General features: G+C 39.0%; 3 protein-coding genes across 3 annotated transcripts in view; 1 reads left to right on the forward strand and 2 right to left on the reverse strand.

Moving 5' to 3' along the window:
* Positions 1 to 15,945: 15,945 nt before the first annotated feature.
* Positions 15,946 to 25,878, reverse strand: LOC142170183 (uncharacterized). The gene is made up of 2 exons (XM_075232021.1): positions 25,459 to 25,878; positions 15,946 to 16,125 (listed from the first exon to the last, which is right to left on the reverse strand). Exons 1-2 carry the CDS (start codon positions 25,876 to 25,878, stop codon positions 15,946 to 15,948), a joined length of 600 nt encoding a protein of 199 aa, XP_075088122.1.
* A 2,485-nt stretch (positions 25,879 to 28,363) lies between these two features.
* LOC107806435 (ubiquitin-fold modifier-conjugating enzyme 1) lies at positions 28,364 to 30,284 on the forward strand. Its single transcript, XM_075232671.1, has 3 exons — positions 28,364 to 28,856; positions 29,095 to 29,156; positions 29,873 to 30,284. Exons 1-3 carry the CDS (start codon positions 28,524 to 28,526, stop codon positions 30,000 to 30,002), a joined length of 525 nt encoding a protein of 174 aa, XP_075088772.1. The 5' UTR covers positions 28,364 to 28,523; the 3' UTR covers positions 30,003 to 30,284.
* A 40,014-nt stretch (positions 30,285 to 70,298) lies between these two features.
* Positions 70,299 to 72,089, reverse strand: part of LOC107761446 (phosphoenolpyruvate carboxykinase (ATP) 1) — a 5,824-nt gene continuing 4,033 nt past the window's right edge. The window contains exons 8-13 of the mRNA XM_016579669.2: positions 71,953 to 72,089; positions 71,809 to 71,874; positions 71,545 to 71,723; positions 71,285 to 71,454; positions 71,033 to 71,201; positions 70,299 to 70,733 (exon numbers count right to left, since the gene is read on the reverse strand). The exon at positions 71,953 to 72,089 is cut by the window's right edge and continues 37 nt beyond it. Of these exons, the coding sequence (XP_016435155.1) occupies positions 70,590 to 70,733; positions 71,033 to 71,201; positions 71,285 to 71,454; positions 71,545 to 71,723; positions 71,809 to 71,874; positions 71,953 to 72,089 (865 nt within the window). The 3' untranslated portion in view covers positions 70,299 to 70,589. The remainder of the gene's footprint in view (positions 70,734 to 71,032; positions 71,202 to 71,284; positions 71,455 to 71,544; positions 71,724 to 71,808; positions 71,875 to 71,952) is intronic.

Below are 72,089 nucleotides of genomic sequence, written 5' to 3' on the forward strand. Positions count from 1 at the left end.
TTCAACTTGGAATGAATTTTAGAAAGAAGGAGGAGCTCTTCCACCATGGATACACTTCAAGGTAAGTTATTTTGGCACAAAGATGATTATATAACATCACTAAGTGAGAATACTAACATTATTATGGATCAAATCCATAGAAAATGGGTTGAATCTTCAAGAACACCAAAAAGAGAAAAAAATGAAATTCCTCCACCAAAAGATAATTCTTTCACTTGAGCTTCATATATATGTAATATTGGAGTATGGATAGCATGTTTATGAGTTTTATTTGAAGTTGTAATGGGATATTGTATGAACCCTAAGGGTGGGTCTTGAAAATGCTATTTTTGGGGAAAGAAGAAGATGAATAGTGAGGAATTGAATTGGGAATCACCATATAGATTGGGGTAAATGATTTTAACTCGAATTTGGTTAAACTAAATGAATATATTATTATTTTTATCAACAAATTAGTGTTTTGGGTTTAAAATGGTAGAAAATTCTATAGACTTGAATTGAGAATTTGAGGGTCAATTTGTGGTCGGATTTGAGTAATTTTGGTATGGTTAGACTCGTGAGGGTATGAGAATTCTGAAAATGTAAATTTTACTCGATTTTGAGACGTGGGCCCGAGGGACGTTTTGGTTATTTTACATAAGTTTGCGTATTAACTTAGAATTTAATTGTAGAATCAGTTACTTGAAGTGTTATTTACATTATGAAATTGAATTGACTAGATTTGGGCCATTTGGAGTCGGATACTTGTGGCAAAAGCGGTGTTTGAGGCTTAAGTTGGCCGTGGAAGTTCGAGGTAAGTGTTTGGTCTAACCTTAGCTTGAGGGATTAGGAGTTGGAGTCCTATTTGCTATGTGTTAATTGTTGAGTACAACGTATAGGCATGGTAACGAGTATCTATACGTTGGTGTCTAGCATGCCCGTGAGTCTTTATATTATGATTATCATGACTTCGTTGTATCTTTCATGCCTTAGTAGTGGTTTCTATTTGTTGTATAAAGTTTGTGGAAAGAATTGTGACCTACGAACATTGAGGAGCGTTGGTTCAAGTTTTATAACGAAATTTGTTGTATAAAGTTTGTGGAAAGAATTGTGACCTATGAACATTGAGGAGCGTTGGCTCAAGTTTTATAACGAATTGTGAAAGTATACGTGACAATTGAACCTTTAGAGCATTGGCTCGAGTTGTGAAATGAATTGTGAAGGTATAAGTGATAATTGAACCTCTAGAGCATTGGCTCGAGTTGTGAAGTGAATTGTGAAATAAAAGTGAGAAAGAGAAGAGATCATCATGTTGCCACCCTTGCCGGGTTATTGTTGTTTTATTTGTTATCTCCATTGCCGGGATGTTGATGTTATTGATGTTGTTCCCTTGCGGGGACTTAATTGTTGAATTGTTGTTCCCTTGCCGGGATTATTATTGCAATATCATTTATTTCCCTTGCCTCATTGTTTGTGATTGTTGTTTGGGTGAGGAAGAGAGTTAAAGCACGAAGAGTGATGCCATGTATGATTGTGAGGAAAGAGTATAAGAAGGGTGATGCCGTGCCGTACAATGTACCATTCCATGCCTATTATATTGATTTCATGGTGAGGATGAGAGTAAAAGCACGAAGGGTGATGCCGTGCAATTTATATTGATTCTTACGGCGGGGACGAGAGTAAAAGCACGAAGGGTGATGCCGTGCACTTGTCCTTGATTTTCTTGATTCTTGCTGATAATTGAGTTATGTTGTCCTTTACGTTTATTTACTGATTTTCTGTTGTTACTTGATTCTATTTTGATGTTATAGATTCTCTTACTCTATTTGCCTTGTGATTGTTGCTTGGGTGAGGAAAAGTGTAAAGCACGAAGGGTGATGTCGTGTACTGTTTTGGTGAGAGAGTGTTAAAGCACGAAGGGTGATGCCGTGTATTGTTTTGGTAAGAGAGTGTTAAAGCACGAAGGGTGATGCCGTGCACTTGTCTTTGATTTTCCTAATTGTTATTGATAACTGAGTTGTGGTTTCTCTACATTTAATTGCTGGTTTCTTGTTGATACTTGTTGTACCCCGCAACATGATTTCCCCTTCCTATTTTCAATTGAACTGTGGTGATCCTCATATTTATTTGTTGCTCTTCTGTTACTATTCGATATTTCCCACGCAGCATGTATCCACCTCTCATACTTGACCGTATATTATGGTTCTTCTTTTCTGCTGTATATAGTTAAATTGCACAAGTTTATTTGGTAGTCTGGTCCTAGCCTCATCACTACTTCGTCGAGGTTAGGCTAGGCACTTACCAGCACATGAGTTCGGTTGTGTTGATATTACACTCTGCACTCTTTTGTGCAGACCCTAGTGTTGTAGACTTCGGACTGCAGTGGGGATTGCTATTCATGTTCATCAGGCGACCCGAGGTAGTCCTGCAGGCGTCCGCAGGCCTTGACGTCTCCTTCTATCTACTATTCTTGTTTCTTTCATGCATTTCCAGAGACAGTGTTGCATTTATTTCTTTCAGGCCTTTATTTGTAGTATTCTTAGACGGTCTGTGAAACTATGACACCAGGTTTTGGGAAATTTAAAGCTTAGGCAGTTGTAATAAATACAAATTTCAGCTATTTTAATTGTTATCTTCCGCTTAAATTTTTTTAATTCCACCATTTAAATGTTATTACTTCGAAATTGTTAATGAATATAAAATGAGTAAAAAGGTAAGTTGTTCACATAATTAGCTTGCCTAGCTCACATTAGTAGGCGCCATCACGACTCTTGAGGGTGGAAAATCCGGGTCGTGACAGTTTCCATGAGCGATGATCTTGAATTCAACTAACACGAAATTTGATTTGAACTCATACTCCTTGAACGTTGATTTGTTCTTCGTTCTTGAGCTTGAACTTGATTTCTTGAACTTGAACTTGATTGCTTGAAACTTGAAACTTGTAGAGGAATTTGCAGCGTTTGATCCAAGGGATCTTTATTGCTTTTATAACTTCTGGTGTCTTTTCTGAGTTATGAATACCCCTTTTATAGTTGTGGAAAAGAAGATTTTTGATAAGAACAAACTCCTTCCGACCAATCAAATTGAAGCATGACAAGGCCGCATTTGATTGGCCAGAACATGTCACTTGTACATGTGGCGCAACTTTATTGGCTATTTAATTTGACTTGGTATGCATTGTCATTTTGACATGTGGCACAATCATATTGGCTCTTCCGTTTGACTTGACATGTCATGTCATTTCACGCGTGGCACCAAACATGGCCTCTAGGAAGATGATATCTTGGGCCTAATGAAGTGAGCTCATCATATGTAGCCCAATTGAATGGGCTGGCCCAATTATATTGGACTTATATAATTAATCCAATTATATTAGTCCAAAAATATTTATTTGGACTAATATATTTAAAATATAGTCCATCTTATTTTATCAAATTAAATTCGATAAATTTAAATGTTTACAAATGCCCCATACTTCAAGCGTTGTCAGAACATAAACTTGATTATTAACGACAAAACTTAAAGTACCAGTGAAGCCCCAAACAGGGGTGCCGAATTAGAGCTTCTCACAGAATAATTTCTACAATTAACTTGTACTTTGCCTCAAAAGTATTAATGGTAATTCATATTTGAACAAGAACTAGTATCTATAAACGTGTGTTGCACGTTAATAATAGCACATGATAATTTAAATATTTATTTTTTATGAAGGAATAATAGAAATTAATTAATGAGAGAAATTTTATATATAATATTACAACAATCATCTAAATGCCGAAAAATATTGTTACATTAGCATAATACGTAAATTCAAAATGAAAGGATATCATCATAACTTACATAAATAATCAATTTTAGTGATGTTAAGTAGATAATTATGTATTGCGGTATAAAATTATCTAATGTGATAGTATCTTACCGAACAGTTCTTTATATTGATATCTCTCTTGAAAGTGCAAAATATAGTTATTCATGTAAGAAAATATATTGTGGTAAATATAGTTCAATATTTAGGATGTTTGCCCTTGTGCTTTATTTATTATAACTACAAAACATAAACATACTGAAGATTATTTTCAAACAAATTTAAAAGGATATTTTTTAGTTTCGAAAGACAAAAGTTGAATTCGGAAATAAACACATACTTAGAAGCACATTGACCAGTATCATAAGTTCTGCATGTATGACGTTATTGTAAAAACTTCTATATACCATATGTGTACTATTATATAAGCTATTCAGTGAATCTAAGTTTTCAGTAGCATGACAGGCATATTTTTCTTCAAAATCAACCTATATGCAATGGAAGATCAATTTTAACTTAGTCTATTATAGATATGGAGACACTAACATACGTAAGAAACAATGAATTTGACAACAAATATGTATAGTAGAAGGCCAATTGGTATTAAAGTATTTCAGTATTCTTCTGGGTAGTTATTGTTGGTATCATCTTTTGCTAAGTCAGAACTGAAAAATATTTTGTTTTTACCTTAGCAATCAACATTTTATTTAGTTAATCAACATATTCATTTCTGCTAGCTAAGAAAGCTCTCTAATTTCTATCATGTAATTTGCACAAATTACATTTTAATCTAATGATGAAAATATTTTTCTTATTAGATGCACTACTATTACCATTGGGGTTGATAACCAAGTATTCTAGAAGAATCAAATCATTTTTTATTGGATGCTCTTCTTCGTTTCCTACACGAAGCAAGAAGTCACTGAATGTTGGATCTGTTCTTACTATTATATTTCTTGTCATTTGAATATTTTTTCATTTTGGCAAGCTAGCTTTTACAAATTCTGCTTTGGTCACTTTTGGATCTACTGATCGTACTTAATAGAAATCATCTCTCAAACTATTATTTTTCCATCAAACGGTTCATCGATATCCATTATATCTCTAAAATTGTGGGTGATTGTTTCAATCGTATGGCGTTTAACAAAAAGCGTTTCATCCCATATTAGCATTATTGCTCTGATTTCATATTTATGATGATTATTCAGTTATTTGAAGAGGTATATCAAATTTGAAGTGAGTTGTATGACCTCATAATAAAATCGTTGCTGGTACACCACTTGTTCTTATTGCTAACAATATCATGCCTCTTGATATGACATTTGCAAGTAATGCATGACATAGAAATATTATTTTGATTCCACTGGAGACATCTACAAAGGATAATCTCACTATACCAGAGTCAATTTTTTATAATATAATCTTGAAAGCTTATTCTTGTTTAGGATTTAGCTTTAGTCGTGCTTCCTCAAACACTTGTATGGCCTTTTTAATATTATATTAATCTCTTTTACTTTGTAATCTATTTTTTTAATCTCTAATACACTTTTTATGGAATAAATTTATATACCCTAAGATTTTTTTAACTTAAAAAATTATTTTACTCATATGATGATTTATTAAATAATTTAATTGAATTCTCTTGCTAAATAATTAATTGAAAGATCTGATTGTTTGGTTTTAACATAAAATATAATTTATTTTATGTTGATTTAGATTCTTAATATTAGTTCATTTAATGTTTGAATATTTAATTGTGATTATAATTTTATCCACCATAAGTTTTATTTTCAAATAGTAAAAAGATCGATGACATTCTACGTTTAGATCTTTATGTTTGTAAAATCATTAGTGGTATGAATTCTTACCCACTTTTTTCTTTCTTTTCTCACACATGTATATTCTTAAAAAATTTCGTAGGTGTTCTTTAATAATTGGGTATATTTTTCTATATTACACGAAAATTGATAATAAAAAAGTATTATTTGAGTAGGAAACCATTCAGATATACTATAATAATATATTCTCTTGGGAATGTTTTTCTCAATTTCAACGCTTTATGCAATCCATTTAACATTACTTTTTTTGGTATTGAATATTATAGAGTGGTAATATATTATCAATATGGAGGATTCTTATGGATTTGATTTTTTTAAACCTTCCTACATATTTTAAATAAGAAGTTAATAGACAAGATTGTATTAATTTTAAAATCTTAAATATTAAAAAAATTAACATAGAAGTTATTGTAGTCCAAAAAAAAGTTATTACAACTATGTTTTTCCCTATGAGTTCTTCTGTTTAATAATCGGCCTTTATAATAATATATACTATCCTGTTTCTAAATAGATTTTGGTAATATAACCTTTTTTACTCCTTAAAAATAGAGTTTACATTGGACAAAATTGTAATTTAATCATTTTCTTAATATTTTGGATTTAGCAATCAACTAAAATTTTATTCATTAAATCTTTCCTTATTTGAACTATGTAATAAATCCTAATATTTAGGACTTTAAAGTTGATTAAGATTTTAACCTTATAAAATTACTTCCTTATTAGAACTATGTACGTAATATATAACTATAATATGTTTCACCTTAACTTGGAAAATCAAACGTGTATATATGCATGTATCTAGGTCATTATATAGCATAACTGAAGTCACAAGTCTCTTTCCTAAACCTACAAAACTACAGAGAAAGTAATTTATGAATTGCAACAATAATTATATTTCGCTAGGATGCACATCTATTTTAATATCTAATATTTGTGCCCGAAAATAATTATAATAGTAGGATTCCTAAAGGTAATTACGTAGAATTTCTAATGTATAGTATTATGTCTTAAAACTAATAGGATTATAAGGTTAATGTCTAGAATTTCGATTATATCCTTTTATTGTGAGTTATTATGCTTAATATTAAAAAGTTATTTTTGTAATCCAATTTTTTATTCATGCTTTTATAATAACTAGTTTAAGAGTACGCGCGTTGCGCGTGTATCTCATATCAATGAATGTAAATTTTATAAAAATTACACACACACACACACACACACACACACACACACATATATATAGTGGTTGAATTATTAAATAAAAATTACAAGAAAATCCAAACCGCTGAAGAAAAAAAAGAGATAAATGTTGATCTTTGGACTTTCGTTAGATTTGGGTTCTCACGCCATCTTTTCTATAAAAATTTGATCATTGTGATGATAAAGGGATTATACATGCTAATAAACATTGTTTCTTCCTTTAGCTCAATAGTGATGGATAATATCAGTAGCCACGTATCAACACCATGAGAAACTACGAAACTCTATGACAACACTTTTGAAAAATATTTTATTAATATTTTCTTAAAAAAGAATAGCTTGAAATAGCTAACATTTCTAACATTATCAACCTTAAATCTTTAAAATTTTAGTAATCTGAAAATAATCGTGAGTTTCTGAGTATGATTTTTTTGCAATTTGTTTTAAATTTTAGTCTCTTGGTATCTTAAAGTAGAACACTTCTAATGTCACCTATAATATTATTGTTCGGGGTGAAATAACAAATCTTAAAATGATGAGTTCTTGTGAAAAATGGACTTACTCAATTTATTTAAGTAATCTTACTGGGATGACATTTCTAAGTATTAGGAGCTCCTATATAGTTCAAATAAGTAAAATATTTAATAGTCAAAGTTTTAGTTAATTTCAACGTCCTAACTATTAAAAAATATTAATTAAATAATAATTTTGTCAAATATAAAATTTATTTTTAAATGAAAAATATTTGATCAATTTCGCGTTAAAGTTTTGAGCTTTTATAATAGTCTAGATCGATTGAAGAAGATAAAATAAAAACCGAAACATTATTTTCCTATATATTTAGTAGTTTTCAATTTAGTCTCACACTATTTACCACATAATTAAAATACATTAATGTAATTTATTGCAAATACTAAATAAAGTAAATTCTTCAACAAAAAAAAATTAATTATTGATGTTAAAAAAATATTTTGTTTACCGTGAATACAATTTGAGTACCATTAGGATGTCATTTGTCACTTGCCATGTATAACCGACTTCAGACGAGCATCTCTAGATTTTGTACTACTGTTCCAAATTGACTTTTTAAATATTTATTTAAGGTAAAATTTTAATTGATTTTAAAGTCCTAAATTTTAGGTATCTAGTTTAAATAAAGAAAGATATAATAACCAAATATTAATGAATTTCTAGGTCCTAAATATTAGGAAAAGAATTAAATGACTATTTTATCTAGTGCGTGTTTTTTATATTAACAAATATAAAATTTGAAAAAATTGCACAAAAATTATTAAATTATGTGATGAGTTATAAAATAAAAGCCCAATAAAGACTATTGATCCAATTTAGCTAACTTAATAAAGAAAGTAATTATATTTTGCAAAGGTATTCTAATGCCTTTACATAACTTCGATATATAAGTTGTGCATTTGCTTTAATAGATCAAATAAAATAAAATAATATACTGACTTGTCAAATATTACGTAACTATATTATGTTCTCATAGTCTTAAGGAAATAAATTTTATTTGCTCAAAGTTTTCAAAAAGAAGTTTAGTATTTTAATGCTTCGTTAGTAATTTTCCTTAAATATGTAAACGCTTGCACACCTATGTAAGTACTAAATTATATTTTTTTAAAGTCCTAAATATTAGAATTTTTTACATTGTTTATATAAGGAAATAATTAATAACAATAATTTTAGTTGATTTTAGATTCCTAAATTTTAGAAAAAATAATAAAATGACTATTTTGTCTTAGTGTGAGCTCTATTTTTAAAGGGTAAAAAGGCGAACGACATTTCACTAAGGGCCTTCGTACTTTTAATATAGTATAGATATAGATAGTTTGCCTATGCTAAACTATTTTTTTATAATATTAGATTACGACAAGCTTAATATCATTACATTCACGTGACTTGTACTGTCCGAAATGAATTTGGTTAGCAATTTACATTCTTTGCAAGGTAATCTTCGTTGTCTCTAGTAAGGATTCTAGGAGATAGCCATGCATACTCGATTCCCCTTCCATGTTGGAAACGAATTGTTGCTGCCGCCTTTACTAGTCAAGTGCTTGTAGAAAACTAATTATAGCAATGTCCCACATCGAAACATATTCTATGCAGACGCCTTGTTGGAATCTATATATATTACATGCTCTTCAATTGTGGTCATCAATCAACAACGCCGACAAACTTCTTTGAATTCGAGCTTTACAGGTAATTTTCCCTTCTGCTTTCGTGTAATTTCTTTTATCGCCTTTCTTTTCTTTTTCACAGGCCAATCAAATAAGGGTAAATTATCACATGCATGAAGAAGGTGATTAATTCCTTGGGCACAAAGGGATGGCAACTCATCCCTGTCCGGAAATCAGTAGGATAATCTTCGGGAACAAATGTTCATACGGCGTACAGAAGGACACAACTGGGCAACATATAGAGGAACAAATTCTCAACATCATGTAGAAGGACAAACTCATGGCAACTTATAGAAAGGACAAATTCTCAACAACATATAGAAGGATCAAATATGTGATGAGACCACTTAAGGTGCAAAGGGACTTAAATATTTATCTTAAGATTGAAAAATTATAGTTCCTTTTAAGGACAACCCTGCGAAGAGGCAAATTTAAGGTGCAAAGGGACTTAAATATTCACCTTAAGACTGAAAAATTATAAAGTCTCAGCTTAAAAACTTGGTGGATTTGTAGACTTCAACTTGAAGACCGACAAACTTGATGATTTGACGGACTTAAAGATTTGGCGGACTTTGACGCTCCAACTTGAAGAGCAGTGTACTTTAAACTTCAACTTGATGAATTAGCGTACAAACTTCAACTTAAAGGCTTTGAGGGCTTAAACAACTCAACTTGAAGACCAGCGAACTTAAGGACTTCAACTTGAAGACCGATAGACTTGAAGACTTGGAGGGCTTGAATACTTCAACTTAAAACTGACGGACTTGAATACCTCAACTTGAAGGGCGGTGGACTTGAAAACTTCAACTTGAAAAATTGGCGGATCTGAAGATTTTAACTAGAAAACCGGTCGACTTGAACACTTGGAGGATTCGTAGACTTTAACTTTGAGGCTAGACAGATTTGAAGACTTCAACTTGAAGACCAAAAACTTGAAGGTTTGGCGAACATGAAGGCATACCGAATCTCCCAGATTAATTGCAAATACTTGGTAGCCTCCTAAAAGACTATAATTAGTCCATTGAAGACACCAATTTACCATAGAGGCTTGCCCCCTTTAAATCAAATGAGATACAAATTTCAACAGAAGAATGGTATTTCAGCTCGATTTTCAAGTGCTGATTGAATGGATTACATTCCATCATACTTCATTCGAACAACGATTGGGGCAACATGTATCTTTTGAACTTATGCGACTGAACTTAGAATGAAACTCTAAGTTGCCTATGTACCTCGGTGAAGAGGATCAAGTCATACCGTAGTTCAGAATGAGTAAGGTTTTTTTATGTCCTTGATCGAGGCCAACCCTGCACTACTATTGAGTAGCGAGAGAGGTCGAAACAGCTTTTACTCGATGAGGTCGGGATCGATTTTCACAGGGAGCTAGATATTGGAGTTGAGTGTCTATCTAAAGTGGAGTTGTGTATTTGTTTCAAATTACACATCTAAACATTTTGGGTTTTGATTTTACTTCTAATTGTATAATACTACGATGCTAAATTATGCTAAATAAAGCTAAGATTAGACTATTGAGAATTGATCAAATAGATAAAAGGCACTAGGGTAGTGACTTTCTCCTAGGTGGTTAATTAACGGATTCTAGAGTCTAAGGCTAGATTGTCATATTTGGGAGTATGATATAACCATTGCACGATTCTACTCACTCTACACCTCTCGGTGGTTCAAGTAATTTTGCCCTAATTGACTTTCTCAAGTCCAATTGGGTATGCAAATTTGTGCAAGCAATTGAGGTTCAAGTAGGGTATTACTATCTCTAGGTTTAACCCTTTAATTGGGGGCTATTAATCTCTTGAGTACGCCCCAATTCCTTGTTGGACCAATTTCAGAGACTCAGGCTCTCTTTCTCAAGAAGAGCCAAAGTCAACTAAACAATAACTAGTATTTGCAACCACTAATTCAACAATTAAACATGAAATTAGTCCAAAATCAAACACCCATAGTCAATCAAGCCCTAAAACACTAGACCAATCAATTACTCACACTAGGGTTGAGCCATAACCCTACCTTATGGGTCTAGCTACTCATAATTAGAGAAGAAAACAAGGCAATAGATGAAGAAAAGCTCATAATAATTAATTGCTAAATTAAACTTGAAGATTCAATGTTGAAATTAAGCTAAAATTACTCAAAATAGGTAAAAGAAATGAAGTCACGAGCGCAACACTGAGTACAAAATTATCTGATGACCTAAAAATGGGAAAATAAGCTATTTATACTAAGCTCAAAATTCTGGACAAAAATACTCATGCGGGGCTAGTGCGGACCACACAAAATCGAGTGCGGCCGCACTAAGGCTCTAGGCTCCAATAATCTGCTCTCTGAACTTGGGCAATGCGTACCGCACAAAATCGAGTGCGGCCGCGGTGGCTTCTAGTGCGATCCGCATGAAATGGACCGCGGACCGCATTGGGCTTCATCCTCCAAAATGCCACCTCTCTGAACCTTGGCTCTATGGACCGCATGAAATGGAGTGCGGCCGCGGTGAACCCAATGCGGACCGCACAAAACCCTTTGCGACCGCATTGCCTTATGGCCTGAAAAGCAACCTCTCTGAACTTCACTTTTGCGGACCGCACAGAATGGTGTGCGGCCGCACTGGCCCTGTTTTGACTGAGCTTTGTCTTGTCTTGGTACTTGTGCAAGTTGCGCTCCTTTTTGAGCTGGTTTTTGACACCTTGTAACCTTGTTGGTCAAACCTGCAATCAAGCACAACTTGTGAGCCTTTGGGACTATTTTGTACACATTTCTAATCAAAACTTAAGCAAGAAAGAGTGTAAAATGAATCATATTCACTAGTTATCAACTCCCCCAAACTTAAGCTTTTGCTTGTCCTCAAGCAAACAAAATAAGACCCACCCCTTAAGCGAAAATCCAAGAAAATTCAGATGTCCTAAGTAGGTTCCATCTTCGCTTAAGCATTTCTTTTGCTTCATTTTGGCACACATTCACTTGACTTTTTAAGTCATTTCACTTCTTTCTAAGGGGTTAGAGAGACACACTGTCACTCTTTCTTGTTCATTTCAAATCTTTTCTCCTTTCTCAACTTTCCACACCTTTCATTCTTTGTTTTTCTTGAATCCCTTTTATTCATTTCTACATTGAATATTCTTTTTGTCTCTTTGCTTTTCTTTCTTTTTCATTGCCTTTCCATTTCTTCATTTTGTGCCTTTTTACCACTTTGTTGCAATCTGCGTCTCTCCCCCCCCCCCAAACTTATACTTTTTCCATGTGCTAAGGAAAGATCGGGTGCCAAGGGATGGTATCTTTTAGAACGGGTAAAGGCTTGTATTATGGTTCTTGAAGGAAAAAAGTCTAAGGCTCAAAAGGGTTGACTAGGGATTTTATCATTTGTAGGCTATGGAAGTGTTCAAGCTATCATTTGGATCAAGGAGAGCCTATAATCATGTCTCAAGTCAAATTTCACTTAGGATTTCGCCTAGACAAATATTCAGGGCAAGTTCTAGACCAATGGCTCGGGACTTGGACTTGCGATGCAATTTCTCACCACACAAGCTATGGGATCACTGAAGACATAGAGTCGGGGGTCCACAATGACCTCAGATAAGATTTGAGTACACAATGGTCCCGAAAAACCACTTGATGATTATCGGTCAACACAAGAGTCTCAAGGTCACGACTTTCACTATCCTATACGCAACAATTTGTTTTTGACCATGAGATCAAAGGCAAATGTGCTAGGCCCAAGTGAAGCTTTGCTTGAGGCACCCTTACCACTAACTACTAAAAAGCAAAAAGAAAAATGAACTCAAACCCTTAAGAAGGTTGTCACGCCATCCATCATTGGGAAGAGCCACCCGATTCATAGAAATTCCACCTTTGTAAAGAACCGTGACATTAAGAAAACCAAAGTCTTATTGCAAAAGTTCAAAACAAGAAGCTACGAACATAAATAAGAAGCTAAGCAAGGAAAAATATGGAAAGTAGAATGAATATGTACAAGCGGGGATTTAATCGAATATACAATAGGGGAGATGAATATATACAATGGAACATACTTTTATATACAGACCCAAGGTAAAAAGTACAAAAAATGTAATGAAATACTAAAGTTATATACATACCAAAGATAAAAAAAGAAAGAAAGAAATCATAAAATCTGTCAAATATATACAGTCATCCAAATCAATCAAAGTAGGGCCTACTCCCTCAAATGAAAGTTGGCATTGTCCTTAATGCAACTAAGCACAATAAGCACCAAAAATAGAGGAGGATACAGAAACTCCCTATTAGGGGTGGGCATAAAATCCGAAAAACCGAATTCCAAACCGAACCAAATTTATTTGGTATTTCGGTTTCGGTTTTTTCGGTATTTCGGTCTAATTCGGTACTGAATTTTCGGTATTTCGGTCCGGTTTTCGGTATTATAATTTTACAATTTCGGTACACCGAAATACCGAAAATTTGGTGAACCTAGACCCAAGTCTCCTGGCGTCCCACCCACCCAGGCCCAACTCCCCCAACTCCCAAGCCCAATCCCAATCAATTACCCAAGACCCAAGTCAGTTAATAGTATACCCAAGACCCAAGTCGAGAAGACTGTTCTGATTATGGATAGCCCTAATGTGTTTCTGAGATCTAAATTCTAATGTTCTCATCAAGGCCATTAGGGCTTACTGCTTAGGAAGGATATCATCGAGAAGAAGAAGACGAGAATCGGCTGCGAGTTTAGGATATCAGTCTGCGAGTGCCGAGTCTAGACGAGAATCAATTGCTTAGGATATCAGTCTACGAGTTACGACTTACGAGTTACGACCAGTCGACAATCGAGCTCGAGTCTCATCTCATCTTCACCGGTTAACTTCACTACTTTTGTAAGTTTTGTAAGTCTCATCTCATCTCATTCTCATCCCAGCTCGATTTTCTGCATCAAACTAATTTAGGGTTATAGGCGGCGATTTCCAACTCAATTCGATTCCTCACTTCTCACAAATTCTGGGCAAACGAAGTGTCAAAGACGCTGCTGTCCTGTTCTAGTGTTCCGAGCTCGATTCAATTTCAATTTCAATGGTATGTTTCGCTTTATTTTGGTTGTACTGCTAATTGAATGAACTGTTGTTCCGAGCTTTTCCCTTTAGTAGGAAAATATCATCTGTATCACGTTCATGTTGTTTAATTCATTTGCTTGTATAATAACAGTTGTGAGTACACGACTATGTGTTAGGCTTACCATATGATTACTTTGTTTAGGTCTGATTTTTAGAACTTTCCTTACATTTTTCTTGTGATAGACACTTTAGGATGATGACAGTTGAGTGAATTCACTGTTAGTCTTCTTTGTTGTGACATTCTTATGGTTGCTGGTTTGGAAAGATTTAAATAATTGTGGAGTGTGGACTTGTCACTTGAGTAGTAATGGCCATGGTTTTTTATTTATTTATAGATGGCTAGAAAAGGATATTGTTAAATGTTAATGACTTGTTTAGCCTTTTTAGCTTTTGCTTAGCTGCACACTGCAGTTACATTAGAGTATTAGACTGCTGCTGCATATGTTGGAAAGATATTGTTAATTCGTTATAGCCTTTCAAGAAGTATTGGGGTGAGCCTGAAAAGATGAATAAAATGATTTTGTCTGCTGCTGTTGCATCTAAAAAAGTATTCAACCGAATGCGCATTTTAAATGATGAAAATTCTCGGACTGTAATCTAATCATTTTTCACTTACTCTTTCTTTCTGTTGGATGTTGGATTAATATAACAGTACCTTTATTTTTTTTAGGTAAATGCTAGTGATAGTCGTGGAAAGGCTGATTCAAAAATTGAGAAAGGAATTGGTGGTAGTACTGCAAATTCCATAAAAGAACATGTTAGCAATGAATCCCTAGGTGCAAATATTGGCAGGTAAACCTCTGCTTTCTTGAATGTTTGTATCAGAAGTATGATATGCCATAATCCATGTTGATGATTGTAGATTGCACCATCAGAAGACTGTTCTGACTTCTGATTATGGATGAGGTTGATGGCATGACTGCTCCTAGATTTCCTATTCTTTCGGAGTTGGCTCGTGATGTGTTGGCAATTCCAATTTCTAGTGTGGCGTCGGAATGCGCGTTTAGCACTGGTGGTCGTATTCTTGATTCATTTAGGAGTTCATTGACTCCTAAATATGTGCAAGCTCTTATTTGTGTTGCACTGTGTTTAAGTGTTAATACTTAAGACTGTTTTTGTTGGACTGTGTTTAACTTGTTTAACTGTGTTTAACTTGTTTAACTGTGTTTAAGTTGTTGGACTTGTTGGACTGTGTTAAGTGTTTAACTGTGTTTAAGTTGTTTAATATAGTTGTGTAATGTGCATTGTGCATTTGGATAGCTTTTGCCAACTACAGTATACACTAGATTCATTGTGCATTGTGCAGATTGTAATATTGTATAATATGACATACAGTATTGAGTATACTGGCGTGCAAGTTTGCAACTGCAGATTGCCAGATTGTAAAGAACTTGTTGTCTTGTTCAGCTTTTGCTTTTCAATTATTCTTAAGCCATGTGAAATTGTGAATTGGTTAATAGTTATCACAGATTCACATCACAGGGGTTTCAGGTTTCAGCCACAATTAAGAGAATATAATATATTATTCTTGTTTCAGGCATGTGCACATTGTGCAGTTGTGCACTGTTATATATCGGAAAACATATTCTTTTAGAATGAAAATTTCAATTGTGCATGTGCACTGTTAGCACTTAGCATTGATTATTCATTGATTGTTAAACCGAAACCGTACCGAACCAAAATAAGAAATACCGAACCGTACCGAAATATTTTGGTATGGTATTTGGTATACAGAATTGATAAACCAAATACCGAAATACCGAACCGAAATTCTTACATACCGAACCGAAATACCGAACGCCCACCCCTACTCCCTATGGGCCGTCTGTCAGCATGGGATCCTAAGTGGTCCCTCGGTCCTCAATATGCTCGAGAACCTGAAGTTGGCTCCCTGTGACCTGTGGCTCTGCTGCTAGGACTTGCGGGGTCAATCTTATCATTCCTTGTTTCCCTTTACCACCCTGGGAAGACTCCCCTCTGCCTGGTTGTTTACCACATTTTCCTCTGGATTTCACCATTGTCTGCAAACAACATTCAATCATGCTTTGTTAGTGTCCATAAAAACAATGAAATGCAAAGTTGCAGTAAAAGAAAGATGTTGCAGACAGTTCGGTTATTGCAGAGTGCGGACCGCATAAAATGCAATGCGGCCGCAAAGTGGCCATTGCGGACCGCACAAAATACCATTGCGGTCCGCACAGAGGTGGGGTTCAGACTACCCACGCTCTGAATATAAGCACTGCGGACCGCACAAAATGCAATGCGGCCGCGGTCCTCCATTTTCAGCTTGTAGGACTTTGACACTATGGTCCACACAAAATACTATTGCGGACCGCAAAGGGGCATCGCGGACCACACAGAATCCACTGTGGTCCGCACTAAATACCCAACAGTAACACCAACCTAGGGTTCTTGATTTGTTTAATTTTTAGTCCACTTATTCACCTATTAAAGAGTCCCTAAGTGTTGGTTCCGTCATTTAACTATCTAAACCTATTTTAAACAAGAAATTAACTAACCTAAACTACCAAATCGAAAAAAATACGGGAAAGGCAGAAGAAGAGCTAAGAAAACAAAATTTTATTGAAAATAATAAAATTAACAATTGAAAAGAGATGAAAGTACCAGAAGTAAGATGTTGTGATGATGATTAAGCCTTAGTGGTTGATTATGCGCAATAGAGAGGGATGAACAGTGAAAATTTTAAGCTCTGAGAATAAAGGATCGAAAAGTGTAAAAGGATGGCCTCAGGTCCTATTTATAGAGAAGGTCCTGGGGCCCAGCATACCTACCCACTGCGGACCGCACAAAATGGGACTGTTGTCTGCGGTGTTCAAAACCATAAGTCACTAACAAATGACCACTGCGGACCGCACAAAATGTGATGCGGCCGCAGTGGACCACCGCGGTTCGCACAAAATGCAATGTGGTCGCAGTGGTAAACTTCAGAGAACCTCCACTTTTGTCAATTCATCAGTGCGGTCCGCATTCATTTCTTGCCCCCGCACTGAGGTCTTTGTGGCCGCACAAAATGGCAGTGCGGTCCGCATTGACAATCTTCAGAGAGTAGTCATTTTCTAACTTTTTTCCTGCACTGCATCAGCACAATCCTACAGCATCTCACAACTAGTCAGTCCAAAAATGAATCCTACACTACAATGAAAATCAAAGAAAAACAAGAAAAAAAACACATGGGTTGCCTCCCAAGAAGCGCTTGATTTAACGTCGCGGCACGACACATGTTACCCTCAATTCACTTGAGATAAAGAATTGTCACCGCGTGGTTGTCATCAATTTTGCCAAAATAGTGCTTTACTCGGTGCCCGTTAACTCTGAAGACCTCTCCATTTTTATTTTTCAAATCAAGGGCACCAAAAGGAGTCACAAGCACCACTTCAAAGGGTCCACTCCATTTTGATTTAAGCTTTCCCGGAAATAGACATAACCGAGAATTGAACAAGAGAACCAAATCACTCACTTTGAACTCCTTTCCACGAGCATATTTATCATGAAGGTACTTCATCTTGTCCTTATACAAGGACGAACTGGAGTAGGCATGGAATCGAAATTCATCAAGTTCATTAAGCTGCTCCACATGAAGATTGACTGCAACATCCAAATCAAGATTTAGCTTCCTCAAGCCCACATGGCCTTGTGCTCTAACTCAACCGGTAGATGGAAAGATTTCCCAAACACCAACCGATACGGAGACATACCAATCAGAGTCTTGTAAGCAGTCCTATAAGCCCATATAGCGTCATCCAACTTCTTTGACCAATTGATCCTATTAGCATTGACCGTCTTTGACAATATGCTCTTGATTTCCCTGTTGGAGACTTCCACTTGACCACTTGCTTGAGGATGATATGGGGTAGAAACTTTATGATTGACACCATATTTTGCAAGTAAGGAATCAAAAGCTCTATTACAAAAATGAAACCCCCCATCACTTATAATCGCACGAGGAGTGCCAAACCTTGTGAAAATGCTCTTCTTGAGAAATGCAACAACACTCCGGGCTTCATTGTTAGGTAAATCCACGGCTTCAACCCACTTCAAAACATAGTCAACTGCCACAAGAATGTATGTGCTAACAAATGGGCCCATGAAATCAATGCCCCATACATCAAAGATATCCACTTCAAGAATGGTATTGAGAGGCATCTCATCTTTCTTCGAAATTCCGCCCGCTCTTTGGCATTCATCGCATCTCTTCACAAAATCACCCGCAGCTTTGAACAACGTTAGCCAATAAAACCCACAACTAAGAACTTTCGAGGCGGTCCTCACCCCATCGTGATGACCACCATAGGGTGAGGAATGGCAAGCCTCTAAGATATTCAATTGTTCCTCCTCCGGGAGACACCTTCGGATCATACCATCCGTGCAAATCTTGAACAAGTACGGCTCATCCCAATAGACATCCAAATTATCCCGTTTGAGATTCTTCCTTTGGTTAGAAGAGAACTCACACGGGATTATACCAGTCACAACGAAATTAGCAACGTCCGCAAACCATGGCATACCATTCACCGACACTGAAAGGAGTTGTTCGTTGGAAAATGAATCATTGATCTCTAGGCTATCACAAGGCCTCCCCTTCTCCTCTAAGCAGGACAAGTGGTCTGCCACTTGGTTTTCACTACCCTTCCGGTCCATAGTCTCCAAATCAAACTCTTGAAGTAACAAGACCCATCGCATCAGTCTAGCTTTGGAATCCTTCTTCGTCATCAAGTACCGGAGTGCGGCATGATCGGTATGAATTATGACCTTGGCACCCATGAGATACGGTCAGAATTTTTCCATTGCAAACACAATAGCCAAAAGTTCTTTCTCGGTTACCGTGTTGTTCACTTGAGTGTCATTCATTGTCTTACTCGCATAGTACACCGAATGAAATATTTTGTTCACTCTTTGACCAAAAACCACCCCAACCGCAACATCGCTCGCATCACACATGAGCTCAAAGGGTAAGCTCCAATTTGGTGCGATAATGATAGGAGTGATGGTCAATTTATGCTTGAGAAGTTCAAAGGCTTGCATACATTTATCATCGAACACGAACTTGGCATCTTTTTCCAATAACTTGCATAGGGGATTCACTACCTTTGAAAATCTTTAATGAATCTCTGGTAGAACCCCGCATGCCCAAGAAATCTTCTAACTCCCTTGACAGAGGTAGGGGAAGGGAGCCTTGAAATAACGTCTATTTTTGCTTTATCTACCTCAATACCATGATTTGAAATTTTATGCCCAAGAACTATGCCCTCTTCCACCATAAAGTGACATTTCTCCCAATTGAGAACAAGATTAGTTTCTTCACAACGGGCTAAAACAATCAAGATTTTTCAAACACTCATCAAATGAATCACCCACAACACTGAAGTCGTCCATGAACACCTCCAAATATCTTCCACCATATCGGTGAAAATGGCCATCATACACCGCTGAAATGTAGCCGGTGCATTACACAACCCAAAAAGCATCCGAGAAAAGGCAAAGGTGCTATATGGACAAGTGAATGTGGTCTTCTCCTGATCTTCTTGAGCAATCAAGATTTGATTATATCTAGAATAATCATCCAAGAAGCAGTAGAAGGCACGCCCAGCAAGTTGGTCTAACATCTGATCAAGAAAAGGCAATGGAAAGTGATCCTTGAGGGTCACTTTATTCAGCTTGCGGTAGTCCATGCATACCCTCTAACCGGTGACGATTCTGGTAGGAATCAACTCATTTTGTGAATTTGCAACCACAGTCATGCCACCCTTCTTTGGTACACATTGCACCAACGAAGTCCAAGAGCTATCAGAAATGGGGTACACAACCCCGACATCCAACCACTTGATCACCTCCTTTTTCACAACTTCTTACATTGCTTCGTTCAAACTTCTTTGATGCTCCAAGGAGGGCTTTGCATCATCTTCTAGAATAATCTTATGCATACAAAATGTGGGGCTTATCCCCTGAATATTAGCTAAAGTCCATCCAATTGCCTTTTTCCGCTTTTGAAGCACCGCCAATGTGGCATCAACCTGCATGTTAGTAAGACAAGAGAAGAATAACTGGCAAAGTAGAACTTGGGCCTAAGAACTCATACATGAGGTGTGGAGGCAATGGCTTCAACTCCAACACCGGAGGTTCCTCAATTGAAGGCTTTGTTGGTGGAGTCTTCTTATTCTCGAGATCCAAAGAGAGTTTTCTAGGCTCATAAGAGTACGAGCCCATTCCATGTAAAGCATTCATACACTCCATCCAGCTTGCATCCTCATTGACATCAAGATTCAACAATACGGCCTAAAGAGGGTCCTCCACATTGATCATTGCACTGGTATCATCAACTCTCACTGCTGTGATAAGGTCCACAAAAGAGCACACCTCGGTATTATTGGGCTGCTTCATTAACTTGCACACATGAAAGACCACCTTTTCATCACCCACCCGGAAGGTGAATTCCCCTGCTTCCACATCAACTAAGGCCTTCCCCGTAGCAAGGAAAGGTCTCCCCAATATGATTGGAACTTAATAATCCAACTCACAATCCAAGATCACAAAATCAGCTGGCAAGATAAATTTGTCCACCCGGACAAGGACATCATCAATAATACCCAATGATCTCTTCATTATTCTATCCGCCATTTGCAATCTCATGGAAGTCGGCCTCGGTTGCCCAATACTCAAAGTCTTGAAACTGAGTAGGGCATCAAATTGATACTAGCCCCCAAATCACATAGAGCCTTAGCAAAGTCTGCACTCCCAATGGTGCAAGAAATGGTGAAAGCACCGGGATCTTCAAGCTTCGGGGCCATTGAATGCACTATAACACTAACTTGGTGAGTCATCTTTATAGTTTTACAATCCATGGACCATTTCTTTGTCACCAAGTCCTTCATGAATTTAGCATAGCCCGACATTTGTTCAAGAGCCTCCACCAAAGGCACATTAATGGATAAGCTCTTCATCATGTCAATGAACTTTTTAAACTGATTCTCACTTTTCTGTTTCACGAGCCTTTGAGGATAAGACGGAGGTGGCCTTGGCAAAGGTGCCTTGGCTTTAGGCACAACCGGCTCCGACATGTCTATTACGTGTTCCCTAGACGGGTTCACATCATTTTGAGTTTCCACCTCGGCATCTTGAATATCAATCCTCACTTCTTCGTTCACATTGTCATCAATCACATTTTCAACCACCAAAGAAACTTCATCTTCTTGCAACTCAACTTTATCACTCAAAATTTGCTTTTGTTTGGAGACATTCACATCACCGCCTCTCCCACTTCTTGTAGTTACTGCCATAACATGATTGTTCCCACCCTTCGGGTTAACCACCGTATCACTAGGTAGAGCTCCCTTAGGACGAATATTCAAAGACTGTGAGATTTGGCCTAACTGCACCTTCAAGTTTCTGATTGAGGTGTGTGGGAAGCCAACTGCACATCAGAATCCACATTCTTTTTCGTCATTTGTTCAAACATTATTTCAATTCTCCCCATATCATTGTTAGAAGAACTAGGACCTTGGGATGGAAATTGAGGCAGATTGTTCGGTTGTTGGTACATTGGGGGCCTTTGAAAGCCTTGCCCTCGGTTTCCTTGGTTGCCATTGTTCCATCCACCTTGATTATTGTTACCACCCCAATTTTTATTGTTACCATTCCAATTTCCTTTATTGTTTTGATTGTTGTTCTGATTTCCCCAGTTGGAGTTTTGGTTATTGCTCCCCCAATTACCATTGCCTTGTTGTTAATTGCCCTGGGGTTTCCATTGCTGTTGGTTGAAAGAATTTCCCCTTTGGCCTTGATAATTATTCGCGTATTGCACATCTTCATTTTGCTCATCATAACCATCATCTTGGAATCCCCCACAATCATTATCAAATTGCTCCGAATTCCCTTGGTGTTGTTTCCCTCTTTGTCTTCTTTTGTTGACTAGCATGTTGACACCCTCCATAGCATTCACTTGGCGAGGATTTTGAACTTGTTGCAACTGTGCCTTTGATAGTTGGTTCATTGTAGTTGTCAACTCAGCTATAACCTGCCCATGATCATATAACTCCTTGTGCAAATGAGTAACCGTGGGGTCACCCTGGGGCACATTGGCTCTACTTTGCCAAGCAGAAGAAATGTCAGCCATCTCGTCAAGAATGTCACAAGCCTCATCATAAGACATCTTCATGAAGTTGCCCCCAGCAAGTTGGTTCACTATGCATTAGTTTGTTGTATTAATGCCCCGGTTGAAAGTCTGTTGGATCATCGCCTCGGTCATATCATTGTTGGGGCATTCCTTAACCATTGTTCTATAGCGCTCCCAAATCTCATGCAAATGTTCGGTTGGCTCCTGTTTGAAAGCCAAGATCTCATCTCTCAATGTAGTCATATGCCCTAGTGAGAAAAATTTTGCAATGAACTTGTCCGCCAACTCATCCCAAGTAGTGATGGAATGGTTGGGAAGTCGCTCAAGACAATCCAATGCCTTCCCTCTAAGTGAGAATGCGAAGAGTCTCAACCGTAGTGCATCTTTGGACACATTAGTTTGCTTGCTCCCCCAACAGGTATCCACGAACCCCTTGAGATGTTTGTAAGCATTTTGATTGGCAGTGCACGTGAAATACCCACGCTGCTCCAGCAATGTCAGTATCATATTGGTTATTTCTAAAATTTCCCGCCCGGATTCGGGGTGGGACAATAGCACTTGCATAGCCTTGGTTCGGAAGCACTCGAGGGGCCACTCTTGGAGGTGGCAGAGGAGGGTCTGGAATATTGTCATTGGCATTAACATTGGCCTGGCAGCCTCTACGTTGTCTTTGAGGTACATTAGGCACCTCATCATCCCCGACATCATCTACCTCCTCCCCCGCAATCACATTTCTAAGAGGGTCATTGGCGTTGTTTGCTGTAATTTGGTACATGAAGTTGTGACCACACAAATTAGTAACAAAGAAGGAAAGAATAACAATACACAAAACTAGATAGAAAGATAAGCCAAAACCGTTAGCTCCCCGGCAACGACGCCAAAAAGTGATCGAGACCAACCCTGCACTACTATTGAGTAACGAGAGAGGTCGAAGCAGCTTTTATTTGATGAGGTCGGGATCGATTTCCACAGGGAGCTAAATATTGGAGTTGAGTGTCTATCTAAAGTGGAGTTGTGTATTTGTTCCAAATTACACTTCTAAACATTTTGGGTTTTGATTTTACTTCTAATTATATAATACTATGATGCTAAATTATGTTAAATAAAGTTAAGATTAGACTATTGAGAATTGATCAAATAGATAAAAGGCACTAGGGTAGTGACTTTCTCCTAGGTGGTTAATTAACGGATTCTTAAGTCTAAGGCTAGATTGTCATATTTGGGGAGTATGATATAACCATTGCACGATTCTACTCACTCTACACCTCTCGGTGGTTCAAGTGATTTTGCCCTAATTGACTTTCTCAAGTCCAATTGGGTATGCAAATTTGTGCAAGCAATTGAGGTTCAAGTCAGGTATTACTATCTCTAGGTTTGACCCTTTAATTGGGGTTATCAATCTCTTGAGTATGCCCCAATTCCTTGTTGTACCAATTTCAGAGACTCAGGCTCTCTTTCTCAAGAAGAGCCAAAGTCAACTAAACAATAACTAGTATTTGCAACCACTAATTCAATAATTAAACATGAAATTAGTCCAAATATCAAACACCCATAGTCAATCAAACCCTAAAACACAAGACCCATCAATTACCCACACTAGGGTTGAGCAACAACCCTACCTTATGGGTCTAGCTACTCATAATTAGAGGAAAAAACAAGGCAATAGATGAAGAAAAGCTCGTAATAATTAATTTCTAAATTAAACTTGAAGATTAAATGTTGAAATTAAGCTAAAATTACTCAAAATAGGTAAAAGAAATGAAGTCACGAGTGCAGCTCTGAGTACAAAACTATTTGATGACCTCAAAATGGGAAAATAAGCTATTTATACTAAGCTGAAAATTCTGGACAAAATACCCCTGCAGGGCTAGTGCGGACCTCACAAAATCGAGTGCGGCCGCACTAAGGCTCTAGGCTCCAATAATTTGCTCTCTGAACTTGGGCAATGCGGACCGCAAAAAATCGAGTGCGGCCGCGGTGGCTTCTAGTGCGGTCCGCATGAAATGGACCGCGGATCGCATTGGGCTTCATCCTCCAAAATGCCACCTCTCTGAACCTTGGCTCTGCGGACCGCACGAAATCGAGTGCGTCCGTGGTGAACCCAATGAGGACCGCACAAAACCCTTTGCGGTTGCATTGACTTATGTCCTGAAAAGCAACCTCTCTGAACTTCACTTTTGCGAACCGCACAGAATGGTGTGCGGCCGCACTGGCCCTGTTTTGACTGAGCTTTGTCTTGTCTTGGTACTTATGCAAGTTTCACTCCTTTTTGAGATGGTTTTTGACACCTTGTCACCTTGTTGATCAAACCTGCAATCAATCACAACTTGTGAGCCTTTGGGACTATTTTGTACACATTCTAATCAAAACTTAAGCAAGAATGAGTGTAAAATGCATCATATTCCCTAGTTATCAGTCCTAACTTTTGCCTAGGCACCTCTTTCAAGGTTTTCAACCTAGCGAACGTTTTTTTGGCCGTACACACTTTATACTCTTGCGGGCCAAGAGTAACATGCATTTTATGCTCTTGTGTTAAGTAGCGTAATGACTTGCAATTTAAGTTCGTATTTTGACGAGCTTTACAACATGAAGATTTTGCTCAAATTTGGAGAGCTTCGTGACATACAATTTAGGCTCGTGCATGTAGGAGCCTAACAACTTCAAGAATAATACTTATTCAAAAGCTTGCTATTGATAGGGCCAATTCTCATGCCATCTACATCAATTATCTTGTAGGCTCCACTTGAATAAGCTCCTTGCACGATATGTGGCACATCTCATTTTGAAGTGAACTTCCCTATAGGTTTATGGGAAGTAATAATGGGTCTTCGTATAACAAGGACTTGATCTACTACTTGAAAGGATCTTGGGCGAACTCTTTTATTGAAGGCGCAAGACAATCAAGCTTGATAATGTTCAAGACTCTATTGAGCTTCCAACCTCTTCTCATCAAGAGTCGCCAACTCTGCCAGTCGAAGTCGAGCATTTTCTTCATCAGTGATCCCTTTTTGAATAGATAATCATAATGAAGGTATTTGACGAATTGACGCTCAAGTGAAAAAATGACTTTGACTCCATAGACAAGTGAATAAGGAGTCGTTTGCGTTGGTGTCCGGTGAGTTGTCATGTATGCTCACAGAGCTTCTTCCATACGGTCATGCCAATCTCATTTGGATTTGGAGACGACTGTCTTTAACAAGTTGCATAGAGTTTTGTTGATTGCCTCAACTAGACCTTTGACGACAGCATTGTACATAGAAGGGTTACGTTGTTTGAAGACAAAAAGATCACAAATCTTGTTCATCAACTTGTTATCGAATGGCTTGCCATTATTCGTTATTATGTGACGAGGGATGCTAAAACGATAAATGATATTCACTTGGATGAAGTTTGCAATATTTTCCTTTTTAACTTCCTTGAGGGCAACGATTTCCGCCCATTTTGAGATATAATCAGTTGCAGTCAAGATATACAAATGTCCGACAGAAAATTTTGGTAGTGGTCCAACAACATCGAATCCTCGAGTATCAAATGACCATGATACAATAGTTGGATGTAGCATTTCAGGAAGCTGATAAATAAAATTTGCATGGAACTGGAAAGCCTTGCATCTTCGAGCATAATCCAAGCAATCTTTTACCATTATCGGCCAATAATATTCTATCCTTTTTATATGAAAGTAGAGTTTTGGTCCAGAATGATGTGATCCACATACCCCAAAATGTACTTCTTGCAAAGCTTGGCGTGCTTGTTATCCTAAAGAGCTTGCTTTGCTCCTTGTAACTGGTCCAAAGCTTCCAAAGGTAAATCGAGGATGCTTTCCACATCAGCGTAGAACCTAGAATTAACAGCCTTGGTGGAAGTTGATCTGGAGTTAACTTTCTTTGAAGCCATTTCGATGTTCTTGAACTTTGGTGATAAAAGCTGAGATGAGAGGTAGTGATTGTCCCACTGGGCGTACCAAAATTTGTAGACAATAAATTGTGTCAAGAAAATAAATGAGATCGAAAATATTGCAACAATCCTAGTATTTTATTTCAAATGATATGAGTGTTACAATCTTTATGATTCCTTTGATTCTTCTTTCCAACAGTAAATAAATTCAAGGGCCTTTGAGCTTGATCTTGAATCTATATTTGTTGTCACGAACGATGATCCTGAATTCAACTAGCACAAATTTTGATTTGAACTCGTACTCCTTAAACGTTGATTTGTTCTTCGTTCCTGAGCTTGAACTTGATTTCTTGATCTTGAACTTGACTGCTTGAAGCTTGAAACTTGTGGAGGAATTTGCAGCATTTGATCCACGAGCTCTCTCTTGCTTCTTATTATAACTTCTGGTGTCTTTTCTGAGTTATGAAGACCCATATTTATAGTTGTGAAAGAGAAGAGTTGTGATAAGAACAAACTCTTTCCGCCCAATCAGACTGAAGTGCTACAAGGCAATATTTGATTAGCCAGGACATGTCACTTGCACATGTGGCGCAACTTCATTGGCCATTAGATTTGACTTGGCATGCCTTGTCATTTTGACATGTGGCACGATCCTATTGGCTCTTCCGTTTGACTTGGCGTGTCGCGTCATTTCACGCGTGACACCAAACAGTGCTTCTAGGAAGATAATATTTTGGGCCTAATGAAGTGGACTCATCATTTGCAGCCCAATTAAATGGGCTAGCCCAATTATATTGGACTAATATAATGATTCAATTATATTAGCCCAAAATATTTATTTGGACTAATATATTTAAAATATGGTCCATCTTATTTTATCGATTTAAATTCGATAAAATTTTAATGATTATAACATCAAGAAATACTTATAGCAAAAGCCTAATATTCTTTCTCTCAAGCTTTATACAAGTGTTATAAAAAAAATTCAATTTTTATTGATCCCGGTGGGAATATTCTTTAGAAGCTCAGACTTGTCTCTTCTTCAATTATTCTTATTTACTCTATTTGCACTTTATTACTTCATTTTATCAGGTCAAAATAATTAACGTGTCTATAAACCACTTTACAAATTCAACTGTACCGTTTCATGTAAACAACCAATCCATTATAAGTCTGTTTGCTTGTAATTCAAAACCATTCAAAAGCAATAACTTGGGCTCCCCAAACTTATGACTTCAGCTTATAAACACTTTTATTTTGATCAAATTTTTTACTATTTTATCCTAATAATATTTTCTAATTCACAAAATATTTTTTCCCAAAACAAAACTCCTAACTTTCTCTTCATTCTATATACGCCGTTCCTCCTTTTTGTTATGAAAAGAGTTTTAAAATTTATACTTTTATAAAAAAAATTAAGGGTGCTTTAGTTATTTTAACAAAAGAATAGTTTATCATTATTTTTTCACCAAACACATCACCTGCTTATTATCAGTTTCAATACTTCTATCCAAATATGTACTTGTTTATTTATAAAATCAATTTAAACACTCAATATTTCTTAACAATTCAAGTTTATCAACTATTTACAAATAGCTAACTCTAACATGCTCTTATCTATATTATATTAAAAGCACGAAGCCCCTTAGCGAAATGTCGTTCGCCTTTTTTACCCTTTAAAATCATATTTTACATTGGATAGAATTATCATTTAATTATTTTCCTAATTTTTAGGACTTTCAAATACACAAATTTTTTAATTATTAAGTGTTCCCTGATTTGAACTATGTAAAAATTTCTAAAATTTGAAATTTCGAAATCAAATAAGATTTTACCAAATCGACTGAACCAATTACTATTTGATTTCCCATTTCATTATGGAATTTTTTCCTCCTATAGCAAAGGTTAACACCTTATTTATTTTAAATAAATACCATTTAAAAAATTATATTCTATAGATACATTTTAAGGTTTATAAAAACTTATGAATACATTCATGGCATATAGGGAGACAGTGAATACAATGAAATACATAGAATACATTAAAATACAATAATCTGTCCAGCTGTAATCTCATGTTTCACTCCGTAAATACAGTCGAATACACTCAAATACAATAACTGATTAGTTAAACTTCCTGATTCATGCCTATTTTCGCTACTGTATTCATAAATACAATAACTTAAATATATCAAATAACCTCTAAATATTTTGGTTCATTCTTCGACCTAAAATCCGAGGTTCACATTGGGTGTGTCCGAATCCGAATCTAACAGGAAGAAACGCAGCTGTGAAAACTATTCAGACTTCGTACAATTAACTTCTGTATTCATCAGACACAGAGCAAGAACAAAGCATATACGATTGTCATCAAAATCTCCGGCAAATCACAAAATGGAGGGTTGGGATCCGAATACGAAATCAACCCTCACGCAGATCCCGTTGTTGACCACCAAAGCCGGTCCACGCGACGGCGCGGCATGGACAAGCCGTTTAAAGGAAGAGTACAAGGCCCTAATCGCATATACATCAATGAACAAATCCAAAGACAATGATTGGTTCCGTATATCTGCGGCTAATCCTGAAGGTACTCGTTGGAAGGGTAAGTGTTGGTACGTGCATAACCTTCTCAAGTACGAGTTTGATCTCCAGTTCGATATCCCTGTTACTTATCCTGCAACTGCTCCTGAACTCGAATTGCCTGAACTCGATGGAAAAACTGAAAAGGTTACCTCTTTTTTCTGTGTCTTCTGATAATATTTCATTTAAAGACGAATTTAGGATGGTCAAAAACCCTAATTTATCTAAAAGACTAATTGTTTAGCGGTATTGAAATGAAATTGGTTGTGAATAGAGTGGAATAGATAGATAAGATTTGTATAGCTGATTCGAATTAGTTTGGAATTGGGTTGTAGTTTAATTGATATGTATGATTGATAATTATTATTATTTTTTGATTGTGTAGATGTATAGAGGAGGAAAAATATGCTTGACGGTGCATTTCAAGCCGCTATGGGCGAAGAATTGGTAATTATTCTTCTCTTTGATTTGGATTGAGGTTGGATTGCTGTGAATTTTTGATAATTCATAATTGTGTGTGCTCAGTTAAAGAGAGTCTTTGTTCTCTACCTGATTGTTTTGGGTGTTTCGAGCTCTGTTAGTTCACCGGCGCTCCACTCCTTTGTTTAGAACCGTGGTGTATGGACCAACTTGCAACTTGCGTCGAATCTTCAATATGGTAGCCAACAAGGCAACAACATACAATTTGTTTCCTTGATGTTTTTTTTGGGGATTGGTCCGTTTTGGTTTCCAGTCTTCCCAATTTCGGGGACTGCACTCGTTATACATTCAATCCGGCAATGTGCGTTGATAAAAGAGAAGTGCTGCGGTAGATGAACAACGAATATACATTTGCACACAAACACGCGCACGCACACATGCACACACACATATACATACATATGATTTCCTAATAGATGTAGAGGATTCTTATAGCGTACAAGTGGTGGTGGTGTTGATTGTTAACTTGGTTTAAGTTTTTGAAAGGCCAGCTGCTTGTAGGGTCAAGTTCATTATTGAGTGTGAACTTAGGAGAATATGGATTGAATGAATATAATTTCTCTTAGATGCTTATGTTTCCCTGGGTAGATAAAGCTACAGTCTTTGCCTCAAATTTGTGTTGCTTTGTTATCACTGTATGGGAAGTGAAAGAGTGACTTAAACTGACTTGGGTATTCATTCAGCCCCAGATTTGGCATAGCACATGCGCTCTGTTTGGGTCTTGCACCATGGCTTGCAGCGGAGATTCCTATTCTTGTTGATTCTGGCATGATTAAACACAAAGATGACGTGGCCTCATCCAGTGAATCTTGACAAGGAGATGAATTTTAAGTATTGATGAAACATAATCTCGAGATACAACTGTAAACTTTATGGACATCTTTGAATTGTACCTTTTCCCCTCAAATCCATCATAAATGAATAATATTGGGGAGTCAAATTTTCATGTGCCTTATGCCCTCAATTTGTTTGGGCTAATGGTTCTGTTCCATCTTTACATGAATGATATTGAGCAGGCAAAATGTCATGTTATTAGAAACTTTTGCTTTTGACAGAGGGTATTAGAGCCTTGTGAAACAGGAACTTTGAGATGCTACTGTTATTTGCTGAGTTCATTGAACATCTACATTATGCCTCAATTGATTTGGATTAGTGATGCCCGTCCTGTTATTTTATGTGGAGGCAAAATTTCCTGTTATTTGATCCTTGCGAAACCTGAACTTTTAGATACAACTGTCAAATTGCTGAGTGCTTTGACTTGTGCTTTATGCACTCTAATTTATTAGGACTATTGGTGCCCTTCCTGTTTTTTTTCATGAATTATATTGAGGAGACAAAATTCCTAGTTATTCAAGCTTTGTGAAGCTGGATTTTTGAGATGCAACTGTCAAATACGCTGAGTTCTTTGAGTGTGTGCTTTATGACATCAAATTTATTTGGTCTAGTTGTGCTCTTCTTGTTTCTTCATGCATTTGAGGAGGCAAATTTTCTTGTTGTTCAAGCCTTGTGAAACCTGAACTTTGAGATACATCTTTCATATTTGCTGAAGAATATGTGGTTTATGCCCTTAAACTTATTTGGACCAGTTGTTTCCTGGTGAATCATTTTAAGGAGGCAAAATCTCATGTTTTACAAGCCTTGTGCCTAAACTTTGAGATACAACTGTCCTATTTGCTTAGTCCGTTAATGTGCGCTTTATTCTCAATTTTTTTCGGATTAGTGGTGTGCATCCTGTTTTTACATAGCACCTTGTTATGGATATGTTCCTTCTTCGGATGTTTGGTATTTGCATCTGCTTTCCTATCCCAACCTTCCAAAATTGGGCAAACTGATGGCTAACTGTGATTCTATGCAATTACTTTTTGCTTTCCTTGCATTTCCTTTTTATGTTGTCCTTGGACCATGACATGGTGTTTGTATAGCACTAATAGTCTTCCCAGACCAAGTGGTGTCCAAGGCTGCTTCAAATTTGAGGCACTGGAGCTCCTTGAAGGCTGCGGGAAACCTATTGCTTGACTTGTATGTCGTCCATATGACTTAAGATGACCAGTTCTGTAATAGTTTGGGTGCTTTTAGAAAAGGAAACCCAACAATTTGGGAATATCTTGTACCTAGATTTCCTCAAACGCTAGAGGCAATCAATCTACCTTGGACGCTTACCATTTTCTCAAAAACAATTGTGTCTACCTTGGGACCCATGTGTCATATTGAAGTTCTTCTTTATCTGTATTTTCAATGTTAATAAGCCTCAGGGTGCTTATTTCTCCCTTACTGGTGTGAAGCCTTATCATCTGGTTACATTCTTTCAGCAGTCACATGCAGATGTCTTATACAGCATTGGCTAGTGTTGTTTGGATATTATTTCATTCTCTCCCATCTTTGAAATTTGTCAACTTTGCACCAGTAGCATCCCATTGATCTGTTCCTACATGTTGATAACGTATGCATCTGTGTAACAGCTCTAAAGGCAAATGACTGGCTAGTTGTGGCACAGCTAAGCTCGCTTAGATCACTATGCCTAGGGTTGAAAGAAGCCTGGGCACCAGTGAGGGTTGGTAAAAATTATTTTGGTTTGTTGAGAGCAAGCATAAGCCATGTCTTGTATTTGTCCCGTACTTGTCACATGAAGGAAATGAAAAAGAAATTGAAATGCAGTATCCATTCCGGTCAAACTTAGCTAGCGTTTGGCAATAGATTCCAAATTTGTTTTGAAAAATCTGATTTGGGTGAAGTTTGGTTTGAAGATGAAAATGTGTTTGGAAATACGTTTTCAAAATATATTTTGGAAAAACATGTATATAATTTCCAAGTTTTGGGATTTTGGCCCAAAATCAGCAATTGGAGTGATTTTGGGATTTGGGGTTTTGCCAAAATGTGGGCAAAATTTATGTCCAAACATGAGTTTTGAAAATAAATCCCAAATTTATTTTGGCAAAACTCATGGCCAAGCGGGGCATTAATATGCATTCTAGCGTCAAATGTAACTACTTGAGATAAAATCCGTTAACGAAAAGATTATTAACGTTTGTTGTCCATGGCTCTAAGCGCATCACTTCTTCCTCTAGACAACTCGGCCTCTAGTCTTGACGTACAAAAAATTGACTTGACTTATGCTGAACAGATTCCTTGTTTTGAAGCACACTCGTTAATTCTATAAAATATTCAAGCTGGTAAAGAACATGTTGCACAGCAGCCTCAGCAAGTTTGATCGTAATGCTTTTACAAACCTTTCTCTTGACTGAGGTCTACAGTCTGATATCACGGGCTGAAAACATGGTGATTAAGACCCTAGAAGGAGGTTGTTGTTCTTCAAAAAAGATACAAGAGAAGAAGAGAGGAGGTTCTTTTCGGGCATATTAAAACATAATTGGACACCAAGAACAGATCGAAGAAGTTAGACGGTGAATTGTTAACTTCAACTCATGTGGAGGAAAAGTCCCCAAAAGGCTAAAACAGAATTTAACTCAGCAATTAGCATAGAGTGTTGGGCAAACGACCCAATAATACTCTTAACATGGTGTGATATTGTCCGCTTTGGGTCAAGTCCGCACGGTGTTTAACCAAAAATCTGAGTCTTTGGTCAAAGCTAAAAAGAAATTCGGGTTACTGATAATCAGGAGACAAAAATAAAATACTTTTGAGAATGATGGTAAAAAAGCAAATAGATGTGTATTTCAATAAATTCTCAATAGTATTCCGTGTCCTTACAAATGATGATACTTCTTCCTTTTATAGATAATTCTAGGTAAAGGAATGAAGCCTCAGCTTTAATGATATAATCATGCGTAATAAATGACATTAAATAAGCCGTTATATAATCATTCCTATTAAATACCAATTTTGTAACGTATCAAGTATTTAATAATGAATTTGGACTCCTTTCTGTCATCAGATCTTTGTCTTCAATGCCTTCTAATCCGTTGACTGTAAATAATTTAAATTGGTACGAGACTCGTATCTATACGTCGTCTCGTGCCTATTTAAATTCTTCTTCCCGTGGCTGTCTCCATCCGTGCCTCTTAGTCAATTGCTGCGCTTTAACCATTTAACTAATCCACGTGTCATGCCACATCATCTTTAATATAAACTCAGTTTTTTCCCAATACAGATAGTCCCCCCACTTTCCATTTATTTATCAATTAAATACTTGGGAAGTGGATCTTCATGAAAAAGGAATTTTTGCCACATTTAATGCTCATGACAGTATTAACGCCTCAGCAGTCTTTTCCATTTAATGTTCTGCCCATGTGTCATTTTCTAATTGATTCCGCTATTCACACCCTTTTTCGAGACTTCTTCATTCTCACTATTTACGAAGTGATAGCTGCCTTTATTATTGGCTTTCCATCATTACACTTCTAAGGTTGACGGTTCCCATTTTACACATAACTTTTTCTTCCTTTGTCTTCTTCACAAATCTTCAGCACACACTTCCTTCTTAACAATGTCTTCTTCAAACCCTAACCGTAAAAAAGTTCCAATTCTCGATCAATTTCCCAACGTCCCTGTTAGACACAGAAGAGGCGGAGGAGGTAGGCTTCGAACAGGGTTAGAATCTACTCGAGGCGGCTCCTCTAGTTCTTCTTCAAGGAGTTCTATCCCAAAGGCCCCTTCTTCTAAAAGTAGGGAAATTCTTGATTCTTCTCAAGAACCCTCAGTTGATGAAATAGTTCCCAGCGATTTGTCTTTTGAAAGTGACAAAACATCTCTTCAAAAATAAATTACAAATTTAGAAAAAGCCGATACTTACCCCACAATAGTAACCGAGCTTACAATCCCCACCATAAGAAGAGATTGTAACTGGAAGGATAGTCTCCGAATATCAATTCCTTCCCCAAATCAAAGAATTTTCTCTTTTAGAAGTGGGTATTCTTCTGTTTATACTTGTCACATCTCCTTTTTCCGCACCCGTGAGGGTGCAAGGGAGTTTTTCCAATTAAAGGACAATCGAAACGGGATTGATTTATTTATTTTAGAGTCGCCACTTGGGATATTTAGGGTGTCCCAAGTCACCAATTTTAATCCCGAATCGAGGAAAAGAATGACTCCATATTACAGTCTGTGTACCAGAAATCCGGATAAGGAATTCTGTTAACCCGGGAGAAGCTGTTAGGCATTCCCGAGTTCCGTGGTTCTAGCACGGTTGCTCAACTGTTATATTTGATTATCTGATTTTATACATGTTAAACCTATGTGCAAGTTTTAGACTCTTGACCGCTTTTATTATTATTTTTTACGAGAATTGCAACGTCGTCAAAATATATCTCGAACCACGTTACATCAATGCACCCGTGGTTATTGACATATCTCAACTCGGTTGAGATTTGGATTTGGGTCACATAAATGTGCACCCGAATTAAGAAAAATAAATTATTAAGACGCGCCTAAAGCAACTAACGTATTGTTATTTTGGGGAAGGCCGTAAAATTTGCTAAACGGCATGTCCCGAATTCTAAGTATTTTTAATATATATACATTTAGAGGGCCCCGCAGCTTATACATCTTTGTTTGTCGAGGCTCGTTTCATTCATTATTAAAAGGATTTACAACGTCATGGAAATGCATCTCAGACCACGTCACAATCAATGCACCCGTGATTAGAGACACATTTCGATTTCGTTGAGACTTGGATTTGGGTCACATAAATGTGCACCCGAGTTTAAGAAGGTAAGGTTTATTAAGGCGTGTCCTAACGAGACTAACGTATTGTTATTTTAGGTAGGGCCGTGAGATTTGCTAAACGACCCGTCCTGGAAACTGAATGCTTCGATAATATACTCTTAACGAGGGCCCCGCAGCTTGTGCGTCTTTATTTGTCGAGGCTCATCTCGTCTTTATTCTAAAAGGATATCCTATAGCAACTACGTTTCTTGTCGCGTTTGTTTCTACTAATTGAAAACAGAGATAGTCCTAGTTAATTACATGTTTGCAGGTCGTTTATAACAGAATTCAGAGTGCTTAAAAATATCAGAAACAAAGCCGCGCCCCACAGACAAGTGAACGAATCTCGTGGGCCCAAACCCAGTTTATGCGGGATGGTCCAGGCTTGGGCCACTGATTTCCGACAAGGCCTGCTTGGTCCGTTTCAACTTGGGCTCGACCTTCATGAGGTTGAGACCGTAAACTTGTGTTCTTGGTTCCAAAGGTATGGCTTATCAATTAAAATAAGGCAGTTTATCAAAGGGAAATGAACTTAACTAGTAATGGATAGTTTCATGCTTGGCCTATATTAAAGAATATGCTACACAATTAGACTAAGTCTAAGATACAACCTACTGCATTGGGAATATTCTTACTTAACAGCATACATATACAAACTAACATTCAATCACCCTACATTGATATCTACTAGGCGTGTAAGCTACCTTCAGTATCCAAACGAAAATGTAAACTATTATACATTACATGATATTTAATATAACAGTCCATGTATAAAAAAAAAGCATCTGCAGATCTTCTCTTTTGTATTCATGCTCAAACTTTCAAGTTACATAGGTAGTATTAATTGTGTACCTGGTTGGGAAGACAAAAGAAGAAGGAAAGGATCAGTTGAGTAGTACACAGCAAACACAGCAGCAGCAATTAAACAGCAACAACCCGACAACAAACAACCAGCCACAAGGATGAAGTTCACACGTGGTCGAGCAACAAACAAATAATCCCAGAAACAGGATAGTAAAAGAAACCAGCCGAGAAAGGAACCAGAATGTTTTATGCAATAGCAACAGAAATTCAATAACCGCCAAAGCTCAGCAAATAACCAGCACAGCTCCGACAATCAGTGAGACTAAAACTCAATCCACAACGCACAGAAGCTCAGTATAGTAACAATCACAGCAGAAGACACACAGATTTCTCCTAATGGAACAGTAACAGCCCCAGTTAGAATAACTGACTTGGCCAGAACAGCTTAACCAACTTAGTTCCTTGTGCAGTTTTGGACAGTGTTTAGTTAAAGTGTTCTGAAAATTTCTTTCTATTTTTCTTTTTTCCCTGAAGACTAAAAGTCCAGCCCCTTTTATGTTCTGAAACAGCTCTATTTATAGGCAGAAATGGCAAGCACTCAGCTGCCTTGAACCCCTCCCCTCTTTCCTGCCCATAACTTCCTTTCTAAACTAATCAGAATATTCCCCATACCCATCTATTCGACAGGCTTTTAGCCTGTCTTTTCTGCCCAACACATGGGCACCCCCTTTTTATTCAATCAGCCCCATGCCACAAAGTTTGGCTCCCCACTATTGCCTTATTTTAATCCTAATCCAGTACCCTATTTGTCAGCTCATTTAAACTAATCATTTCTGTTCTTTTTAACACCCAAATTACCCTTGTTAAACCCTGATTATTACTGCCCTAAACCCATTACAGTATCAGGACATTTTGAACTTCTGAAAGTTCAAATTCAGAACTGCCCTGGACTGAATCTTTTCAGTCGTCTTGCAATGCAAACAAACCAATTTCACACAATGTCGGGCATTCAGCCAATGAAAGGGTTCAATCAGTCATGTGAAACTATTAGTCCATTTGATCATTTAGTCATAGAAAACTAATCGATGACGTTTATCGAGTCGACTATACTAAATATAACAGGTAATAATCAGTCGTTCATATAAACAACACGTACAGGGTCCCGAATGACTTCGGACAACTTTTGTTCAGTTACTGGGAACCTTAACTATTTGATGATTAATCTAATTGACGAGCATGTATATCACCGGATGTATTCACATATACAGAAGAACAAATGACCAAGTAAAAGGTCTTTACAAAGACGGAAGAGATTAAGAAAAATACCAGAAAATACCAAACAAACACAACAGAACATGCTAACAGACTCAATCAGTATTCAAATAAAACAAAAACAGAAAAGGAAAACTTACTAAAAATGTTCAAAGCAGGCCGATCCAAGTCCGAATTAGATTTGACCATTTGAGGCCAAACAAACTTTAACCAGGGTGTTCTCAACCGAGAAACCTTGGTTAAGGTCTATTAGACCTCAAACCCTCTATGAAGCAGGTCAGATTCCTCAGGTTCTTGTGTTCTAAGGTTTGGATTCTCAGATTTGAGATTCTAGGAGTTGTGGGTAGATTCGGACCAAACCAAGCTTGGTTTGGTCACGAGGGAGGTCGGGGGACTGTCTAGTGTGAATCTGGGGTGGTTTGGTATAGATCGAGTCTTGTCTCGAATCTTCAAATAAAGATTCGAGAAGGTGGGAGAGGATTCAAGGCTAGGGGTAACAGATTTGGGTTCGGGGTGGTGAGATGCATCAAGGGTGTTAAGGGGGTGGTCACCGACATCCTTGCCGCCGGCTTTAATGGCGAGGGAAAAGGGGCGGCGTTAGGGTTTCATGGGGTTCGGGGTTTGGTGAAGAAGACGAGTGAAGGGGGGTTTGGATAGGGGGCGTGGGGTGTGATGGAGGGCTTATATACGGAGTAGGGGATTGGATCTGGGCCGTTAGATCAGATGATCTCAACGGCTTGGATCCGATGGTGAGGGGTGAGACGGGGTCGTTTGGTATTAAAACGAGGTCGTTTGGTTTAAGTGAGGGGTTGGGTTGGACCGGTTACTGGGTCGGGTTTGGGAACGGGTTGCTAAAGGGGGTCCTGGGCCGTTGGATTGGCCTGGACGGACGGCTCAGGTCAAACGGCTCATACGGCACCGTTTTGGGGTCGTGCCTGGGCAGCCCTGGTTTGGGCTGGGTCTTGCATTGGCTTTGGGCCTAATTTTGGGATCCAAACCAATTTTCCTTTCCCTTTTTAATTCAACAAATTAAACAAAATTCCTAAAAACAATGTAAAAAATTAAAATAAACTTACACACATATTGGGTAACACCTACAACAATTAACACACACATATTAAAATTTTAAAAATGGTTAAATCACGGCCTAGAGTGAAAGCTGCATATTTTTGTGAATTTTCTTTTAAAAACCGAATTACGGCCCGATTACACACGGCATACTTATTTTGTATTTTTGTTTGATAAGATTCAATGAAAAATGGATAGAAACACAAAGGACTACCAGCACATGTCACTAAAAATTGAAAATTTGTTCGGCGAGGCCATTTGCAATTATTTTGATTTCTTTTGGAGTGATTGTTCGTGAAGCAAAAATCACGTGCTTACAGCTGCCCCTCTTTGCCCGAAGACACGAAGGGTTTTCGCGCAAAGATAAAGCGGGTGATTTTTGCTTGTCCGAGTACTCCGTGTGAAGCATTTTTTGAAAAAGATTTGACCGAACCTTTGCTTCAGAGGTTTCCTACATATCCTGGGCTGAACAGGAATCAGGTTAGTGTAGTTCGGGAAATTTTGGTAGTTGGGACTATCGTGTGACTGTAGTGTTTGCCGCTGTTGTGTGCTGCCTACATGCTGCTGTAGGATGTTACCGCTTACCAATCCCCTTGTTACATTGTTCTAAAAGGAAAACAAAAAGCTAGGCTAGACTGTGGATCATAAGATCTCCCCTATCTTCAACTTGTTCATGTCGCCTTGCTTTCTTGTCGGCTTGCGTTTTCCTCCGATGCTTTTATTTTGTGAACTTGAGGGATGGTACTGGCCTTTTGCTCTTCCGAGTACCAGTTTTCATCATTTTTCTTGGTCTGCTGGGGACATGGCCTTCTTCATTAAGCTTTTCATTCCTTCGGTGGTACAGCTTTCTTCATCAGATTTGTTATGCTGGGCCTGGTTTAATGTTCACAAGCCGCTTCTTTCAAAACGCGTCCTTTTGACTCGTGCGCCTGAGTTTGCAACCTTCTACTTCCCGGTGCTGGGGATTTTTGTTGTTTCCTGCTGGATATTCCTGCTGTAACCTTCTGCCTTTCAGTAGGGTTACTGCTCTCAAAACCTGAAATATTTAAACTAAAACATAAAATTATTCCTCTCGTTATATAGGTGGGCGTCTATTTGAACTAAGACTGAAAATTATTCCTCTCGTTATACAGGTGGGTGCCTATTTAAACTAAGACTGAAATTTATTCCTCTCGTCATACAGGTGGGCGCCTATTTAAACTAAGACTGAAATTTATTCCTCTCGTTATACAGGTGGGCGCCTATTTAAACTAAGACTGAAAATTATTCCTCTCGTTATATAGGTGGGCGCCTATTTAAACTAAGACTGAAATTTATTCCTCTCGTTATGCAGGTGGGCGCCTATTTAAACTAAGACTGAAATTTATTCCTCTCGTTATACAGGTGGGCGCCTATTTAAACTAAGACTGAAAATTATTCCTCTCGTTATACAGGTGGGCGCCTATTTAAACTAAGACTGAAATTTATTCCTCTCGTTATACAGGTGGGCGCCTATTTAAACTAAGACATGAAAATTATTCCTCTCGTTATACAGGTGGGCGTCTATTTAAACTAAGACATAAAAATTATTCCTCTCGTTATACAGGTGGGTGCCTATTTAAACTAAGACTGAAATTTATTCCTCTCGTTATACAGGTGGGCACCTATTTAAACTAAGACATGAAATTTATTCCTCTCGTTATACAGGTGGGCGCCTATTTAAACTAAGACTGAAAATTATTCCTCTCGTTATACAGGTGGGCGCCTATTTAAACTAAGACATGAAATTTATTCCTCTCGTTATACAGGTGGGCGCCTATTTAAACTAAGACATGAAATTTATTCCTCTCGTTATACAGGTGGGCGCCTATTTAAACTAAGACTGAAAATTATTCCTCTCGTTATACAGGTGGGCGCCTATTTAAACTAAGATTGAAATTTATTCCTCTCGTTATACAGGTGGGCGCCTATTTAAACTAAGACTGAAATTTATTTCTCTCGTTATACAGGTGGGCGCCTATTTAAACTAAGACATGAAATTTATTCCTCTAGTTATACAGGTGGGCGCCTATTTAAACTAAGACTGAAAATTATTCCTCTCGTTATATAGGTGGGCGCCTATTTAAACTAAGACTAAAATTTATTCCTCTCGTTCTACAGGTGGGCGCCTATTTAAACTAAGACATGAAATTTTGTTTTCTCGCTCCTCCGAGAAATTTTTTGACAATGGCAGAAAATTTTCTGCCCCTGTTTTTGGTGACCTTTCTGGTATCGCGTTCCTCTGCCTTCATCGACCTTTATTTTCCTGCAGCAGACAGAAAGGTTTAATTAGTTTTAATCATGGTGGGTCAACGGTGATCTTCCCGTCGGGGGATGATTTTTCCCTTTTCTTTTCCTGGCTCTGTGCACCAACAACTGGTCGGTGGACGACGTCGCTTGCTGGGGTGGTTTTTCCATTTAACCCCCTTTCTGCTCCTCTTTTTAGGACATGCCGCGGGAGTCTGCTTTTAATCCCAAAATTACCCCTTTCAGGAGTTTACTTCCCCCGGAATTGTGGGGCATAGAATTGCATTTCCTGGGGATATCTTGCACTGGATTGATTTCCCTTTCTTGTGACGTATGACCACTTTGGACTGGTAGTAAACTTTGAAATATCTCTTTCAACACGAATTCTTAGAAAGAAAAACGAAAGAATAGAGAAAAGAAGAAAATCTTTCTGAACCAATACTTGGTGGAAAAAGAAAAAGAGAAAAACTTATCTGGACAACAGGACTGATCCTTGTGATCATGACGTGCACCATAGATTCCCGACCCAGTCTATTTGTATCAATCAACTTGTCTGATGACCTTACTTGCTGGGGATAAATGGGTGTCCATTCTTTTGTGAATGCGGACCTTTTCGTCGATCCATCTTGTCGCCTCATAGTGCCCTTCGAGGGGTTTTCACTAATGAGACTCTCTCTTTTCTCTCAGCTCCCGTCGCCTTACAGTGCCTGTGAAGGTTTTCACCGATAAGACTCTCTCATTTCTTATATCTCTCATCTTTCGTCGTCTCGTGGTGCCTGCGAAGGTTTTCACCGCCAAGACTCACTCATTTTATTTCTTCACCGGAGAGTTGGAGTGTTGTTGATATGATCCTCTCTTTGGAGGTTCCTTTGGATTATCAATTCATTTCCAGTTTTATGATCTTTTCCTTCACTGGGGATCAGTGTATTATTCTCGGCTTTATTTTCCTGACTTGGCAACTCTTGGATATTGATCGGGAGGTCTTCTGGACGTCGGCGTTGGTTTTGGTGTGGGGCTAAAGAAAGGCTTATCAAAAAAGAAATAACTTTGATGGGTGATCATCTACAACTTTTGGAATCAAACCTTTTGTTGGACCTTTTAAAACATAACTTCTGCCCTAGTTTTCTTGCTTGGGGGATTTTATTCCTACTCTATGTTGAACTATGTGCGTTCGCATACTGTGCCTATTATGCGTACTTGTGTATACTATGCACACTATGTACACTATGATGCACACTATGACCGAGCCGTGAGGCGCCTACGTATCCTTTTTGAGGAATCAGGTCAAACGTAGTTCCCGCTGTTTTGTGGTTTTTATCTTCTTCTTCTTTTCTTTTTTTTCTTCTCCTCTTTTTTCTTTTTTTTTTCATTTTCTCTTAAAATTTTCTCTTCTTCTTCTTTCTCTTTTCATATCTTTTCCGTTAGTGATTCCAAAAGAGGGGTATGAAAGAATAACTTAAGGCTCAAAAGGGGAAAACAAGGGTAAACGTGTTTGGATAGAAGAAAGAATTGCCTCCGTCATTTCATTATCCAATAAGAACCAAGTACAAACAAACGAACCAATAACTGCCATAATCAAAAGAAATTACGCATAATATCTCTTGACTGCATCCAAATTGATAGCCATGTCAACACATCTTCCCTCGATATCCGTTAAACACAAAGCTCCATTGGACAATACTCTGGTCACGATATAAGGCCCTTGCCAATTTGGGGCGAACTTGCCTTTTGCCTCGACCTGGTGTGGGAGGATCTTCTTCAATACCTGCTGCCCTACTTCAAACTTCCTGGGGCGTACCTTCTTATTATATGTTCTCGCCATTCTCTTCTGATACAGCTGACCATGGCACACTGCTGCCAATCTTTTCTCGTCTATCAAGCTCAACTGTTCCAATCGAGCTTTGACCCATTCGTCATCATCAATCTCGGCTTCAATGACAATCCGGAGGGACGGAATTTCGACCTCCGCCGGTATTACGGCCTCTGTTTCGTACACCAACAAATAAGGAGTTGTGCCTGTAGAAGTCCGGACGGTAGTGTGGTAACCCAACAAAGCAAAGGGTAATCTCTCGTGCCATTGTCTGGACCCTTCCACCATCTTTCGCAGTATCTTCTTGATGTTCTTGTTGGCTGCTTCGACCGCTCCATTCGCCTTGGGACGATATGGGGTGGAATTGCGGTGTGTAATCTTGAATTGTTGGCATACCTCTCTCATCAGGCTGCTGTTAAGATTCGCACCGTTATCCGTAATGATTACTTTTGGGATCCCAAATCTGTAGATGATATGGGAGTGCACAAAATCCACCACTGCCTTTTTAGTTACCGACTTGAAGGTTTTAGCCTCAACCCATTTGGTGAAGTAGTCAATGGTTACTAGAATGAACCTATGACTGTTGGATGCTGCTGGCTTGATAGGTCCAATGACGTCCATGCCCCATGCCACAAACGACGAGGGTGCTGACATCGTATGTAAATCTGTTGGTGGAGAATGAATAAGATCTCCATGTATCTGACACTGATGGCATTTCCTCACGAAAGTGATACAGTCATGTTCCATGGTGAGCCAATAATACCCTGCCCTGAGGATCTTCCTTGCCAATACATATCCGCTCATATGTGGCCCGCAAACTCCAGCATGTACCTCTGCCATAACCGTTGTGGCTTGACCGACATCTATACATCTCAACAATCCCAAATCCGGAGTTCTTTTGTACAAAACTCCTCCGCAGAGGAAAACCATTTGACAAACGCCGGAGGGCTCTTTTTTGGTCTCCAGTGGCCTGTTCCGGATATATCCCCATTCTGAGGTATTCCTTGATATCATGAAACCAGGGCTCGCCATCTGCCTCCTTTTCTACGGCGTTGCAATAAGCGTGCTGATCACGGACCTGGATGTGCAAAGGATCAACATACATTTTGTCAGGGTGGTGCAACATTGATGCTAAGGTGGCCAATGCATCCGCTACCTCGTTATGAATTCTCGGGATATGTTTGAATTTCACCGATCGAAATCGCTTGCTCAAATCGTGCAAGCATTGTCGATATGGTATGAGTTTCAGATCCCGTGTTTCCCATTCACCCTGAATCTGATGTACCAAGAGGTCCGAGTCTCCCAAGACCAAGACGTCTTGGACATCCATGTCCGCAGCCAATCGCAGACCCAAAATGCAAGCTTCATACTTGGCCATATTGTTGGTGCAATAGAAGCGTAGTTGAGCCGTAACAGGGTAATGGCGTCCTGTTTCAGAAATGAGTACTGCTCCTATTCCAACCCCTTTCGCGTTTGCAGCTCCATCGAAGAAAAGCTTCCAACCCGGTTCCTCGGGTAACTCCAGCTCATTTGTATGCATTACCTCTTCGTCGGGAAAATACGTTCTTAAAGGCTCGTATTTTTCATCAACTGGATTCTCTGCCAAATGGTCGGCCAGCGCCTGGGCTTTCATGGCTGTCCTCGTCACATAGACGATATCGAACTCTGTGAGCAGAATTTGCCATTTTGCCAACCTCCCTGTGGGCATAGGTTTCTGAAAGATATACTTCAATGGGTCCAAACGGGATATGAGATAAGTAGTATACGAGGACAGGTAGTGTTTCAACTTCTGAGCTACCCAAGTTAGGGCGCAACATGTTTTCTCGAGTTGAGTGTACTTGACTTCATATACCGTGAATTTCTTGCTAAGATAGTAGATAGCCCGCTCCTTCCTTCCCGTATCATCATGTTGCCCCAGTACACAACCAAATGAATTTTCCAAGATCGTCAGATAAAGAATTAAGGGCATCCCTGGCTTAGGCGGGACCAATACGGGTGGATTAGACAGATACCCTTTGATTTGGTCGAAATCCTCTTGACACTCTTGCCGTCCAACTTACCGCAGCATCCTTTTTCAGAAGCCGAAATATGGGCTCACAAGTTGTTGTGAGTTGAGCGATGAACCTGCTGATGTAATTGAGTCTACCCAGTAAACTCATTACCTCTGTTTTGTTCTTTGGCGGTGGCAAATCTCGGATGGATTCGATTTTGGATGGGTCTAACTCAATCCCCCGTCGACTGACAATGAATCCTAACAACTTCCCTGACGGAACCCCAAATGCACATTTGGCCAGGTTAAGCTTGATATCATACCTTCGGAGTCTTTGGAAGAATCTCCTTAGGTCTGCTACATGGTCTTCCTGACGCCAAAACTTTACGATCACATCGTCCACGTACACCTCAATTTCTTTGTGTATCATGTCGTGAAACACAGCAGTCATTGCTCGCATGTACGTTGACCCGACGTTCTTTAATCCGAACGGCATTACCCGATAGCAGTAAGTTCCCCATGGCGTAATAAATGATGTCTTTTCCGCATCCTCCTCGTCCATTAGGATCTGATGATAACCTGAATAGCAATCCACAAAGGATCCGATCTCGCGCCCAGCGCAATTATCGATCAGGATATAAATGTTGGGTAACGGAAAGTTGTCCTTGGGACTTGCTTTGTTGAGGTTGCGGTAGTCGACGAACACCCTGATTTTCCCATCCTTCTTTGGAACTGGCACCACATTGGCCAACCACTCGGGATATCGAGTGACCCGAATGACCTTCGCCTGCAACTGTTTAATCACCTCTTCTTTGATCTTTACACTCATTTCTGTTTTAAATTTCCTTAGCTTTTGCTTGACTGGAGGGTATGCCGGATCAGTGGGCAATTTGTGAACAACTAAATTGGTGCTTAATCCCGGCATATCATCATATGACCATGCAAAAACATCTTTGAATTCCACGAGGGTTTTGATCAATTCTTCCCTGACATTCGGCTTAATATGGATGCTGATTTTGGTTTCTCGGACATTATCAGCGTCTCCTAGATTCACAACCTCAGTGTCATTTAGGTTAGGTTTGGGTTTTTCTTCAAATTGGCACAGTTCTCGGTTTATCTCTTCGAAGGCTTTATCTTCATCATATTCAGATTCATCGTTGCAAACAACCTCTTGTGTCATTAAGTCGGATTCAGATTGATTTATTAGACTAGGTCGAAGACCCGCTGTGCATGCCATGTCATTAGAACCAGTAAAAAAAGAACTGTTCAGAAAGGAAAAGAACAAAACAAAATTAAAATGGGCAAAAGAAGAGAACTTTATTAAACTTGCGGGATAAAAGGGTTCACACTTTTACAAAACAAAAGTAAAATTTGGATTACACCCTGGAATAATCCGAACAAAACGAAACAAACAAAACATAAATCAAAGCCTACTACCAAGACTCCCCTCGGACAGGAAGAGGAGTAACCGTCCAGTTGTTGGTTTTGGCCTCAGGCCCCACAAACTATATCTCTGCTCTGCTGGAACCTTCTCCAGCTTCTACCAGACTGACATCAGCGAATAGCTTCTCGAAACTCTGATTCAGGTCCCCATCCACACCAATCAATGGTCCCAGGATCTTCGGTACTGGCGACCCCGTGGCACTTGCTCTGACAAAGGACCTTGAGAGACGAGGCACTGGTTTGGGCAGAAACCAAACCCTCTTCTTCATTTTTCGCGCTTGCTTCCTATCTGCTGCGGTTGGTTTGAACCCCAATCCAAAAGTTTCCAGATTTTTAGGTAGGGTGACAGGTTGGACAATCCCCTGAAGCTCGACTCCCAAGCCCCTTCCCGGCACAAATCCATTACCCAGCATTTCCGAGACCATCATGACTGTTGCGGCAGCAACCCTAGGGTGCGGGATGATTTCTCCTTCAGATATTTTGTTGGCCGACACTGTATCGAAAATCTGGTAGACCCAAGGACCTTTGCCATCATCGGTCTCTATGAAAGGTACAATGGCGCCACCCATGGTGCATGTCGTGTCCTCGCCGTGTAGCACGACCTCTTGTCTTTCCCACTCGAACTTCACCATCTGATGTAGGGTGGAGGGCACTGCTTTGGCTGCATGAATCCATGGTCGTCCTAACAGAAGGTTATAAGATACTGTGGCATCTAGCACCTGGAACTCCATGGTGAACAGGACTGGACCGATGGTCAATTCAAGTACAACATCCCCTACAGTGGCTGTTCCATTTCCGTCGAATCCTCGGACGCAGATGCTATTCTTGCGGATTCTTCCGTGATCTATCTTTAACTGGTTCAGAGTGGATAATGGGTAGATATTGGCACTTGAACCGTTATCCACCAATACCCGAGTAACTACCGACTTTTCACATTTGACAGTTAGGTAGAGAGCTTTATTATGCTCTGTACCTTCCATCGGCAGGTCATCATCTGAGAATGTTACCCTGTTCACCTCGAAAATCTTGTTGGCAATGGTTTCCAGGTGGTTCACAGAAATCTCGTTGGGCACATGAGCTTCGTTCAATATCTTCATCAAGGCCCGACGATGCTCCTCAGAATGGATCAGTAATGACATCAGCGAGATCTGGGCCGGTGTCTTCCTCAACTGTTCGACCACGGAGTAGTCCTGCACTTTCATCTTTCTTAGGAACTCCTCAGCCTCTTCTTCAAATACAGGTTTCTTGGTTGCAACTGGGTTGGTTTTCCTTAACTCTACTGGAGAAAAACACCGACCTGATCGAGTCAGCCCTTGCGCTTCGCAACTAACTTCCTCCACCTGTTTTCCTTTGTACATCACCACCGCCTTCTCGTATTTTCAAGGCACAGCCTTGCTATCAATCATTGGCAGCTGGACTACGGGCTTTATGGTGACCAGTTCTCTGTATACCCCTTTCAACACAACTGCGGGTGTGGGCGGAATCCCCAACTAGTTTGGCTCAGGTTTGCTTGTCTTGGCGGACGGGCTCTTTCCCAATATTACTACTGGCTTGACGCCTTCTCCCTGTGACTGTACCCCCACTCCTCCACTGGTCGATCCTTCTTTCGGAGCAGCCTGGATCATCATCACTGTTTGCGAGGGCTTTCTCAACTCTCCTCCCTCATACACCAACTCAATCATATGCGTCTCGTGGTGCGCTGGCAGTGGGTTCTGATTGATGTTAGAAGCCTCCGGTGTCTGGACCTCAATTTTGTTAGTGTCAATGAGGTCTTGTATTGCCTGCTTCAGCCTCCAACATTTTTCAGTTTCATGTCCCAGCATCCCTGAGCAATATTCACAGCTTATCGTCCTGTTCACATTTTGAGGCGGGGGTTTTGCTCTCTGGGTTCGACAGGACTTACCAAACCCAACCGTCTCAATTTGTGGAATACGGCGGTATAGGACTCTCCCAGCTCGGTAAAGGCTCTATGTTTCTGTAGCCTATCATTTTTAGTAGCTTGACTCCCTCGAAAACCTGTCCCTGGAGGGTTCCTGTATGCTCTGGGTGGAGGGTAGGTATTTTGTGGTGGTGGGTAGGTATTATGTGGAGCTGGGTATGTATTATGTGGAGCTGGGTATGTATTGTGGGGAGCTGGCGCATGCCATTGTGGGCGAACCGGAGGTTGGGTGTATGTCTGGGCTTGATGGACGGTGAAATGCGGTTCTTGGGGGGGATAGTAGTGATGTGGTGGGCTGTATGGGTAGTTTGTCCTGTGAGGTCTGGGTTGGTTGTAGTGTGGCCTTCCAGATCCGGACCAACTGCCTGCCTCGATCGAGGCCACTTCTTCTTTCTTTCTTCTTAGCGCACCTCCCGTGCCGTTCTGAATAGCCTGGGTCGTTGCCTTGAGTGCCGAGTAGTTCAGGATTTTGTCAGACCTCAGACCCTCTTCTATCATGACCCCTATCTTGACCACCTCGTTGAAGGATTTTCCAACCGTTGTCACCAAGTGACCAAAGTAGGTTGGATCCAATGTTTGTAAGAAATAGTCCACCATCTCTCCCTCTCTCATGGGAGGATCGACTCTGGCCGCTTGCTCTCTCCAGCGGAAACCGAACTCGCGAAAACTTTCCCCGGGTTTCTTCCCAGTCCTCAATAATATGAGACGGTCAGGAACTATCTCGAGATTGTATTGGAAATGACCCGCGAAAGCCTGCGCCAAATCATCCCAAGTGTACCATCTACTGGAATCCTGCCTGGTATACCATTCTAGTGCAGATCCGCTCAGGCTTTGGCCGAAATAAGCTATTAGCAGCTCGTCCTTGCCGCCTGCCCCTCTCATTTTGCTACAGAATCCCCGCAAGTGTGCCATGGGATCACCGTGCCCTTCATATAAATCAAACTTAGGCATCTTGAACCCAGCCGGGAGTTGGACGTCTGGGAAAGGGCACAGATCTTTGTATGCTACGCTGACCTGGTTGCCCAAACCGTGCAGGTTCCTGAAGGACTGCTCCAGGCTTTTGAACTTTCTCAATACCTCATCCTGTTCAGGGGCTTTAACCGCCTTTTCAATCTCTGCCGGTACCTCCAAGTGTGGATTGTAAGCATGTGGTTCGGAGGCATGGAATGTAAGCTCAGGGGGATAGTATTACGTATCGTGAGCCTGAAACAATGTCTCACTGGTCGTTCTTTGCAAGGGGGCTGATGTGGGTCCCACAAAAGTGGGAATATTTGGTGTTGGGAGAGGTTGATGGGGTGGTAGAGCTTGGGAATCATGAGGGCTTCTTTCTTGATGATAACGGGGATTCGGAAGGCTTGTTGAAGGGCCAGAGTGAGGGTATTCCGGCATGTGCCCCAGTGTCTCAGGGCTCTTTTGTGTTTTGGCTAGGGCTAGCTGCATTGCATTCATCTCTAGTCCCATCCTTTCAATCTTTTCCATCGCTTCTTTTAACAACTGGCTCATCGGCCTTTCTTCCTCATTACTATTCTCTGAAGTAGTCATGCTTGTTGCTACCGGTCCTTTGGATCTGGTTTGGTAGGAGTGTGTTGCCAGAGTTCTTTAACAACTAACTTGTCTGGTGTCAGACAACAACAAACTTTGTTAGCGTTAGAGTTTAACAGATTTGATCACAACACATAGAGGATGCAATGCTCCTAGGCAGTTAACCGTTTCTACATGCTTTGCTTCAAACAACATGTGTCATCCCGGCTTTCTTGAAAATTTTATTGTTATTCACTCTTAATTTTATTTATTATATTCCTTATTGTGGTGGTCGAATCTTATAAAGATTGCCTGTGTATCATGCCCCCGTATGAATCAGACCTTGCGTAGTTCGGACATGAGGCAAACACTTTTATTCATTATACAAAGATGAACAGACATTACATTTGAAAACTTTGTAAGAAAATGGCTTGAAACACACACACTTAAATCAAAATAAAAAGATACAATTCTTAACATCTCACAACGTGCCCCACTTTCCACTTGTGTTGTAAATTATTAGATTATTTGCTCAATGTGGGGCTTGACCTGGATGACCTCCCAGCGTACGATACATCCTTTCCAACTCCATTGCTAGATGATGGGCAAAAGTGGGTGCATGCTCTGTAAACCTTTCATAATCCATTCCTTGGCAGTTTACATAACTTTGAGAGGTGTAGACCGCCAGGTCGTGGATCTGTGCCCTGAAATCTTGGAGACATTGGCCTTGATTCTGCAATTGCTGCTAGCGAGTGGTGGCTATATCTCTGACACGGTCTTCACGATCTAGAGCTAACTCTAATAGAGCTCGGAGTCTGGCCTGCTCTAATCTCGCATGCGCTCTTTCTCTGTCAACGTCCGCTTGTTGATGCTCTCTGTTGTATCTTCTTGCCTCTTCTAGTTGTGCACGAAGTTGGTCTTCTGATCGTATCCAATGGTCTTTTTCCTTCTTGAATTGTGACCTGTCTTTTTCGGATTTCCTATCTTGGCGTTCCTTATTAGATCTAGCTTCTTCGTTTAATTGTTGGATCCTTTCTTTTGCTTTGCTCAACGCCCTTTCGTTTGTAGCAAGAACGGAATCATAATCTTGCATTCTTTCAAAAAGATTGGCGATGGTTTTTTGATCCTTCCAATTCCTCATTGGTGTTTCAGAAGCCTTTTTCATTTTCTGAAATCGAGCATGAAGATTTTCATTCTCACAAGCTAGACTCTTCTTCTCGCCTTCAGCTTCTTGTGCTTGGAATCTTTCTCCAGACTGAGGTTCCTCAGATTTTCCTTTAGGGCATGGATAGTTGCTTTGTACCCTTTTTCCTTTTCTCCCCAGATCAACCGCTCTTGGATTTTATCATTAAAGTTTTGAATATGGGGTCTTTTTGTTGGCCTTCTTAGCTCAGGTTCTGGTACATCATCCACGCGAGACCGTTTCTCAAACCACCTTGCATATCCAGGATTTATCTCACCCTTTGTAGTGTCTGGGACTTGAGTATCACTTTTCAAGTATCGACATCCATTCCACATCTGCTGAAGTAGAGCCTCAGGAATAGTGGCTTCTGGGTGTAATTCGATTACTTGCATACTCAAATCTTCATCATCAGGAACTACTTGATATCTCCCTAGTTGTCTTAGGACTCTTAGTGGCGCATACGGCTGGATGCTTCTCAATCCCAATAGTAGCAGATAACTATTTGAGGTTGACATGTGTATCACTTCCCTCATCGGGAGCCATCCCAAAGTCCATTCAATTTGATTTGCCGTTAAAGCCCTTAGATGAGATACCCATGCTTCTATCCCTTCTGGAACCTGATAATTTTTTATTCTTTCCTCATAACTCTCGATGCAATTATCATTGCTTGGCCCATACTGTATGATCTTGGGTTGTTGTTGGAGATGTTCAATCACCCACATTTGCAACAAAATTTTGCATCCTTCGAAGACTTTTGCTCCTGATTTACATAAAGTCAAAGCCCGATAAATGTCTGAGAGAATGATGGGGACAAGGGTGTGATTTTCTTTGGTGGTGAGGATTTGCACAACTTTCGCGGTGCAAATATCAATTGTTCGCTCTTTGTTTGGGAAGACCATGATTCCTAAAAAACCACCATGAAGGCAAAACGACGGTGAATCTGCCAAGTGTCTTTGTTTTGCTTGTTAGTAAGGCCTTTCTCATGAATTTCGAACCCATCTGACTTTCCGAACCTTGAATACAAAAAGTTGAAAGAACAACATCCATTGATGACATTGCTTTTCCTGATTTGACTGCTGATGTTCAGAAGACCGAAGAATCGATGTACCGAGGGAGCCTTTGTGAATATCAGGCTTTGATTTCTTAAACTTCCGCCAAAACCAGCATATCCAGCTATCTCCTCTAATGTAGGAGTAAGCTCGAAGTCAGAGAAACGAAAGACATTGTGAACAGGGTCCCAAAAGGTTACTAACGCCGCAACCAGATCATCACGGGGTTTAACTTTCATAATATCCGTGAGATTTCCCAAATGCTTGACGACCCATTTTTGACCATCTTCGCCTAATTCATACCACCACATTTGAAGCTGAAATAGAAACTCTTCTGTATTCGTAGATGGGGGGTTTTGTGTGGTGCTCATTTTGTATCTGAAATTTAATTTAATAAAGTCAAGACTCATTTTGAAAATATACACTAAAAAATCATTTTCAATTTTTTATTTATTAAATACCTTTATTTCAAGATTTAAAACTATTTTTTTTTTGGAATTTTTAAAACAACCCATTTTATTCCTCGGTTCTCACCATGATTTCATTTAAGCTGGTCAACAAGCATGTTCGAGGCAAATGAATGCACAGGTAGCAAGTAGGATGCATCAGGATGGTCTTTTTATTTCGGGTTCACCTGTCCTAGACAGACCCAACCCCTGTGTTGAGTCTCCAAGGTCAGATGTACATGATGCAAATAGACGTTCCTACTAGGGATCCGGTACATGGCTGAGTTATTCTAGGTAAAAACCTGAGGCATATTGTTCTAAACCTGGCTTACCCAAACGGACAGTTTGAGCCGAAGTGGGGGCAACGTACCGGGAGCACGAAAGTCTACCCGGCCTAGTTACTTGTCCCAACTTCGTCTTATTTGGTATGACTTTAACAGAAAGGTGGGCCACGCGCACGTGTACACCATAAATTCAGAAGACTCAGAAAGAAGGGGGTTTCGTAGCAGTTGTATATATTCACAATTCAAATAATATTAAAGCGGTAAAAAGCAACACTTAGCATATTAAGCATATAAACAGTTGAAAATCATATAGTAAATAAAGCCAATTATCACAGTTATTTTAAGCTCGAATTCTTTAAACCCTGAACCAGTGGTTCTGGGTTACAGTTTTTTATTGGAATCCCCAGCGGAGTCGCCAGAGCTGTCACATCTCCTTTTTTCGCACCCGAAAGGGTGCAAGGGAGTTTTTCCAATTAAAGGACAATCGAAACGGGATTGATTTATTTATTTCAGAGTCGCCACTTGGGAGATTTAGGGTGTACCAAGTCACCAATTTTAATCCCGAATCAAGGAAAAGAATGACTCCATATTACAGTCTGTGTACCAGAAATCCGGATAAGGAATTCTGTTAACCCGGGAGAAGCTGTTAGGCATTCCCGAGTTCCGTGGTTCTAGCACGGTCGCTCAACTGTTATATTTGGCTTGATTATCTGATTTTATACATGTTAAACCTATGTGCAAGTTTTAGACTCTTGACCGCTTTTATTATTATTTTTTACGAGAATTGCAACGTCGTCAAAATATATCTCGAACCACGTTACATCAATGCACCCGTGGTTATTGACATATCTCAACTCGGTTGAGATTTGGATTTGGGTCACATAAATGTGCACCCGAATTAAGAAAAATAAATTATTAAGACGCGCCTAAAGCAACTAACGTATTGTTATTTGGGGAAGGCCGTAAAATTTGCTAAACGGCATGTCCCGAATTCTAAGTATTTTTAATATATATACATTTAGAGGGCCCCGCAGCTTATACATCTTTGTTTGTCGAGGCTCGTTTCATTCATTATTAAAAGGATTTACAACGTCATGGAAATGCATCTCAGACCACGTCACAATCAATGCACCCGTGATTAGAGACACATTTCGATTTCGTTGAGACTTGGATTTGGGTCACATAAATGTGCACCCGAGTTTAAGAAGGTAAGGTTTATTAAGGCGTGTCCTAACGAGACTAACGTATTGTTATTTTAGGTAGGGCCGTGAGATTTGCTAAACGACCCGTCCTGGAAACTGAATGCTTCGATAATATACTCTTAACGAGGGCCCCGCAGCTTGTGCGTCTTTATTTGTCGAGGCTCATCTCGTCTTTATTCTAAAAGGATATCCTATAGCAACTACGTTTCTTGTCGCGTTTGTTTCTACTAATTGAAAACAGAGATAGTCCTAGTTAATTACATGTTTGCAGGTCGTTTATAACAGAATTCAGAGTGCTTAAAAATATCAGAAACAAAGCCGCGCCCCACAGACAAGTGAACGAATCTCGTGGGCCCAAACCCAGTTTATGCGGGATGGGCCAGGCTTGGGCCACTGATTTACGACAAGGCCTGCTTGGTCCGTTTCAACTTGGGCTCGACCTTCATGAGGTTGAGACCGTAAACTTGTGTTCTTGGTTCCAAAGGTATGGCTTATCAATTAAAATAAGGCAGTTTATCAAAGGGAAATGAACTTAACTAGTAATGGATAGTTTCATGCTTGGCCTATATTAAAGAATATGCTACACAATTAGACTAAGTCTAAGATACAACCTACTGCATTGGGAATATTCTTACTTAACAGCATACATATACAAACTAACATTCAATCACCCTACATTGATATCTACTAGGCGTGTAAGCTACCTTCAGTATCCAAACGAAAATGTAAACTATTATACATTACATGATATTTAATATAACAGTCCATGTATAAAAAAAAAGCATCTGCAGATCTTCTCTTTTGTATTCATGCTCAAACTTTCAAGTTACATAGGTAGTATTAATTGTGTACCTGGTTGGGAAGACAAAAGAAGAAGGAAAGGATCAGTTGAGTAGTACACAACAAACACAGCAGCAGCAATTAAACAGCAACAACCCGACAACAAACAACCAGCCACAAGGATGAAGTTCACACGTGGTCGAGCAACAAACAAATAATCCCAGAAACAGGATAGTAAAAGAAACCAGCCGAGAAAGGAACCAGAATGTTTAATGCAATAGCAACAGAAATTCAATAACCGCCAAAGCTCAGCAAATAACCAGCACAGCTCCGACAATCAGTGAGACTAAAACTCAATCCACAACGCACAGAAGCTCAGTATAGTAACAATCACAGCAGAAGACACACAGATTTCTCCTAATGGAACAGTAACAGCCCCAGTTAGAATAACTGACTTGGCCAGAACAGCTTAACCAACTTAGTTCCTTGTGCAGTTTTGGACAGTGTTTAGTTAAAGTGTTCTGAAAATTTCTTTCTATTTTTCTTTTTTCCCTGAAGACTAAAAGTCCAGCCCCTTTTATGTTCTGAAACAACTCTATTTATAGGCAGAAATGGCAAGCACTCAGCTGCCTTGAACCCCTCCCCTCTTTCCTGCCCATAACTTCCTTTCTAAACTAATCAGAATATTCCCCATACCCATCTATTCGACAGGCTTTTAGCCTGTCTTTTCTGCCCAACACATGGGCACCCCCTTTTTATTCAATCAGCCCCATGCCACAAAGCATATATAAGCATGTCTAAGATTTTTATTATTTTTTCCACAATTTCAAGGTTTTAAATTAATTTATTTTCTCCCTTTTTATCCATACAATCCCCAATAATTATTTACAAAATTATTGTTTTGACAATTCATCTATTGAATTTCTATATTTATGCCAAAATATGTCTAAGGTAATTTTTATATATTTTTATAATTACATTTAGTATTTTTAAAGCTAAATTGCACATAATTGCAATATTAGCTCTTTTAAGATTTAATTATGTTTTATATGAATACAATTGGATCCTATATTTTTAAATTGCTAATTATGTATTATAAATCATTTTAGCATTTTTAAATTATCTTTTTAGAAATTATCTACTATTTTTTTTATAAATTAAATAGGGAAAAACTGGCTATTTAACTTATAGCCAAATTGGCTTTCAATTCTAGCCTAAATCCAACGGACCCCCAACCTAATTAAAAAACCCATCGAACCCAAGCCCAAACCAAAACCATACCCGGCCCAGACCTGAGTTAATCCTGGACGTTGATCAATTTTGATCAACAGCCCGGATTCACTCTTACCATAATTAACCTAAGACTACCCCCCACAAATCCTCGTTCTCTCATTCACTCAACCAACACTCATCTCCCTCTCTCTATCTCTGGTTCTCTCTAGAACCTTCTCTTCTCCCCTCCTCTCCGATGGACCTTGTCCACCTTCTCTGGCCACTTCCCTCACCGGAAGCCATGGCCTCTCATCATCTCCTAGCTCCTACTTCACCCCACACCGGTTTGACACTACCCTGAGGTCCTCAGGTGAACATAGAGCGGTTCAATTCCTATCCATGGTCTTTCATGCCATTTTCCGGCTATCCATGGCTGTTCGAGTAAGATCCATGACTTTTCCGGCTAAAACCGGTAACGTTATAAGGTTTTCTCATCTTCTCTAGGTTCTCTGAAACCTTAACTCTTGAGATCCTCCGGTTTCTTTTAGATCTATCTTAGATTTGTGTATATTATGAGCTTTTGTTGTTTCCTTGAAGGTTTTTTCCGATTTTCTCTAAAAGTAACCCTTCGTCTTCAAGACTTGGGTTTCTTAACCTTTTTTTTAAACGACTTCTCCTCTGATTTTCAGTATTATCATATGATTTTTACTACGTTTAAATGGTTTATTTTTATTTGACTCATTACATTGAAAACCCTAATTTTTTTGGCTCTAGTTTGTGATTCTGATTTCGTCTTTACTGTTCGTTTAGTAGATTTGTTAGTATGTGCGATTCTCATGGATATGCTGTAATTTGTTAGAGTATTTCTATGACTTTCATCCTAGTGATGTCTTATTAAGGGTTCCGATTTGGTTCTTCCGGTTTGTACTCCGTTTATTGGTTTATTCATGGAAGTCTATACTATTTCCCTTAATATTAGTACTATTTTTTCGATTCTTGAAATCCTTGATTTATAGTATTGATGCTCTTATACAGATTTCCGGCTATTTTTTTCTATCCCTTAAAATTATTTCTTACCTTGTTATGGGATTGACTATATTTTAATTTATTTCTACTATTATTTCTTTAATTAAACCCTTATGTATCTAGCCCTAATTTACATATTATGTACCTATGATACTTGGATTCTTTGCTTATCTGTTACATGCTTTCTACCGTTGGTAAATTACTCCCTTAATTAAGGGATACTTGGTTGATTTTCGTTCTTAATTGATACTGAGTTCTAAAATTACTGAAGAATTGATTCATGCCTTATTTTGAACCAGTTTTCAAACTACTATATAAATGACTCTCTTCTACAGTCTTAACACACGAACAATTAGTTCAAAAACACACACACATAAAAACTCTCTCTTCTCTCTTTGCTACTTGTGCTAACTGCTTGTCTAGCAGGCTGAAAGCCAAGGCTAGACTGTGGGACACTACTTACTTTACTCTCTGCACTTTGCTTCCTTAACTGGTATGTTCCTAGTTCAATTCTGAAACTCAACTTTATGTGCTCCTTATCTGTTAATCCATGTCTCCTTCTGCACTAGTTTAATGGCTCATGTGTTTTATTTCCCTTCTTGTTTACTGCTTTATTCAGCATGCTCAAGTTTTGTCCTCTCTTGTTCAAGTGTAATCAGCATGTCTAATTGAGTTTTGTTTATTTCCTTCAACTAGTATGCCATGTTAGTATCATAGACTCCTAATGTACTTGATTAACACTAAGTTGCATGACTAATTATGTAGGCCCATGTCCTCAACATGACTACTATGTCCTATTACTATTCTAATTTCAAGCATGATTCCCTTGTTAACACTTTGAAGTAGTAATTGTTTGTGTCCTGAAGGCCAATCAGTTCTTACTTGCTGGTCTATATGCATTGTCAGCTCATTTAAACTAATCATTTCTGTTCTTTTTAACACCCAAATTACCCTTGTTAAACCCTGATTATTACTGCCCTAAACCCATTACAGTATCAGGACATTTTGAACTTCTGAAAGTTCAAATTCAGAACTGCCCTGGACTGAATCTTTTCAGTCGTCTTGCAATGCAAACAAACCAATTTCACACAATGTCGGGCATTCAGCCAATGAAAGGGTTCAATCAGTCATGTGAAACTATTAGTCCATTTGATCATTTAGTCATAGAAAACTAATCGACGACGTTTATCGAGTCGACTATACTAAATATAACAGGTAATAATCAGTCGTTCATATAAACAACACGTACAGGGTCCCGAATGACTTCGAACAACTTTTGTTCAGTTACTGGGAACCTTAACTATTTGATGATTAATCTAATTGACGAGCATGTATATCACCAGATGTATTCACATATACAAAAGAACAAATGACCAAGTAAAAGGTCTTTACAAAGACGGAAGAGATTAAGAAAAATACCAGAAAATCCCAAACAAACACAACAGAACATGCTAACAGACTCAATCAGTATTCAAATAAAACAAAAACAGAAAAGGAAAACTTACTAAAAATGTTCAAAGTAGGCCGACCCAAGTCCGAATTAGATTTGACCATTTGAGGCCAAACAAACTTTAACCAGGGTTTTCTCAACCGAGAAACCTTGGTTAAGGTCTATTAGACCTCAAACCCTCTATGAAGCAGGTAGGATTCCTCAGGTTCTTGTGTTCTAAGGTTTGGATTCTCAGATTTGAGATTCTAGGAGTTGTGGGTAGATTTGGACCAAACCAAGCTTGGTTTGGTCACGAGGGAGGTCAGGAGACTGTATAGTGTGAATCTGGGGTGGTTTGGTATAGATCGAGTCTTGTCTCGAATCTTCAAATGAAGATTCGAGAAGGTGGGAGAGGATTCGAGGCTAGGGGGTAACAGATTTGGGTTCGGGGTGGTGAGATGCATCAAGGGTGTTAAGGGGGTGGTCACCGGCATCCTTGCCGCCGACTTTAATGGCGAGGGAAAAGGGGGCGGCGTTAGGGTTTCATGGGGTTCGGGGTTTGGTGAAGAAGACGAGTGAAGGGGGGTTTGGATAGGGTGGCGTGAGGTGTGATGGAGGGCTTATATACGGAGTAGGGGATTGGATCTGGGCCGTTAGATCAGATGATCTCAACGGCTTGGATCCGATGGTGAGGGGTGAGACGGGGTCGTTTGGTATTAAAACGAGGTCGTTTGGTTTAAGTGAGGGGTTGGGTTGGACCGGTTACTGGGTCGGGTTTGGGAACGGGTTGCTAAAGGGGGTCCTGGGCCGTTGGATTGGCCTGGACGGACAGCTCAGATCAAACGGCTCATACGGCGCCGTTTTGGGGTCGTGCCTGGGCAGCCCTGGTTTGGGCTGGGTCTTGCATTGGCTTTGGGCCTAATTTTGGGATCCAAACCAATTTTCCTTTCCCTTTTTAATTCAACAAATTAAACAAAATTCCTAAAAACAATGTAAAAAATTAAAATAAACTTACACACATATTGGGTAACACCTACAACAATTAACACACACATATTAAAATTTTAAAAATGGTTAAATCACGGCCTAGAGTGAAAGCTGCATATTTTTGTGAATTTTCTTTTAAAAACCGAATTACGGCCCGATTACACACGGCATACTTATTTTGTATTTTTGTTTGATAAGATTCAATGAAAAATGGATAGAAACACAAAGGACTACCAGCACATGTCACGTAAAAATTGAAAATTTGTTCGGCGAGGCCATTTGCAATTATTTTGATTTCTTTTGGAGTGATTGTTCGTGAAGCAAAAATCACGTGCTTACAATACTTACCCCTTCACTTTAGGTTTTAATCCTCCGATTGACCCAGTTATTCTCGATTTTTGTTGTTTCTTTACAATTTGTTTGGCCCAAATCGGTCCATTAGTGTGGAGAACAGTGGCTTGTTTGAGATATTTATCCTCCAAGGCCAATGTCAATTTCACCTTTTCTCACCTCATTCATCTATACCATCCTAACTTAATACGCCATGGGGTTTTTACCTTAACTGCAAGGAGCAAAAAAGTTTTGGTAAATCCTGAAGATGACAAAGATCGTGGATGGTATAACCGTTACGTTGCTGTTCATACGGTGGACTTGATTGGCGAAACAAATATTCCCTTCCCTGAGAAGTGGAATTTTGAACGTAGGTTTCCTTTTATTTACTGTACCTACTTTTGAGAATTTCAAAAGAAAGTTTGTTTTTAACCTCGTCTCTTCTTGGTTTTTTGTAGCAACCATGGGAGATGTGGAACCTATTCCCAACTTCCGTGGTTGGGTAGACTCACTTTTGAAGATTGCTTCTAGGGAGCAGAGAACTTGGAAATCAATTTCTTCCTTACATGGCTGGAAGGTCAAAACACATGGTATCCCCCTTTTTATATGTTTTTTTAAATGTTAAGCATTTTTTCCTCAACTTTGATCATGTATATCCATCCTTTAATCAGGATTTGGCATTAGAGGAATGACGGCTGAAGTAGCTATGGCCATTCGCATGTCTGCGAATGCTGCTCTTGATTTGGATAAGGCTCGAGCCTTGCTGCCAAAAAGGAAAGCTATAAAGGAAAGTTCTGAATAAGAAGAGGAGGGTACCTCCCTAATTACCAAGCCAAGGGTCAGGAGACGAATAATCATTGATGATGAAATTGAAAACACTCCTGCTCGAACCTCCACCACCGAGCATGTTTTGATTCATTCTGACGAGGACACCGAACCAAGAGATAATAATGAGTCAATTCAGCATCTTTTTGACAGTGGTTTCGGGAGTGGCGAGCTCGACCCTGTTTTTGATGAAGCTCCTCTTTCCTCATTTGTTCCTATTTCCTCCATTCCTCTGCCAACCGTAAGTATTTCTTTACCAGTTTTGACGACTTCCGTTCTTTTGCCAGTTTCTACCGCTCCTATATCCGTTCCCTTGGCAGTTTCTACCGCACATGCTTCCACTCCTGCGTTGGTTTTTACATCTTTTCCTTCCATTCCTGTTTCTACATCTTCTCCTTCCATTGCTCCTCTTCCCTCTGTTCATCGTACAGAGACGGGTTCTAGCAGTGGAAGTATGACTATGAGAAGTGTTACTTTGGAGGTTCCTGCCAATCATAGCCTCTTGAGGAAGACCGGTAGAGCCGATGTTTGGCTCGAACCTCTAATTGGAGATATCGAGAAGAAGAAGATGGAGAGCCATAGCTGCTTAACTCTGATGAATGACGTAGTTCATTCTACTTTGAAGGTATTTTTTCTTCTTACCAACAAGTTTTTTTTTAAATTATCTTCAATCTCTCATTTCTATGAGTTATCTCTGTAGGCTAACCTTATTGGCACGGAATTAATGGGAAGAATTTCCCTACTGGAAAGAAAAGCCCGTGAGTCTGAAAAGACTGTCCACGAGGCCGAAGAAATAGCTAGGGGAGCCCAGCTTGAAGCAACCAATTGGAAGGAGCAGTTTGAGAATGCTCAAGGGACCATAGAGGAGTTGCAAGAAAATAAAAATCTCCTGGAGCAGCAAAACCGTGGTTTAGCTTCTGAACTGGCAACTGCCAAAGCTTCTTCAAGCCAATTGAAAAGAGACAAAGAGCTTTTGGAATGCTCTTTGTCAGAACAATTATCCAAGGCTAGTGAAGAAGTTAAGGAGCTAAAGGCACTTTTGGCTAGGAAGGAAGAGTATGAAGGAGAGTTAGTGCAAAGCTTGACTCAAGCTCAGGCTGACTTACAGACTTCTTCTGACGAGATTCATGCCTTGAAGAGTTCTCATGCCTCTCTTGAAGCTTCCCTTGATTCCCATTTAGCTGAACACCAAATCTTAAAAAACGATCTTGCTATGTGGGAAAAGGAATATGGACTTCTGGAGGAAAATTTTAACATAGAGGTGAGTTGGGCTTTCCTGAAATCTCGTCGTGATGCTTTGACGGAAGCTGCTCAAGAAGGTTTTGACTTGCAGTCTGAACTGGCCAAAGTCGTAGATACCATCGAGAAAAGCCAACAGTCTACTGATACTCCTTCTCCTGCACTTGAAGTTCCTAGAACAGAAGAACTTTTAAATGAAGAAGTGACTACTGCAGCAATTGGGATTACAATTCCTGCTTCGGCTGAAACCGTTCATGTTGCTGCTTCTTCAGAAGTTGCCACCGTGCCTGTGGCTGAAAGTGAAATTAATATTGCAACTTCTGATGTGCTAACCCCTTCAATTGGATGATGGTTTTATCCCTTAGTTTTTAAGGGATTTTTTGGTGAAAGTCCCCAGTTATCATAATGGGGCACTTGTATAAACCTTTATTGACTAAGTTTCTACTTAGTCTTTTTAATTATATTAAGAAGTTTTGTTAGTACTTCAATGTGTTCTATTCTTGCCTTTTCCTTACTTATTTAGGACTTATAGAGTAGTTTAGCATTTTTATCCTTTGAAAATGCTTTATGATTCTTCTCATGACTTATTAACATGAGGCTTATAAAAGAGGGCCTTTTTATTTTATCGACACTTAATGAAGAAGACGTCTCAACTTCATAATGGTGTTATAATACGATGAAAGAAATAGGAATACACACGTTTTGTATGAAACAACTTTGGCAAGTTTTTATTCATAAACTTTAACAAGTGTTTGACTATTACATGTATTACAATACATCTACAACTTTCTCGTAACTGTTTTTCTTGTAACAGATTTGTACATAACATAGAATAAACAAGGGTTTTCTTCATAACCTGTTTCAGTACATAGTCATGACCCTATCTTTATATATTAAGAAGGGTTTAAGAGGTGACTTTGTTTATGAGTTTTGAGAGATGACTCTGTTATTCTCATGAATGCTGAAGACTTCATAATTTTTTCTCAACACTTGACTTCCATCGTTCGATATTCGTATCTGCGTATCTGCATTTCTACACGTATATGTGTACAATATTGTAGTCCTCCAAGTGTTTGAGCGGTGAAGTATGAAGCCTCGAGCACTTGTTTATTTCTTTTACTTTGGCCCTTTTTCCTGAAATAGAAAGATATGCGGGACCCGAAGGTACGATTATAGATGAAGATCGCCTAACTCGTGTGTATTTCCATTAGATTAATTTTAACCCTGGGCTAGGAATTTAAGAATACTCCATTTTGCCTTGCAGGTTGTGACTCATCATTTGGCACGAGTTAGGATATTTTGCCTAGCATCTAAAATCGTTAGTAAAATATTAATAAACCAAGAGAGAAATTTTAACATGATGATACCTGACCGTAGGTACTTTCTCAAAAGTAATATCTTTTTAAGTGGACAGCATTCCAATGTGAGGGTAAAACTTTACCATCCATTGTTTCCAACTGGTATGCTCCTTTTCCCGCAATGCCACGGACTTTGTACGGTCCTTCCCATGTTGGACTTAGCTTTCCTGAGTTAGAAGCCTTTGCAGATTGGAACACCTTTTTAAGCATGAAGTCCCCAATTTTGAAAAATCTGAGGCGTGCTTTCCTATTGTAATATCGTTCTATTACTTGCTTTTGTGCCGCCATCCTTATCAAAGCAGCTTCTCTTCTCCCTTCAAGTAAATCTAGGCTAACCCGCATCTCTTCATTATTAGATTCCTCTGTTGCCTGATCGTATCGTGTGCTTGGCTCACCTATTTCAACTGGAATTAAGGCTTCCGTACCATAAACCATTGAAAATGGTGTTTCTCTAGTGCCTGTTTTGGTCGTTGTACGATAAGCCCATAATACTCCAGGTAACACCTCAAGCCAATTACCTTTTGAATCTTGTAACCTCTTTTTCAAGTTATTGATAATAACTTTGTTAGTTGATTCTGCTTATCCATTCCCTACTGGATGATATGGCGTAGACGTTATATTTTTGATCTGCCAACTTTGAAGAAATTCTGTGATTTGAGCTCCAATGAATTGTGGTCCATTGTCACACACGATCTCCTTTGGTACTCCAAAGTGGCATATTATATTTCGCCATATGAAGTCTTTAACTTCTTTTTCTCATACCTGTTTAAATGCCCCTTCTTCTACCCATTTAGTGAAATAATCTGTAAGTACAAGTAGAAATTTTACCTGACCTTTTGCTTGTGGAAGTGGACCTACGATATCCATTCCCCATTTCATAAAGGGCCATGGGGCTAAAACAGGATGTAGTAACTCAGCTGGTCTATGCATATTATTGCCGTACCTTTGACATTTATCACATCTGGACACGAAACTGGTTGCCTCTTCTTCCATCTTAGGCCAATAATATCCTGAGCGAATTAACGTTCTTACCAGTGACCGTCCTCCTGCGTGATTCCCACAATGTCCTTCGTGTACTTCTCTCATGACATATTCGGTTTGAGAGGGTCCGAGACACCTTGCTAGTGGTCCGCCGAACATCTTTCGATAAAGATTTCCTTGATATAAACAATATCGTGCAGCTTTTTTGCGAAGCACGTGAGCCTTTTCTTTGTCATTAGGCACGGTTCCATGCTGTAAAAAGGCAACAATTTCATTTCTCCAATCCCATGTTAGATGATTAAAATTTACCTCGTTTTTATCAGATTCAAGAACGGAATGAAATAGATGTATGACTGAAGCATCTGTATTGTTTGCCACGTCTGCTGCGGATGCAAGATTTGCTAAAGCATCTGCCTCTACATTCTCATCTCTTGGGATCTGTACTACTTTCCAAGTTTGGAATTGCTTTATTACTCCCGTACCTTTGCGAAGTATTCTTGCATTCGTGACTCTCTGGCTGTATAAGTCCCCAGCATCTGATTAACCACGAGTTGAGAATCACTCTTGATTATAATCTGTGTTATGCCGAGTTCTCGTGCCAATTCTAAACCTGCAATTACAGCCTCATACTCTGCTTCATTGTTAGTTATAGAATGACATTTTATAGCCTGTCTAATGGTCTCACCCGCAGGTGGTACGAGGACTATTCCTAGGCTTGCCCCTTTTACATTAGATGAACCGTTAGTGAATAAAACCCAAGTCCCCGGGTTCGCACCATTAAAAACTAGTAATTCTTTTTCTGCTTCTAAATGCATCCCCTGGCTAAAATCAGCCACGAAATCAGCTAGTACTTGAGACTTTATAGCGGTCCTGGGTTGATAAATAACTTCATACTCACTTAGTTCTATAGCCCATTTTTCTAGTCTTCCTGAAAGTTCGTGTTTATGCAAAATATTTCGAAGTGGAAAAGCAGTAACTACAACAATGGGATGACATTGAAAATAAGGTCTTAACTTTCTAGATGCCATGATCAAAGCTAATGCTAATTTTTCTAGCTATGGGTATCGTGTCTCAGCTTCCAATAAGGACTTACTTACATAATAAATAGGAGATTGTTTACCTTGGTCCTCGCGGACTAAAACAGCACTTACAGCGACTTCAGATACGGCCAGATAAATGAGAAGTTTTTCCCCCACCTTTGGTTTTGCCAACAACGGTGGTTTTGACAAATAAGCTTTCAAATTTCTAAGGGCTTGTTGACAATCTTCATTCCATTCAAAATGATCTTGCTTTTTAAGTGCAGAGAAAAACTTAAAACATCTTTCTGAGGATTTGGAAATAAATCTTCCCAAAGCTGCAATTCTTCCCGTTAATCTTTGTACTTCCTTTTTATTAGTAAGGATATCCGGGATTTCTTCTATTGCTTTGATCTGAGAAGGATTCACTTCAATACCACGATTAGAAACAAGAAAACCCAAAAACTTTCCTGATGCAACTCCAAATGCACATTTTTCTGGGTTGAGTTTCATATTAAATTTTCGCAAAATTTCAAAAGTAACAGATAGATGAGAAATATGATCATGAGATTGCTGGGTTTTGACGAGCATATCGTCTATATATACCTCCATTGTTTTCCCTAAATGTTCTTGGAACATTTTGGTGACCAACCTTTGATAGGTTGCCCCAGCATTTTTGAGGCCAAAGGGCATTACTTTATAACAGTAAGTCCCCCTGTCTGTGATGAAAGAAGTTTTTTCTTCATCACCAGGATCCATTTTAATTTGATTATATCCCGAGTATGCATCTAAAAAACTTAAAAGTTCATGACCTACGGTTGCATCAATTAGTTGGTCTATATGCGGTAAGGGAAAGGAATCTTTTGGACAGGCTTTATTTAAATCGGTATAATCTACACAAACACGCCACTTACCATTTTTCTTGGGTACAACCACCGTGTTAGCTAACCAAGTAGGATATTTTACCTTACGGATTGATTCGATTTTTAAATTTTTTGGACTTCATCCTGAATCACCTGGTTCTTGAAAGCACCTTGTTTCCATTTCTTTTGCTTTATTGGTGTGAAAGAAGGGTCCTCATTGAGTTTGTGAGTCATCACATTTGGTGGTATCCCTGTCATATCAGCGTGGGACCAAGCAAAGCAGTCTAAGTTAGCATTTAAAAATTCGATTATCATACCTCGCATGTTCGCGCTTAAATTGGCCCCGACATAAACCTTCTGTTCAGGCCATTGATCAAATAACATCACTGCCTCAAGCTCTTCAATTGTCGTTTTGATGCTTTCATTTTCTTCAGGTTCTTGAATTGTGTCAGGTCTTGAGTCCAAATCCGTCTTTTCCTGTTCAGTTGAAGTTTGATCTTTTTTACCTTCAACTGTTTCCTGTAATTGCTACTTTTCTTTATTTGCGGCGCTCGTACTTGTTACAGCGTTGACACTTTTAGCCATCTGCTGATCCCCACGAATTTGGCAAATTCCCCATGGTGATGGGAATTTAATAACCTGATGTAGAGTTGATGGGACAACATCCATATCGTGTATCCATGGTCTACCCATGATCATATTGTAGGCCATTTCCATATCAACTACCTGAAATTTAGTATCCTTCACAACACCCATAGCAAAAGTTGTTAGAAATACCTCACCTTTCGTTACTACACTTGAATTGTCGAAGCCTGACAAGGCGTGCGCCTTGGGTATCATTTTGTCTTCAGCTTGCATTTCTCGTAATACCCTTAGTAATATAATATTTACAGAACTCCCTGGATCAATCAAAACTCGTTTTACATTAGTATCATGTACAAGTAAAGATATTACCAGTGCGTCATTATGTGGAGTTGTCACTCCTTCGGTATCTGCGTCATCGAACGAAATACTTTCATTTTCAAGGACCTGCCGCACCCGTTTCCCGTGTGTAATCGTTACCTTAGAAACCTTGTTGGAGGCTGTGTAGGTTACGCCGTGAATATCTTCTCCCCCGCTTATGACATTCACTGTCCTCTTGGGTGAAGGAGGTTGTGGTGGCTCTTGTCTGTTTTTCATATAAGTTTGTTTTCCTTTCTCACTAAATAACTCAGTGAGGTACCCTTGCTTCAATAAATGATCCACTTCACTCTGCAGGAATCTACATTCTGAAGTTTTGTGCCCGTGATCGTTGTGAAATTCGCACCAATGATCCAGATTGTGTCTACTTGGATTTGACCGCATCTCTTTGGCCACCGTACCTTATCTCCCATGCTTCTTAAAACAGCTACGAGCTCGGAGGTATAGACATTAAAATTATATCCACCGAATCGTGCCTTTAAACTCCTGTCATCATCTCGTGACTCTTGTCTGTTCCGATCATTCCTGAACTTTGAAGAAGAGCCAGAATCCTGGTTCCTCGATTTTTGATCATATTGCTGGCTATCTTGTTTCGACCGTGGGTCCTTTCCTGCAGGTCCCATATATGGATCGTACCTGTTTTTACCTGATCTTTTTTCGGTTTCTGACCTTCGGGTACCACCCCTTTCTTCATGATGAAGCTTAGGTACGGTATCTTCTTCGATTAGCAGCTTCGTGCTATACCTGTTGTAAACATCATTCCATGTGGTTGCAGGAAATTCTCAAAGATTTTCTTTGAGTCGTTTCGTGGCTTCAGAACTTTTGTCATTTAAATTACTTGCAAAAGCTATAGCAGCCCAATTGTCAGGCACACGAGGTAGAGTCATTCTTTCACGCTGGAATCTATCAACAAAGTTTCTAAGCAACTCTGAATCCCCTTGTTTGATTTTGAAAATATCTTCCATTCTTTTCTCAACCTTTTGTGCTCCCGAATGTGCTTTAATAAAAGAATCTGCAAGCTCAGCATAAGAATTAATAGAATTTTCAGATAAAAGAGAATACCAGGTTAATGCACCCTTGGTGAGTGTTTCTCCAAATTTCTTGACCAATACTGATTCAATTTCTTGTTTGGTCAAGTCGTTGCCTTTTACGCCGGTTGTAAATGCAGTCACGTGGTCACGTGGGTCTGTAGTACCATCATATTTCGGGATGTCAGGCATTTTGAACTTTTTCGGAATTGGAAGGGGAGCAGCACTAGGCTTCCATGGTTGTTGTGAGTATTTGTCCATGTCTACTCCTTTTATTACAGGCGGAACTCCAGGGATTTGTTCAATACGCTCATTTTGTTCCTTAAGCTGTTTCTGCAAGGTTAGTACTAAATTTTGCAAATATGAATTATTTAAATTACCTGGTCCCCCTTCTTGTGGTTCACTGGGGGTTGCTCCGTTTCCAGAATTATCAAGACCAGAACGGGGATTCTCCAATATATTATTATTAGGAGTTGGTGTGGGTGGCGCAGCAGGCAATCGACTAACAAGTGCCTGAAGAGCTTTGCCGACCTGTGCATCAATTAGCTTTTGCAAAGCTTCAGTTGTAACTCCTTCAAAATGTTCAGATTGCTCTTGTTGATCAGCACGTGATTCAGTAACAGGAGTGCCTTCACGAGATTGACGTGGTGAATTTAGAGGAGAGGGAACCACGTCATCTTGATTTTGATGTATTTGATTCTCATGGTTTCCCAATGTGTTATTACTATTGTTGTCGGCGTTGTTGTTTGACATGGTGACGACAATAGATAAGATATAGCTTAAAAGGAAAGATTATCAGATTCCCGGTAACGGAACCAATTTGTTTAACCAAAAATCTGAGTATTTGGTCAAAGCTAAAAAGAAATTCGGGTTACTGATAATCAGGAAACAAAAATAAAATACTTTTGAGAATGATGGTAAAAAAGCAAATAGATGTGTATTTCAATAAATTCTCAATAGTATTCCGTGTCCTTACAAATGATGATACTTCTTCCTTTTATAGATAATTCTAGGTAAAGGAATGAAGCCTCAGCTTTAATGATATAATCATGCGTAATAAATGACATTAAATAAGCCGTTATATAATCATTCCTATTAAATACCAATTTTGTAACGTATCAAGTATTTAATAATGAATTTGGACTCCTTTCTGTCATCAGATCTTTGTCTTCAATGCCTTCTAATCCGTTGGCTGTAAATAATTTAAATTGGTACGAGACTCGTATCTATACGTCGTCTGGTGCCTATTTAAATTCTTCTTCCCGTGGCTGTCTCCATCCGTGCCTCTTAGTCAATTGCTGCGCTTTGACCATTTAACTAATCCACGTGTCATGCCACATCATCTTTAATATAAACTCAGTTTTTTCCCAATACACACGGTTTTTTCCAAAAGGCCACTCTATTAAGAGATCCCTACACCTTATATGTAGGTTCCCAATCTTTTCAGCCACCCATGTGGGACTTTGTTCGCACACCCAACATGCAGGTGTAGTTATCAACTGTGAGCTCCATATAGTAACCAACATAGTCCAAACCGCTGCTCAAACATTAATGTGCATGCCTAAGTCACTCATAACATTTTACAGAGCTGCTAAACAACCAGATACATACTCAAACAAGTGAACGGATTGTCATTCGTCAGTGAATTGCTTCTAGGATCTTGCAGGCAAGAGCTAATCTGCTAATGTAATATAATTACAATCTTTAAGTATGATAGGGTTCTACCTTTCTGAGGAAGTATAAAAGTCCCTGAAGGAAAATATTTTATTATAAATCTCTGATGGATCTGTACAATTCTTTATTTCCTCCACACATAAAATAAGCTATCAATATTCTTATTTATAATAGTATGAAACTTATTTCAACTAGAAACAGGAAAGCCTATTCCTATATTTATTCTAACTGCAAATTCTATTTAGACATGAATTAAATAAACCAAATCTTAAATAATTAAGGTTTCCTACTACAACTTTGAATTAGTTTTCCAATAGTCCCAGGTCTAAATACTATTACAACTATGGCATAAAGTGGTACAGATATATCGAAGCTCCCTCGCTGATTATTGGCTGATAAGCATTTAGGCTCACTGTGAAAGAGATGACTTTCATGGACTAGTTCCTAAAATTTAAGAGTTATCGTCTTGGCTAACACAGAAGGACTCAACATTTTACAATTCCTAGATTACTTATGCCAAGCTGATAAGCCATTGTACTAGTATGTGGCTGCTTTAACAGCCTGGACAAACTTCAAAAAGTGTTTGTTTGTTTGTTTGTTTGTTACTTTTTCAGTTCTTCAGCACTTGATCTATAATTAAGCTTCCCTTTGCCCACTTGTACTAACAACATGCCTTAGTTAAACATTCAAATAAAATTCAGGCTGAACTCAAGCACCAAATGTTAGATGGTAAAGCAAATGGTGTAATAGACATGTCAGATTTCTATGTTGTAGGCTTGTAGCTCCATTGCAGAGCATAAACATGTCTGAATTGAGATACATTTGGCCAGTCTGAGTGTCACCCTTTTTACATTTCTCCTCCAGTTTTGTGCAAATCTCCAGTCGAGAAGTGCTACAGTTGAATGCAACTTTCTGTGCCTTCAGTAAACAATTTAATGTTGGACAGTAATAGATGTGACTATGCAAATACTGGAGATTTTGCAGCTCATCTGGTGAACTGAACAAACTTTGGCAATACAAGACTGTTAAGAAGTTGGGGGCTGCGACCAAGGGGCGGATTTAGGGGGTGGAAGGATTCACTTGAACCTCCTTCGCCGGAAAGTTACATTGTATATATTAGGCAAAATCCATTTTGTATCTCTATAAATTATATTTTGAATCCCTTTGGCACAACCCAAGAACCTAGCTCAATGGTCAGGGGTTCAACGGCTTCAAACACATAAATAGTTCCCAATGACCATAGTCAGTGACTTGCGTCAATTCTTTTGATAACAATCTTAAGCACACAGTGCTTGAGGCAAATTCAAACCCTCACTGCACAAAAAGTTCTCTGTATGGAACACTAAAGGGAAATTTTTCCCTTATCATTCCTTACTAACAAAATAACGCAAATAAGAGTATCACTTCCTTTTCTTACGAAACGTTCCAGTTCCTATCTGATATGAAATAAAGGAGAAACAGATGGATATGAAGCTTTTGTTATTGACTGAAGAAATTACAGCACAAGTGAATGAAGTGTTACAAATACGACCTCCACCTCAACCTCAACCTCACCAGAAAACAAAACAACACAAAAAGAAACGAAAAAAAAGGAAGAAAAAGGACAATGACTCATGGATGTGAAACCTCCTTCTTGGCCAGTTACAAGTAAAGTCTAGCACAGAAATAATTTACATATGTTTTCTGGCTATCTTATTTTTTCTTTGATATTAGATCATATTTTCTCCAACCCCATCACTCAGGCAAATACTTCATTTAGAAATTTGGACCGGCAGCCAGGATCTCCTCAGTCAGGTTGTTATCAGTTCCGATCTTGTAGTTTGTGAATACCTCAAAATTCTTCCTAAAGAGACCTCCCAGCTTCAACAGGGTATCCTTGTGAGCCTTCTTGTCGGGCCACTGTAGCAACATATGAGATTATACATTTTAGCCAGAGGGGGATGTAGTGTACTACCTACAGGTTCAACTGAATCCATAACTTTCGCCGCGGAGTAAAAATTTGTATGTAAAAATTCATTAAAATTGCAAAAATAGTAGATATGAACCCATAACTTCAAAAATATATAATGGGTTCAATGTTAAAAACCTTAAAATTGAACCCATAGAATTTAAATCCTAGATTCGCCGAATTTTTAGCACAAAGTTATTTTGCAGAATATAGCAATTAGACGACGCTGAGGTGTATGCTATTTACTTACAGTGTTCATAGGATCAAGAATCTCGGAAGGTACACCCTCGAGTTCAGTTGGAATCTCCAGTCCAAATACCTCAGTCTTCTTGTAATTTGCATTCAAAAGGGCCCCTGAGTGGATAGCATCGATGATCTTCCTTGTGTATGCTAACTTAATACGGCGACCTGATCCATAGCTGGTCATAAAAAAAGAAATTTGTTACCTATATAATCCAATTGCATTACATATTGTGGTGACTGCTCTTAGTATTATCTTTACCTTCCACCTGACCAGCCGGTGTTCACAAGCCATCCTGTAGCTCCATGTTTCTTCATCTTCTCAGCAAGCATAGCTGCATATTTTGTTGGATGAAGCATTATAAATGCTGCACCAAAACATGCTGAAAATGTTGCTGTAGGCTCCTTAATACCATCCTCAGTTCCTGCCACCTGTGAAATATATTGTCAAGCAATAATTATTACATCTATATATCTTGATGGTGATTTGTGAGGCATGTCATATTTAAATGTATATATTACCAAAGCTGTGTAGCCACTGATAAAGTGGTACATTGTCTGTGCCAAGTTCAATTTGCTGACTGGAGGGAGCACGCCAAATGCATCACATGCAAGAAGAATGACGTTCTTCGGATGAGGACCAACACATGGTATTTTAGCATTTGGAATGTATTCAATTGGATATGCTGCCCTGGTGTTCTCTGCAATCAAACCATTCCACTATAGCGACGAAGCAACATCAACAATAGATGAAAAATCTCTATTCAAGTCAAGAAAAGTTATTACCTGTCACAGATTTGTCTGCATAATCCACTTCTCGAGTATGTTCTTCAAAAACTACATTTTCCAGCACTGCAAAGAGAACAAGCATATTAATTTGGGTTCACTTGACAGCAAATAATGTCAAGACATGGGAATCAGGAAAAATACCAGTGCCAAACTTGATGGCATTCCAGATATCAGGCTCCTTCTCCCTTGAAAGGTCTATGCATTTGGCATAGCAACCTCCTTCAATGTTTGAGACACCATGATCACTCCAGCAGTGTTCGTCATCTCCAATCAGGTAT

This window comes from Nicotiana tabacum, chromosome 16 (assembly GCF_000715075.1).
Source record: "Nicotiana tabacum cultivar K326 chromosome 16, ASM71507v2, whole genome shotgun sequence".
NCBI classification, from domain to species: domain Eukaryota; kingdom Viridiplantae; phylum Streptophyta; class Magnoliopsida; order Solanales; family Solanaceae; genus Nicotiana; species Nicotiana tabacum.

Coding starts and splice junctions, on each gene's coding strand:
- LOC107806435 (XM_075232671.1), top strand. CDS start 28,524: ATGGAGGGTTGGGATCCGAATACGAAATCAACCCTCACGCAGATCCCG. Junction 28,857..29,094: donor TCGATGGAAAAACTGAAAAG/GTTACCTCTTTT, acceptor TTGATTGTGTAG/ATGTATAGAGGAGGAAAAAT. Junction 29,157..29,872: donor CCGCTATGGGCGAAGAATTG/GTAATTATTCTT, acceptor GTATTCATTCAG/CCCCAGATTTGGCATAGCAC.
- LOC142170183 (XM_075232021.1), bottom strand. CDS start 25,878: ATGGTAAAAGATTGCTTGGATTATGCTCGAAGATGCAAGGCTTTCCAG. Junction 16,126..25,458: donor TCGTCAAAGGTCTAGTTGAG/GCAATCAACAAA, acceptor TGTTGTTTGCAG/ACAATGGTGAAATCCAGAGG.